This window comes from Salvelinus fontinalis, chromosome 19, assembly GCF_029448725.1.
Source record: "Salvelinus fontinalis isolate EN_2023a chromosome 19, ASM2944872v1, whole genome shotgun sequence".
NCBI classification, from domain to species: domain Eukaryota; kingdom Metazoa; phylum Chordata; class Actinopteri; order Salmoniformes; family Salmonidae; genus Salvelinus; species Salvelinus fontinalis.
In genome coordinates, this window is record NC_074683.1 from 23430094 (window position 1) to 23502182 (window position 72089).

Here is a 72089-nt window from a genome sequence, read left to right on the forward strand (position 1 = left end):
AAAGTGGGGGAGGATTCAGTTCTTTGAGGTTTTGGATTGAAGTTTATACACCTTGAGTGTATTGTATTGTTGTGTTTATTCTGTTCTATTCCCGAGGGGATATAGATCTAACTTCCTGACCCTTTGGCTCTACGATAGAGTTGACAGTGTGATGGGAAGTATAAGCCAATTTGAAACAATAGTTTCAATAGAATGTGTGGATATTCTCTTTGAAATATGTTTAGAATTGTATTAAGAATAGTAGGTAAAAGTAATAACTTATCATTGTGTTAATGATCTGAACTAAACTGTTGTTCTGATCTGTTCTTTCGAGGTTATCGTGAAAAGTGACATCAGACGGTATCTTAATGCATGGAAGAGATAATTGGACAGAACAGTGTGTGTACCTCAAAACCCCGTCTAACTGGCTGAAGAAGAGTGACAAAGGCGTTGAATAAGGCCCTGTCTGGACCACTTCTACCAGGAGAAAGGAACCAAGCCAGAAATCGGTGTACAGTATCCGATCTAAGCTATCAACTGCTTTTCTCTCATGTGTCTCTCAGGAGTGTGAGAGGAGTCCACGTGGAGTGAGCATGGAGAGATCTGTTATAAACTTTTCTTATGTTGCTGGAATACTGGTTGACGAATGGACAAGACATAATGAGTGGTAAAGGTGAGACGTTGAAATTGGGACATTGGTTATCTGAAGAAGAAGAAAAGGACGCCAGAAGAATCAGTGCCTGAAGGAGGGGGTTGTGCCAATACTGTGCCAATACAATTGTTTTAGACTTTTGGGGTATCAGGTTGATTGTAGAGGTCTACACCACGTAAAATTATAGTAATTTAGATTAAGAATGCATTGAGATACTAATCTGTATTATAATCGTGATTAAAAAGTTAATAGTAGAATTATGGCATAATTATACTGAATGTTGGTATGAATGTAAATTCTGCCAATATTGGTGTGTTAAATTTATTTTTTTTACTTTGAGTGATAAGACCAATTTGAATGTCATTCTACATTTTAGTTGGATGATTAGTTGGGTTGAAGCTATGATTTGGAATATGAATGATTTCATGATGATGGTCATAGGAAAATAGAATTAAAGCAGCCTTAGTTAATATGGCTAAGAACTATATTTTTCAATTACACAAATTACCTTGAAATCAGTATTACAAATGACCATAAATTCATTATCCAAATGGCTTTCAAATGAGGGTGATCAAGCCAAAACGGAAAGTCATGATAGAGATCATAGGTCATACCAAACCCTTCAAATAAGTATTTTTTTACTATATTAGACAAATGACAAAATTAGTCAAACATTTCCTACATTGTTGTATTCCAGGTTCCCAAAACATTCCTTTATCAAAAGAATTCACGTGTTTAAAAACTCAGAAAATCAAAACTCATAAAAATTCCATGTGCGTGCGTGCCCCTTTAAGATACCTTGGCACTAAAACACATTTTAAAACAACTCAAACATAGTATTTTAAAAACACCAACAAATAGTCATAACAAATGTTTTTGTGTGTGTATTTGCAAACCTTAATGTAAAAACACACAAAAACTTATATTAACTATAAATAAAACCTAATAATAATGATAATTCCATTGTACTTCCTCCAATCATTAATCATAAATTTGAATCTACACCAATGTATATGTATGCTTAAGTGAACATGTTACCCTTAGATACAATTATCCTGATATCATTACTATCTAAATGTAATTATTTTTCTTCTGACCTAGAGGTTCACTCCTCTTAGTGAGCTTCTCCAGGAGTGGGGAGAAGAGGGGGTGTATTTGAGATGGAAGTATCTAGAATTGACAATTGATATATGCCATTGGATGAGGTAATGTTTTGGTACCAAGCACAAGATTGGAACCTCGTTTTAGGAGACCACTGAACGATAATTTATAGCTAATGCTATCTGGCTATGGGATATCAAATCAAATCAAGTTTATTTTATATAGCCCTTCGTACATCAGCTAATATCTCGAAGTGCTGTACAGAAACCCAGCCTAAAACCCCAAACAGCAAGCAATGCAGGTGTAGAAGCACGGTGGCTAGGAAAAACTCCCTAGAAAGGCCAAAACCTAGGAAGAAACCTAGAGAGGAACCAGGCTATGAGGGGTGGCCAGTCCTCTTCTGGCTGTGCCGGGTGGAGATTATAACAGAACATGGCCAAGATGTTCAAAATGTTCATAAGTGACAAGCATGGTCAAATAATAATCAGGAATGAACGTCAGTTGGCTTTTCATAGCCGATCATTAAGAGTTGAAAACAGCAGGTCTGGGACAGGTAGGGGTTCCATAACCGCAGGCAGAACAGTTGAAACTGGAATAGCAGCAAGGCCTGGTGGACTGGGGACAGCAAGGAGTCATCATGCCCGGTAGTCCTGACGTATGGTCCTAGGGCTCACGTCCTCCGAGAGAGAGAAAGAAAGAGAGAAGGAGAGAATTAGAGAGAGCATACTTAAATTCACACAGGACACTGGATAAGACAGGAGAAGTACTCCAGATATAACCAACTGACCCTAGCCCCCCGACACATAAACTACTGCAGCATAAATACTGGAGGCTGAGACAGGAGGGGTCAGGAGACACTGTGGCCCCATCCGATGATACCCCCGGACAGGGCCAAACAGGAAGGATATAAACCCACCCACTTTGCCAAAGCACAGCCCCCGCACCACTAGAGGGATATCTTCAACCACTAACTTACAATCCTGAGACAAGGCCGAGTATAGCCCACAAAGATCTCCACCACAGCACAAACCTAGGGGGGGCGCCAACCCAGACAGGAAGATCACGTCAGTAACTCAACCCACTCAAGTGACGCAACCCTCCTAGGGACGGCATGAAAGAGCACCAGTAAGCCAGTGACTCAGCCCCTGTAATAGGGTTAGAGGCAGAGAATCCCAGTGGAGAGAGGGGAACCGGCCAGGCAGAGACAGCAAGGGCGGTTCGTTGCTCCAGAGCCTTTCCGTTCACCTTCACACTCCTGGGCCAGACTACACTCAATCATATGACCTACTGAAGAGATAAGTCTTCAGTAAAGACTTAACTTGGGCACAGGCTGAGCCCGAGGCCGGCCACAATATGACAACAGCCACTTCAAGTGCAGGGCGCGAAATTCAAAATATATGTTTTAGAAATATTTAACTTTCACACATTAACCTGTTTGGGCTGCTGGGGCAGTGTTGAGTAGCCAGATAAAAGGTGCCCGTTTCAAACGGCCTCGTACTCATTTCTTGCTCGTACAATATGCATATTATTATTACTATTGGATAGAAAACACTCTCTAGTTTCTAAAACCGTTTGAATTATATCTGTGAGTCAAACAGAACTCATTTGGCACAAACTTCCTGACCAGGAAGTGGAAAGTCTGAAATCGATGCTCTGTTCTACTTCCTGCCTATAAATGGGCATGATACGTATGAGTATACATGCATGTCATACACCTTCCCCTGGATGTCAAGAGGCGGTGAGAGAAGAAATGCAGTGTTTATCTTGGTCTGAAGTGGAATACAAGCTCTTTGTATGACGTGTCCCCCATTTCCGGTTTTCTGGAGAGTGCGAGGCGGTACCTGGATTTGCCTTCTGTTTAGATGGCGTTATAGGCGACTACTATCTCTGGCTTTGATTTTATTTGATACATGTGACCATATCATCGTAAAGTATGTTTTTTCAATATAGTTTAATCAGATTATTGAAATTTTTTCGGGAGTTTTGCCGTGTTCCGTTCTCTGACTTTGTTGAAGATGGAGCGATTCGTGCCACTTGGCTAGTGCGCTTGCTAAATCGAGAGGGAAAGTGGCCGTTCTAAATCCAAACAACAACTGTTCTGGACAAAGGACCCCTTGTCCAACATTCTGATGAAAGATCAGCAAAAGTAAGAAACATTTTATGATGCTATTTCATATATCTGTCGTGCATGTGAACTAGTCGTCGGCGCACAACGTTTGGGTACTCAGCTATACCGAAGCTGGATGTCGTAATGAAGTTATTTTTTAGAATTCTAACATTGCAATTTCATTAAGAACTAATGGATCTATCATTTCATATACAACATGCATTTTTTAGTTATGTTTATGAATAGCTATTTGGTCAGAATATGTGTGTCATAAAAAGTGTCAGAAAAATATCCGAACGTTGTGGGAAATAGCAGCTACGTTAGCAGAATGTATAACCACTGATTTCAGCTCTAAATATGCACATTTTCGAACAAAACATAAGTGTATGTATAACCTGACGTTATAGGACTGTCATCTGATGAAGAATATCAAGATTAGTCAAAAATTATATATATTTTACTGGTTTGTTACGATCGCTAACCTTTTGCTACTGGGAAATGGCATGTGTTTCTGGCTATTGTGGTAAGCTAATATAACGCTATATTGTGTTTTCGCTGTAAAACACTTAATAAATCGGAAATATTGGCTGGAATCACAAGATGCCTGTCTTTCATTTGCTGTACACTATGTATTTTTCAGAAATGTTTTATGATGAGTAATTACGTATTTGACGTTGGTGTCTGTAATTATTCTGGCTGCTTTCGGTGCTATTTCTGATTGTAGCTGCAATGTAAACTATGATTTATACCTGAAATATGCACATTTTTCGTACAAAACATAGATTTATTGTATAACATGTTATAAGACTGTCATCTGATGAAGTTGTTTCTTGGTTAGTTTGGTTGGTTCTTGGTTAGTTAGGTTGGCTTTGTGCATGCTACCTGTGCTGTGAAAAATGTCTGTCCTTTTTTGTATTTGGTGGTGAGCTAACATAAATATACGTGCTGTTTTCGCTGTAAAACATTTAAAAAATCAGACATGTTGGCTGGATTCACAAGATGTGTACCTTTCATTTGCTGTATTGAGGTGTTGCTAACATTTACGATAGCAATTTTTTTTTTATCTACCAACATAGACAGGGCTCTAACTCCTCTAGCTCCACAATGAAATAGGGTGCAGGCCAGGCAGCAGGCTGTTAGCCAACCTGCCAGCTTAGTGGAGTCTGCCACTAGCATAGTCAGTGTAGTCAGCTCAGCTATCCCCATTGAGACCGTGTCTGTGCCTCGACCTAGGTTGGGCAAAACTAAACATGGCGGTGTTCGCCTTAGCAATCTCATTAGGATAAAGACCCCCTCCATTCCTGTCATTATTGAAGGAGATTGTGATACCTCACATCTCAAAACAGGGCTACTTAATGTTAGTTCCCTCACTTCCAAGGCAGTTATAGTCAATGAACTAATCACTGATCATAATCTTGATGTGATTGGCCTGACTGAAACATGGCTTAAGCCTGATGAATTTACTGTGTTAAATGAGGCCTCACCTCCTGGTTACACTAGTGACCATATCCCCCGCGCATCCACAAAGGCAGAGGTGTTGCTAACATTTATGATAGCAAATTTCAATTTACAAAAATAAAAATGACGTTTTCGTCTTTTGAGCTTCCAGTCATGAAATCTGTGCAGCCTACTCAATCACTTTTTATAGCTACTGTTTACAGGCCTCTTGGGCCATATACAGCGTTCCTCACTGAGTTACCTGAATTCCTATCGGACCTTGCAGTCATGGCAGATAATATTCACATTTTTGGTGACTTTAATATTCACATGGAAAAGTCCACAGACCCACTCCAAAAGGCTTTCAGAGCCATCATCGACTCAGTGGGTTTTGTCCACATGTCTCCGGACCTACTCACTGCCACAGTCATACTCTGGACCTGTTGTGGATCTTAATGTTTTTCCTCATAATCCTGGATTATCGGACCACCGTTTTATTACGTTTGCAATCGCAGCAAATAATCTGCTCAGACCCCAACCAAGGATCATCAAAAGTCGTGCTATAAATTCTGGGACAACCCAAAGATTCCTAGATGTCCTTCCAGACTCCCTCCGCCTACCCAAAGACGTCAGAGTACAAAAATCAGTTAACCACCTAACTGAGGAACTCAATTTAACCTTGCACAATACCCTAGATGCAGTCGCACCCCTAAAAACGAAAAACATTTGTCATAAGAAACTAGCTCCCTGGTATACAGAAAATACCCGAGCTCTGAAGCAAACTTCCAGAAAAATGGAACGGAAATGGTGCCACACCAAACTGGAAGTCTTCCGACTATCTTGGAAAGACAGTACCGTGCAGTATCGAAGAGCCCTCACTGCTGCTCGATCATCCTATTTTTCCAACTTAATTGAGGAAAATAAGAACAATCCCCCCCCAAAAATGATATTTATTTATTTTTGATACATTCCCCAAGAGAGGATGGCTTTCACTTCAGGAGTGTTAAATTCATGAACTTCTTTGAGGATAAGATCATGAGCATTAGAAGACAAATTACGGACTCCTCTTTAAATCGGCGTATTCCTCCAAAGCTCAGTTGCCCTGAGTCTGCACAACTCTGCCAGGACCTAGGATCAAGGGACACACTCAAGTGTTTTAGTACTATATCTCTTGACAATGATGAAAATAATCATGGCCTCTAAACCTTCAAGCTGTTTCGGTTTTGTTTTCACTGATCTGCTTTATGAACTGTGAGACCTTATATAGAGGGATCTGTGCCATTTTTGTATTGGTGGACTATATATATATTAAACACGCTTCTCAGTATCCCTGCTCTCCTGCGCCTGACTCCTACACCTCTCACCGAGACGCACCTGATCACAGAATCCCGCACCCGAAAATATGGAGTCAGCAGGAGCAGACGCACTCCCAGGGTCCGTGGAGGAGCGAGTTCATCACCACACGGCAGTGTTACACCAGCTGGGGACCGCCATGGATCAGGTGATGGCAACGATGGAGAGATGGGAGAGAGGTGGCCTTCCCACTCCTGTATCAGCCACACCCCAATCAGTACCACTACCCTCTCCTTCATTGCCTGAGCACAGTGGGATTCGACTCGTCCTCCCGAGGGAGTACGATGGGACGGCGGCAGGGTGCCAGGGGTTCTTACTCCAGATGGACCTATACCTGGTGACCGTTCGTCCGGCTCCTTCGGGAGGTGAGAGCGTGAACGCCCTCGTCTCCTGCCTCTCAGGTAAAGCCCTGGAGTGGGCCAACGCGGTATGGAACGATCCTGACTCGGCGAGGGACCACTACCCAGAGTTCACCCGCCGCTTTCGGGCCGTGTTCGATCACCCACCTGAGGGTCGAGCGGCGGGTGAACGGCTGGTCCATCTGAGGCAGGAGAAGAGGAGTGCTCAGGACTTTGCTCTTGAGTTCCGGACCTTGGCCGCTGGCGCGGGATGGAACGACAGGGCCTTGATCGATCACTATAGGTGTAGTTTGCGTGAGGACGTCCGTAGGGAGCTGGCCTGTAGAGACACCACCCTCTCCTTGGACCAGTTGATCGACATGTCCATTCGGTTGGACAACTTGCTGGCGACCCGCGGACGTCCAGATCGGGCTCTGTCAGTTCCATTCCCCAGCTCCACCACTCCAACACCCATGGAGCTAGGTGGTGCTGCAGCGAGGGCGACCGGAGGAGGGGGCCTTTCCTGTGCCAACTGTGGTCGCAGAGGGCACACTGCTGACCGGTGCTGGCGGGGTCCTCCAGGGAGTCGAGACGCCAGGCCGAGCACTGCTCGGACACCTCAGGTGAGTCGGCACCAGGCTCACCCAGAGCCCCCTGTTGGTCACATGTATGTATGGATTGTTTTTCCTGAATTTTCCCCTCTTTCCCGGCATAAGGCGCTAGTAGATTCAGGCGCGGCGGGGAATTTTATTGACCGCGGTTTAGCGCACAGATTAGGGATCCCCCTTGTTCAGCTTGACAAACCCTTCCCAGTACACGCCTTAGATAGCCGACCATTAGGGTCAGGGCTAGTCAGGGAGGCCACGGCTCCACTGGGCATGGTCACGCAGGAGGGTCATGAGGAGAGAATTAGTCTCTTCCTCATTGATTCTCCTGCGTTTCCGGTGGTGCTGGGGATCCCCTGGTTGGCCCTTCACAATCCCAGGATTTCGTGGCAACAGAGGGCTCTACAGGGGTGGTCGGAGGAGTGCTCAGGCAGGTGTGTAGGAGTTTCCATCGGTGCTACAACGGTGGAGAGTCCAGACCAAGTCTCCACCGTGCGCATTCCCTCAGAATATGCCGATTTGGCTATCGCCTTCTGTAAAAAGAAGGCGACCCAATTACCACCTCATCGACGAGGGGATTGTGCGATAAATCTCCTGGTAGGCGCTGCACTTCCCAGGAGTCACGTGTATCCCCTGTCCCAGGAGGAAACGGTGGCTATGGAGACATACATATCTGAATCTCTGGGGCAGGGGTACATTCGGCCCTCCATCTCACCTGCCTCCTCGAGTTTCTTTTTTGTGAAGAAGAAGGAGGGAGGTCTGCGTCCGTGCATTGACTATAGAGGTCTAAATTCCATCACGGTGGGGTATAGTTACCCGCTACCTCTCATTGCCACGGCGATTGAGTCATTTCACGGAGCACGGTTTTTCATAAAACTGGATCTCAGGAGTGCATATAACTTGGTGCGTATCCGGAAGGGAGATGAGTGGAAGACAGCGTTTAGTACCACATCCGGCCATTATGAGTACCTCGTCATGCCGTACGGGTTGAAGAATGCTCCAGCAGTCTTCCAATCTTTTGTAGACGAGATTCTCAGGGACCTGCACGGTCAGGGTGTGGTGGTTTACATCGAGGACATTCTGGTCTATTCCGCTACACGCGCCGCGCATGTGTCCCTGGTGCGCAAGGTACTTGGGCGACTGTTGGAGTATGACCTGTACGTCAAGGCTGAGAAATGCTTGTTCTTCCAACAGGCCGTCTCCTTCCTTGGGTATCGCATTTCCACATCAGGGTTGGTGATGGAGTGTGACCGCATTGCAGCCGTGCGTAATTGGCCGACTCCAACCACGGTAAAGGAGGTGCAGCGGTTCTTAGGGTTTGCCAACTACTACCGGAGGTTTATCCGGGGTTTTGGGCAGGTGGCTGCTCCCATTACGTCACTGCTGAAGGGGGGGCCGGCGCGTCTGGGGTGGTCGGCTGAGGCGGACAGGGCTTTTGGTCGCCTGAAGGCTCTTTTTACCTCGGCTCCGGTGCTGGCGCATCCGGACCCCTCTTTGGCATTCATAGTGGAGGTGGACGCATCCGAGGCTGGGGTTGGAGCCGTGCTCTCCCAGCGCTCGGGTACGCCACCGAAGCTCCGCCCCTGTGCTTTCTTTTCTCGGAAGCTCAGCCCGGCGGAGCGAAACTATGACGTGGGGGATCGGGAGTTGCTGGCTGTTGTCAGAGCTCTGAAGGTGTGGAGACATTGGCTTGAGGGGGCACAACACCCTTTTCTCATCTGGACTGACCACCGTAATCTAGAGTACATTCGGGCAGCGAGGAGACTGAACCCTCGTCAGGCAAGGTGGGCCATGTTTTTCACCCGATTTAGGTTTACCATCTCCTATAGACCAGGCTCCCAGAACACTAAGGCAGACGCACTGTCCCGACTATATGATACGGAGGAGCGGGCCATCGATCCTGCGCCCATCCTCCCGGCTTCTTGTCTAGTGGCACCTGTGAGGTGGGAGGTGGACGCAGACATTGAGCGAGCATCGCGTGTTGAGCCTACTCCACCACAGTGTCCAGCGGGACAGGTGTACGTTCCGCTGGAGGTTAGAGACAGGCTAATTTGGTGGGCTCACACGTCCCCCTCCTCTGGTCACCCGGGGATTGGTAGGACGGTGCAATGTCTTAGTGGGAAGTACTGGTGGTCCACTTTAGCCAAGGACGTGAGGGTTTATGTGTCCTCCTGCTCAGTGTGCGCTCAGTGCAAGGCTCCTAGGCACCTGCCCAGAGGGAAGTTACAACCCCTTCCCGTTCCACAGCGGCCTTGGTCACACCTGTCGGTTGACTTCTTGACCGATCTGCCACCATCACAGGGCAACACCACGATCCTGGTCGTTGTGGATCGGTTTTCTAAGTCCTGTCGTCTCCTCCCTTTGCCCGGTCTCCCTACAGCCCTACAGACGGCGGAGGCCCTGTTTACTCACGTCTTCCGGCACTACGGGGTGCCTGAGGATATTGTTTCTGATCGGGGTCCCCAGTTCACGTCCAGGGTGTGGAAAGCGTTCATGGAACGTTTGGGGGTCTCGGTCAGCCTTACCTCTGGGTTTCACCCCGAGAGTAATGGGCAGGTGGAAAGATTGAACCAGGATGTGGGTAGGTTTCTGCGGTCGTATTGCCAGGACCGGCCAGGGGACTGGGCGAAGTACATCCCGTGGGCAGAGATGGCCCAGAATTCACTCCGCCACTCCTCTACGAACCTGTCGCCCTTCCAATGTGTGTTGGGTTATCAGCCGGTCCTGGTACCATGGCATCAGAGCCAGACCGAGGCTCCTGTGGTGGACGATTGGGTGAGACGCTCAAGGGAAACCTGGGAGGCCGCCTACGGGTACCTTAAACGGGCCGAAGGGCGGCAGAAGGCTAGTGCCGACCGCCACCGCAGCGAGGCCCCTGTGTACACACCCGGGGACCGGGTCTGGCTCTCGACCCGAAACCTGCCCCTCCACCTGCCCTGCCGGAAGCTGGGTCCGCGGTTTGTGGGGCCATTCAAAGTCCTGAGGAGAATAAACGAGGTGTGTTATAGGTTACAGCTCCCCCCTTATTACCGTATTAACCCCTCGTTTCATGTGTCTCTCCTCAGGCCGGTGGTGGCTGGTCCGCTTCAAGAAGATGAGGTGCGGGAGATCCCTCCGCCTCCCCTGGACATCGGGGGGGCGCCGGCGTATGCAGTTCGATCCATACTGGACTCGAGGCGTCGGGTGGGGGGTCTTCAGTACCTCGTGGACTGGGAGGGGTACGGTCCGGAGGAGAGATGCTGGGTGCCGGTGGAGGACGTACTGGATCCACCTATGCTAAGGGAGTTTCACCGCCTCCATCCGGATCGCCCTGCGCCTCGTCCTCCGGGTCGTCCTCGAGGCCGGCGTCGTCGCGCTGCGGGAGCCGCGCGTCAGGAGGGGGGTACTGTCACGACTTCTACCGAAGATAGCCCCTCTCCCGATTCGGGCTGCGCTCAGCGCTCGGCGTCGCCGGTTTACTAGCCGCCACCGATCCCTTTTTCCTTTTCTGTTTTTTTTGTCTGTGTTCATTTTCACACCTGGTTTCAATTGCGTTTATTTCTGTGTGTATATAGGGTACTTGTTTCCTGCCTTATTTCGTGCGGGATTAAGCTTGTGGGGGTTTTGCGCTCATTGATCGTTGATATTTCTTGTTCTTGTATTTGCGCACGTGTAGTTTATTTTTCGGAACTGAGTTTGTTCCTCCGTGCGTTTGGCACGAGTTTCGGTTTTGTTTTCACTGATCTGCTCTATGAACTGTGAGACCTTATATAGAGGGATCTGTGCCATTTTTGTATTGGTGGACTATATACATATTAAACACGCTTCTCAGTATCCCTGCTCTCCGGCGCCTGACTCCTACACCTCTCACCGAGACGCACCTGATCACAGAAGCACCAAAATTGCCCTCGCCGGAAGCCTGTGTTTCAAACATAAAGAAGTGGATGGCTGCAAATGTTCTACTTTTAAACTCAGACAAAACAGAGATGCTTGTTCTAGGTCCCAAGAAACAAAGAGATCTTCTGTTGAATCTGACAATTAATCTTGATGGTTGTACAGTCGTCTCAAATAAAACTGTGGAGGACCTCGGCGTTACTCTGGACCCTGATCTCTCTTTTGACGAACATATCAAGACTGCTTCAAGGACAGTTTTTTTTTCCATCTACGTAACATTGCAAAAAGTACAAACTTTCTGTCCAAAAATGATGCAGAAAAATGTGTCCATGCTTTTGTCACTTCTAGGTTAGACTACTGCAATGCTCTACTTTCCGGCTACTGTCGTGGAAAATCGTCACAGAAATATAACACTCGTAAGAACTTGTGAAATCAAATAGACTTTTAATACAATGCATCACAAGCCGGAGCGATCCGCGGATCACACACCTTCCCAGAGCACCGGCTCTCTCTTTATACACATCCACACACATGAGATCGTTACAGACATTAATTAAATTACTTCTCCTATGGTCATCTGCCACCATAATCCTTCATTTCAGGCTTCCTGCTTGTCTACGCCCATTAACGCCTGTATCCGCTCTTGATTACATTATAATGGTGGCAGAACCCTCTTGTCTCCTAAAATTAATATGACTATCTTACCCTATCTTACCCTAAGCACTTATGGCCTTTGCCCTAAGCACTTATGGCCTTTCCTGTCTATTTTATCTTCATAATGGTGTCCTGCTCTTTCCATACATGCACTTTAAAGCACGTATGACTTTGGCCATCTGCTAATCTTTGGTTTCCTGTATTTACCAGAATGGCAAATGCACTCATGTCTGCCTTCTCCTGTTTATATTCTAATGTACACTTTTATGTCTGTCCCTAAATGTATCATTCACTCCCACACTACCCGGATAAAACACTAAATAAACTTCAGTTAGTGCTAAACCCGGCTGCTAGAATCTTGACTAGAACCAAAACATTTGATCAAATTAATCCAGTGCTAGCCTCTCTACACTGCCTTCCTGTTAAGGCAAGGGATGATTTCAAGGTTTTACTGTTAACCTACAAAGCATTACATGGGCTTGCTCCTACCTCTCTTTACAATTTGGTCTTGTCGTACATACCTAAACGTACGCTACAGTCAAAAGATGCAGGCCTCCTAACTGTCCCTAGAATTTCTAAGCAAACAGCTGGAGGCAGGGCTTTCTCCTATAGAGCTCCATTTTTATAGAATGGTCTGCCTACCCATGTGAGAGACGCAGACTCGGTCTCAACTTTTACGTTTTTATTGAAGACTCATCTCTTCATTAGGTCCTATGATTGAGTGTAGTCTGGCCCAGGAGTGTGAAGGTGAACGGAAAGGCACTGGAGCAACGAACCGCCCTTGCTGTCTCTGCCTGGCCGGTTCCCCTCCCTCCACTGGGATCCTCTGCCTCTAACCCTATTACAGGGGCTGAGTCACTGGCTTACTGGTGTTCCTCCATGCCGTCCCTAGGAGGGGTGCGTCACTTGAGTGGGTTGAGTCACTGACGTGATCTTCCTGTCTGGGTTGGCGCCCCCCATGGATTGTGCCGTGGCAGAGATCTTTGTGGGCTATATTCGGCCTTGTCTCAGGATGGTAAGTTGGTGGTTGAAGGTATCCCTCTAGTGGTGTGGGGGATGTGCTTTGGGAAATTGGGTGGGGTTATATCCTGCCTGTTTGGCCCTGTCCGGGGGTATCGTCGGACGGGGACACAGTGTCTCTTGAGCCCTCCTGTCTCAGCCTCCAGTATTTATGCTGCAGTAGTTTATGTGTCGGGGTGCTAGGGGTCAATCTGTTATATCTGGAGTATTTCTCCTGTCTTATCCAGTGTCCTGTGTGAATTTAAGTATGCTCTCTCTAATTCTATCTTTCTTTCTCTCTCTTGGAGGACCTGAGTCCTATGACCATGCCTCAGTACTACCTGGCCTGATGACTCCTTGCTGTCCCAAAGTCCACCTGGCCGTGCTGCTGCTCCAGTTTCAACTGTTCTGCCTGTGGCTATGGAACCCTGACCTGTTCACTGGACGTGCTACCTGTCCCAGACCTGCTGTTTTCAACTCTCTAGAGACAGCAGGAGTGGTAGAGATACTCTGAATGATCGGCTATGAAAAGTCAACTGACATTTACTCCTCAGGTGCTGACCTGTTGCACCCTCGACAACCACTGTTTATTATTATTTGACCCTGCTGGTCATCTATGAACATTTGAACATCTTGGCCATGTTCTGTTATAATCTCCACCCGGCACAGCCAGAAGAGGACTGGCCACCCCTCATAGCGTGGTTCCTCTCTAGGTTTCTTCCTAGGTTCTGGCCTTTCTAGGGAGTTTTTCCTAGCCACCGTGCTTCTACACCTGCATTGCATGCTGTTTTGGATTTTAGGCTGGGTTTCTGTACAGCACTTTGAGATATCAGCTGATGTAAGAAGTGCTTTATAAATACATTTTATTTGATTCTGCGAGCAAGCCTTTCAAATCGATCTGACCCGGGTATCCTGGAAGGATATTGACCTCATCCCGTCAGTCGAGGATGCCTGGTCGTTCTGTAAAAGTAATTTTCTCACCATCTTAAATATGCATGCCCCTTTTAAAAAATGTAGAACTAAGAACAGGTTCACTCCAGACCTGACTGCCCTCGACCAGCACAAAAACATCCTGTGGCGGACTGCACTAGCATCGAATAGTCCACGAGATATGCAACTTTTCAGGGAACACAGGAACCAATACACGCAGTCAGTCAGGAAAGCAAAGGCTAGCTTTTTCAAACGGAAATTTGCATTCTGTAGCTTGAACTCCAAAACGTTTTAGGATACTGTAAAGTCCATGGAGAATAAGAGCACCTCCTCCCAGCTGCCCACTGCACTGAGGCTAGGTAACACTGTCACCACCGATAAATCCACGATAATCGAGAATTTCAATAAGCATTTCTCTATGGCTGGCCATGCTTTCCTCCTGGCTACCTCCACCCTGACCAACAGCCCCGCACCCCCCGCAGCTACTTATCCAAGCCTCCCCAGCTTCTCCTTCACCCAAATCCAGATAGCAGATGTTCTGAAAGAGCTGAAAAACAAGCTGGACTCTTTCTAAAATTATCCGCTGTCATTGTTGCAACTCCTATTACCAGTCTGTTCAATCTCTCTTTTGTATCGTCCGAGATGCCTAAAGATTGGAAAGCTGCTGCGGTCATCCCACTCTTCAAAGGGGGTGACACTCTAGACCCAAACTGTTATAGATCTATATCCATCCTGCCCTGCCTTTCTAAAGTCTTTGAAAGCCAAGTTAACCTGTTGAGGACAGAGGGCGCTGTTTTCACTTTGGGGGAAAATCGTGCCCAATTTAAACGGCCTCGTACTCAATTCTTGCTCGTACAATATGCATATTATTATTACTATTGGATAGAAAACACTCTAGTTTCTAAAACCGTTTGAATTATATCTGTGAGTAAAACAGAACTCATTTTGCAGCAAACTTCCTGACAGGAAGTGGAAAATCTGAAATCGATGCTCTGTTCTAGGGCCTGCCTATAAATGTCCTTGATATTTATTAGTGCACTTGCACTTCATACGTCTTCCACTTGATGTCGACAGGCAGTGAGAGAAGAAATGGAGTGTATAACTTGATCTGGGGTCGAATAAAAGCTCCTGGCATGACGTGTCACCAGTTTCCTGTTTTCTGGAGCGCGCGAGCAGGGACCTGGTATTGCCTTCTGAAAAGCTGTCGTTATAGACGACTAATATCTCCGGTTTTGATTTTATTTGATAAATGTGACAATATCATCGTAAAGTATGTTTTTTCAATATAGTTTTATTAGATTATTGAAATTTATTCGGGACGTTAGGCGTGTTGCGTTGTGTGCCTTTGTTCAGGAAGGAGAGCTTCGCGCTACTTTGCTAGCTTTCCGTGCTAATTGACTGGAGAAGAGGACATTCTAAAACCAAACAACGATTGTTCTGGACAAAGGACCCCTTGTACAACATTCTGATGGAAGATCATCAAAAGTAGGACCCATTTTATGATGCTATTTCATATATCTGTCGAACATGTGAAATAGTAGTTTGCGCCCAGATTTTGGGCACTCTCTCGCTATAACTAAGCTGGATGTCGTAATGAAGTTATTTTTAGAATTCTAACACTGCGATTGCATTAAGAACTAGTGTATCTATCATTTCCTATACAACATGTATTTTCTAGTAACGTTTATGAATAGTTATTTGGTCAGAATAGTAGAGTGTCATAAAAATATCCGCACATTCTGGGAAAAAGCTGCTACGTTAGCACAATGTATAACCACTGATTTCAGCTCTAAATATGCACATTTTCGAACAAAACATAAGTGTATGTATAACCTGATGTTATAGGACTGTCATCTGAGGAAGGTTTGTGAAGGTTAGTGAAAATTAAAATCTTTTGCTGGTTTATTCGCTATTGCTAACGTGCCTATTGCTATCGCTAACGTGCCTTGATGAATGAATGCGGTAGTGTGGTAGGCTATTGTAGCAAGCTAATATAATGCTATATTGTGTTTTTGCTGTAAAACACTTAAAACTTCTTCAGGCTGCAGGGTGAATATTGAAAAAACTGGAAAATATGTGCACATTTTCAAACGGTCTCTTAAGAAATTTTTGATTTTACAATATGCATATATTTACTACTGTTGGATAGATAACAGTCTATAGTTTCTAAAAACGTTTGAATTATTTCTCTAAGTGGAACAGAACTATTTTTACAGCCATTTTCCCAGCCGAATTGAGATTTCCAAAATGCGATGTGTCTCCTTTAAGACCTTGTCTATACAAGGTGATGACACTTAGGACCGTAGAAACACGTCATACGCCTTCATCTGGGTGTAATGCGGAAGTGAGAGTTGAAAGGAGTCGAATATCTCTTCCATGGACTGAATACCACATCTTCTTGTGAGACCTGCGCAGTTTATTTTTTTTTCCGGGCGCGAGGCAGAATCTGGACTTGGCTCATGGAAGACGCTCGTTTAAGGTGAATATGACCTCTGCCTACGATAATATTTGATACAGTCCCCTCCAAATTAAGCAGCAGCAGCTGAAAAGATGAGCTCCTACAAATATTGAAATTTAAATGTTTTTTTTTTAGAGTAAAGTACATCGAAAAAAACAAAGAAAAAACAAAGAAGAAAGGCTTTTGAAAAAGTAACAATTTTTTCATAAAATTATACCGTTTTCTTAGCTAGCTAAGTTGTTTACCTGTTGCTAGGCAGTTGCTAGGGACATTCCTGGAAGAAGCTAGCTAGCTAACAAGGAGTGTCTAGTTGGCAGAAGAGAAGAAGGGACAAAGAAGGGACAAAGTGGGACAAAATAAGGACAGAAGAAAAGGGAAAGGGGGGAAAGGGGACATTAAGGTGAAGCAGTCCTCTAAAGACACAAAAGACAATAATACAAGAAACAACACTTCTATTGCCTCTCCCTCTACGATACGCACTTCCGGGTTGGAGCGAGTAGTTGCATTCCGCTTTGCTCCACAGGTAGTATTACATTTCATTGCATTACAGTACAACAGTTTGATTTGTTTGATCTTAGCTGGCTACATAGCCGTCTTTGTATCCAAGATAATTGTGTAGTCTAGAAAAATTGTCGAGGTTACCTAGCCAGTTAGAGGTTACCTAGCCAGCTACACTTTCAAACAAAGTCAACAACGCAGCCACTGCTAGCTAGCCTATTTCACCAGCCAGCAGTACTATATCATTTTAGTCAATAAGATTTTTTGCAACGTAAGCTTAACTTTCTGAACATTCGAGACGTGTAGTCCACTTGTCATTCCAATCTCCTTTGCATTAGCGTAGCCTCTTCTGTAGCCTGTCAACTATGTGTCTGTCTATCCCTGTTCTCTCCTCTCTGCACAGACCATACAAACGTTTCACACCGCGTGGCCGCTGCTACTCTAACCTGGTGGTCCCAGCGCGCACGACCCACGTGGAGTTCCAGGTCTCAGGCAGCCTCTGGAACTGCCGATCTGCGGCCAACAAGGCAGAGTTCATCTCAGCCTATGCTTCCCTCCAGTCCCTCGACTTCTTGGCACTGACGGAAACATGGATTACCACTGATAACACTGCTACTCCTACTGCTCTCTCCTCGTCTGCCCACGTGTTCTCGCACACCCCGAGAGCTTCTGGTCAGCGGGGTGGTGGCACTGGGATCCTCATCTCTCCCAAGTGGACATTCTCTCTTTCTCCCCTGACCCATCTGTCTATCGCCTCCTTTGAATTCCATGCTGTCACAGTTACCAGCCCTTTCAAGCTTAACATCCTTATCATTTATCGCCCTCCAGGTTCCCTTGGAGAGTTCATCAATGAGCTTGACGCCCTGATAAGTTCCTTTCCTGAGGATGGCTCACCTCTCACAGTTCTGGGTGACTTTAACCTCCCCACGTCTACCTTTGACTCATTCCTCTCTGCCTCCTTCTTTCCACTCCTCTCCTCTTTTGACCTCACCCTCTCACCTTCCCCCCCTACTCACAAGGCAGGCAATACGCTTGACCTCATCTTTACTAGATGCTGTTCTTCCACTAATCTCATTGCAACTCCCCTCCAAGTCTCCGACCACTACCTTGTATCCTTTTCCCTCTCGCTCTCATCCAACACTTCCCACACTGCCCCTACTCGGATGGTATCGCGCCGTCCCAACCTTCGCTCTCTCTCCCCCGCTACTCTCTCCTCTTCCATCCTATCATCTATTCCCTCTGCTCAAACCTTCTCCAACCTATCTCCTGATTCTGCCTCCTCAACCCTCCTCTCCTCCCTTTCTGCATCCTTTGACTCTCTATGTCCCCTATCCTCCAGGCCGGCTCGGTCCTCCCCTCCTGCTCCGTGGCTCGACGACTCATTGCGAGCTCACAGAACAGGGCTCCGGGCAGCCGAGCGGAAATGGAGGAAAACTCGCCTCCCTGCGGACCTGGCATCCTTTCACTCCCTCCTCTCTACATTCTCCTCTTCTGTCTCTGCTGCTAAAGCCAATTTCTACCATTCTAAATTCCAAGCATCTGCTTCTAACCCTAGGAAGCTCTTTGCCACCTTCTCCTCCCTCCTGAATCCTCCTCCCCCTCCTCCCCCCTCCTCCCTCTCTGCTGATGACTTCGTCAACCATTTTGAAAAGAAGGTCGACGACATCCGATCCTCGTTTGCTAAGTCAAACGACACCGCTGGTTCTGCTCACACTGCCCTACCCTGTGCTTTGACCTCTTTCTCCCCTCTCTCTCCAGATGAAATCTCGCGTCTTGTGACGGCCGGCCGCCCAACAACCTGCCCGCTTGACCCTATCCCCTCCTCTCTTCTCCAGACCATTTCCGGAGACCTTCTCCCTTACCTCACCTCGCTCATCAACTCATCCTTGACCGCTGGCTACGTCCCTTCCGTCTTCAAGAGAGCGAGAGTTGCACCCCTTCTGAAAAAACCTACACTCGATCCCTCCGATGTCAACAACTACAGACCAGTATCCCTTCTTTCTTTTCTCTCCAAAACTCTTGAACGTGCCGTCCTTGGCCAGCTCTCCTGCTATCTCTCTCAGAATGACCTTCTTGATCCAAATCAGTCAGGTTTCAAGACTAGTCATTCAACTGAGACTGCTCTTCTCTGTGTCACGGAGGCGCTCCGCACTGCTAAAGCTAACTCTCTCTCCTCTGCTCTCATCCTTCTAGACCTATCGGCTGCCTTTGATACTGTGAACCATCAGATCCTCCTCTCCACCCTCTCCGAGCTGGGCATCTCCGGCGCGGCCCACGCTTGGATTGCGTCCTACCTGACAGGTCGCTCCTACCAGGTGGCGTGGCGAGAATCTGTCTCCGCACCACGTGCTCTCACCACTGGTGTCCCCCAGGGCTCTGTTCTAGGCCCTCTCCTATTCTCGCTATACACCAAGTCACTTGGCTCTGTCATATCCTCACATGGTCTCTCCTATCATTGCTATGCAGACGACACACAATTAATCTTCTCCTTTCCCCCCTCTGATAACCAGGTGGTGAATCGCATCTCTGCATGTCTGGCAGACATATCAGTGTGGATGACGGATCACCACCTCAAGCTGAACCTCGGCAAGACGGAGCTGCTCTTCCTCCCGGGGAAGGACTGCCCGTTCCATGATCTCGCCATCACGGTTGACAACTCCATTGTGTCCTCCTCCCAGAGTGCTAAGAACCTTGGCGTGATCCTGGACAACACCCTGTCGTTCTCAACTAACATCAAGGCGGTGGCCCGTTCCTGTAGGTTCATGCTCTACAACATCCGCAGAGTACGACCCTGCCTCACACAGGAAGCGGCGCAGGTCCTAATCCAGGCACTTGTCATCTCCCGTCTGGATTACTGCAACTCGCTGTTGGCTGGGCTCCCTGCCTGTGCCATTAAACCCCTACAACTCATCCAGAACGCCGCAGCCCGTCTGGTGTTCAACTTTCCCAAGTTCTCTCACGTCACCCCGCTCCTCCGCTCTCTCCATTGGCTTCCAGTTGAAGCTCGCATCCGCTACAAGACCATGGTGCTTGCCTACGGAGCTGTGAGGGGAACGGCACCTCCGTACCTTCAGGCTCTGATCAGGCCCTACACCCAAACAAGGGCACTGCGTTCATCCACCTCTGGCCTGCTCGCCTCCCTACCTCTGAGGAAGTACAGTTCCCGCTCAGCCCAGTCAAAACTGTTCGCTGCTCTGGCACCCCAATGGTGGAACAAACTCCCTCACGACGCCAGGTCAGCGGAGTCAATCACCACCTTCCGGAGACACCTGAAACCCCACCTCTTTAAGGAATACCTAGGATAGGATAAAGTAATCCTTCTAACCCCCCCCCCCCCCCCCCCCCCTTAAAAGAGTTAGATGCACTATTGTAAAGTGGTTGTTCCACTGGATATCATAAGGTGAATGCACCAATTTGTAAGTCGCTCTGGATAAGAGCGTCTGCTAAATGACTTAAATGTAAATGTAAATGTAATACATGTCACAAAATCATCCTAAAGTATGTTTTTTCAATATACTTTAATTATATTATTGCAATTTATTCTGGACTTTAGACGTGATGCTTTGGAAGAATTTTTTAAAGAAAGACAGATTAACGCCGCACGGCCGTTGTGCTTGCTAACCAAAGAGGGAAACATTTCGTTCTGGAGCCCAACTAAAGACTGTACTGGACATTGGACCCCGTTACAACATTCTGATGGAATATCAACAAAGATAAGGACCCAATTTGGGATGCTTTTTCATATATCTGTCGAACTGTGCTATGCTAGCGCTTGACTAGAATCAATGCTGCCGTATGCTAGCTAATGTTGTAAGCTAATATAACGATATATATTGTGTTTTCGCTGTAAAACACTTAAAAAATCGGAAATATTGGCTCTATTCACACGATATTTGTCTTTCATTAGCTATCCACCATATGTTTTTCTGAAATGTTTTATGAGGTGTAATTAGTAGTTGACGTTGGTGTCTGTATTTTCTCTGGCTACTCCCGGTCGATTTCAGACTGTAGCTAGGATGTAGCTATGATGGGAGCTGCAATGTAAAACTGATTTATAGCTAAAATATGCACATTTTTTGAACAAAACATAGATTTATTGTGTAACATGTTATAGGACTGTCATCTGAGGTAGTTTTTTCTAGGTTCTTTAGGTTGGTTCTAGGTTAGTTCGGTTGGCTTGTGCATGCTACTTGAATCATAATTCATACATCATAATCATAATCATACGTGTCTGTCCACTTTTTTATTTGGTGGTGAGCTAACATAAATATATGTGGTGTTTTCTCTGTAAAACATTTAAAAAATCGGACATGTTGGCTGGATTGACAAGATGTTTATCTTTCAAATGCTGTATTGGACTTGTTAATGTGTGAAAGTTAAATATTTAAAAAAAATAGATTTTGAATTTCGCGCCCTGCAGCTGTTGTCATATTCGTTCCGACGTCGGGCTTGCAGCCCAAACAGGTTAAAAAATCTGTAATATTGGCTGGATTCACAAGATGTTTGTCTTTAATTTGCTGTACACCATCGATTTTTCAGAAATGTTTTATGATGAGTATTTAGGTATTTGACGTTGGTGTCTGTAATTACTCTGGCTGCTTCGGTGCTATTTCTGACGGTAGCTGTGATGGTAGCTGCAATGTAAAACTGATTTATACCTCAAATATGCACATTTTTCGAACAAAACATAGATTTATTGTATAACATGTTATTATAAGACTGTCATCTGATGAAGTTGTTTCTTGGTTAGTTTGGTTGGTTCTTGGTTAGTTAGGTTGGTTGGCTTTGTGCATGCTACCTGTGCTGTGAAAAATGTCTGTCCTTTTTTGTATTTGGTGGTGAGCTAACATAAATATATGTGGTGTTTTCGCTGTAAAACATTTAAAAAATCGGACATGTTGACTGGATTCACAAGATGTGTATCTTTCAATTGCTGTATTTGACTTGTTAATGTGTGAAAGTTAAATATTTCTCAAAAATATTGTTTTAATTTCGCGTTCTGCCTTTTCAGTGGAATGTGGGAGGAGTTCCGCTAGCGGAACCCCGGTGCCAGACAGGTTAATGAACAGATCACTGACCATTTCGAATCCCACCGTACCTTCTCCGCTGTGCAATCCGGTTTCCAAGCTGGTCACGGGTGCACCTCAGTCACGCTCAAGGTACTAAACGATATCATAACCTCCATCGATAAAAGACAGTACTGTGCAGCCATCTTCATCGACCTGGCCAAGGCTTTCGACTCTGGCAATCACCGTATCCTTATCGGCAGACTCAACAGCCTTGGAGTCTCAAATGACTGCCTCGCCTAGTTCACCAACTACTTCTCAGACAGAGTTCAGTGTGTCAAATCGGAGGGCCCGTAGTCCGGACCTCTGGCAGTCTAAATGGGGGTACCACAGTGTTCAATTCTCGGGCCGACTCTTTTCTCTGTATATATCAACGATGTCACGCTACGCAGATGCCACCATTCTGTATACATCTGTCCCTTCTTTGGACATTGTGTTAACTAACTTCCAAACGAGCTTCAATGCCATACAACACTCCTTCCGTGGCCTCCAACTGTACTTAAACGCTAGTAAAACCAAATGCATGCTTTTCAACCGTTAACTGTCCACACCCGCCCGCCTGACTAGCATCACTACTCTGGACGGTTCTGACTTAGAATATGTGGACAACTACAAATACCTAGGTGTCTGGCTAGACTGTAAACTCTCCTTCCAGACTCATATTAAACATCTCCAATCCAAAATTAAATCTAGAATCGGCTTCCTATTTCGCAACAAAGCCTCCTTCACTTACGCCGCCAAACATACCCTCGTAAAACTGACTATCCTACCGATCCTCAACCTCGGCGATGTCATTTACAAAATAGCTTCCAATACTCTACTCAGCAAACTGGATGCAGTCTATCACAGTGCCACCTGTTTTTTCACCAAAGCCCCTTATACCACCCACCACTGTGACTTGTATGCTCTAGTCGGCTGGCCCTCGCTGCATATTCGTCGGCAGACCCACTGGCTCCAGGTCATCTATAAGTCTCACTGGTCACGATAACAACACCCACCCGTAGCATGCGCTCCAGAAGGTATATCTCACTGGTCGTCCCCAAAGCCAACACCTGCTTTGGCCGCTTTTCCATCTAGTTCTCTGCTGCCAATGACTGGAACGAATTGCAAAAATATCTGAAGCTGGAGACTTATATTTCCTTCACTAACTTTAAACATCAGCTATCTGAGCAGCTAACCGATCACTGCAGCTGTACATAGCCCATCTGTAAATAGCCCACCCAACCTCACCCCCAATATTATTTTTATTTACTTTTCTGCTCTTATGCACACCAGTATTTCTACTTGCACATCATCATCTGCTCATCAATCACTCCAGTGTTAATTTGCTAAACTGTAATTACTTCGCTACTATGGCCTATTTATTGCCTTACCTCCTCACGCCATTTGCCTGCACAGTATATAGACTTTCTTTTTTTCTATTGTGTTATTGACTGTACGCTTATTATTCCATGTTTAACTCTGTGTTGTTGTTTGTGTCGCACTGCTTTGCTTTATCTTGACCAGGTCGCAGTTTGTCACGATCGTCGTAAAGTGAAAGAGAGGTGGACCAAGGCGCAGCGGGAAGTGAATACATTTTCTATTTATTTAAGCGACGTAATAAAGAACACTTAAACAAAACTACAAAACTACAAAAACAACAAATGAACGAACGTGAAGCTATACTACGACAAGTGCAGACAGGCGACATAGACATAGACAATCACCCACAAACTACCTAATTACTATGGTTGCCTAAATATGGCTCCCAATCAGAGACAACGATAGACAGCTGTCTCTAATTGAGAACCAATCTAGGCAACCATAGACATACATACACCTAGACTAAACACTGCCCCATAAACATACAAAAACACCTAGACAATACAAACCACATACTTCCCCCATGCCACACCCTGACCTAATTAAAATAATAAAGAAAATAAAGATAACTAAGGCCAGGGCGTGACACAGTTGTAAATGAGAACTTGTTCTCAACTAGCTTACCTGGTTAACGAAAGGTGAAATAAATATATATATATATATATATATATATATATATATATATATATAATATATATATATACACATATATAAATATATATATATATATATTTTTTTTTTTTACTTCTACTTCCTCCCAATCCCGGGTCCGGGAGCACCCCCACCAGTAAAAAAGCTGACTAGCATTGCCTAGCATAGCGTCACAAGTAAATAGTAGCATCTAAATATCATTAAATAACAAGTCCAAGACACCAGATGAAAGATACACATCTTGTGAATCCAGCCATCATTTCTGATTTTTAAAATGTTTTACAGGGAAGACACAATATGTAAATCTATTGGCTAACCACGATAGCAAAATACACAACTTTTTTTGTCCACCATTTTTTTCCTGCATAGGTAGCTATCACAATTTCGACCAAATAAAGATATAAATAGCCACTAACAAAGAAACAACTTCCTCAGATGACAGTCTGATAACATATTTATTGTATAGCATATGTTTTGTTAGAAAAATTTGCATATTTCAGATATAAATCATAGTTTACCATTGCAGCCACCATCACAACTCTCACCATAGCAACTAGAATAACTACAGAGACCATCGTGTATTAGCTAATTACTCATCATAAAACATTTCTTAAAAATACACAGCGTACAGCAAATGAAAGACACAGATCTTGTGAATCCAGCCAATATTTCAGATTTTCTAAGTGTTTTACAGCGAAAACACAATATAGCGTTATATTAGCTTACCACAATAGCAAACATCACAACAGCAGTGATTCAAGTCAAAAATAGCGATAACGTATAAACCACCACAATATATACATTTTTTCACTAACCTTCTCAGAATTCTTCAAATGACAGTCCTATAACATCATATTACACAATGCATATAGAGTTTTTCGAAAATGTGCATATTTAGCGGCACAATTCGTGGTTATACAATGTGATTAGTGGCCAAAACTTCAAGCAATCTGTCCGGCGCCATCTTGGAGAGGCACCTATTCTAATCGAAAACTATTCATAAACTTGACTAAAAAATACAAGTTGGACAGCAAATGAAAGACAAATTAGTTCTTAATGCAATCGCTGTTACATTTTTTAAATTAACGTTACTTCAGCATACAGCGTGCGCTAAAGCGAGACCGCACCGAAATTCATAGCGGAATTATTATTTGACATTTGTCAACATAAATACAAATTAACAACATAAAGATTGCTTACTATTTGCCGAGCTTCCATCAGAATCTTGGGCAAGGTGTCCTTTCTCCAGAACAATCGTCTTTTGGTTGAAAGATGTCCTCTTCTCATTGATAAATAGCAGCTAACGATAGCCACCCACTGGAGAGGTGTCCAACTAGTGAAAGCGCGTCACAAAGAAATCCAGGAAAATCGCAATAAACTGATATAAACTGCTATAAGTCGGTTTAAATTAACTACCTTATGATGTCTTTAACACCTATAACGGATAAAAACATGACCGGAGATATAGAACTGCTAAAACGAAAGCGTTTGCAGGACGCCATTGTGATGTCCCCTTGCGCCAGATGCCCAGTTGAAAAGAATGGTACTTCCGTTCCATGATCATTTATAGTGGCCCAGATTGCGCAATCCACTCCATTCAAATTCTCCCCGCTTACTGACATCTAGAGGAAGGCGTATGCAGTGCATGTAGCCCAATGGCTTACATGGGGACTTATAAACTGACCTCAGAACAGGGACCTCGATTTCTGAAATCTAACTCCCTGACAGGAAATGTGCTGCAGAATGAGTTCTGTTTCACTCAGAGAAATAATTCAAACGGTTTTAGAAACTAGAGAGTGTTTTCTATCCAATGGTAATAATAATATGCATATTGTACGAGCAAGAATTGAGTACGAGGCAGTTTAATTTGGGAACGTAAATATTGCAAAGTCCCAACAGCACCCCCTATTGAGAAAAGGATATTATAGCATCATTGATGGCGCTGGAGAAAAAGGCTGACGTTTTACGTGTCCCCAACCAATTGTGTTTTTTTATTTCTTTTTTGTGTTGTTTGTAACTTATTGCATATTGCCGCTACCGTCTCTTATAAATGAAAATAACTTCTGGACATCAGGACTGCGATTACTCACCACGGACTGGCAGAATCCTTTTTTTCCTTTAACGAGTCTAATGAGCCATACGTGAATGATATACTGCTCTCACGGGAACAGGCCCAGATCCCTGTGATTTGCGTGAAGAGAAGGCGGAGAAAAAGGGGCCAAAGGGTGGGCTGCCTTCGGAGAATTCGTAGGCGATTGAATAAACCCCCACTTCCTTTCCTTCTGCTAGCAAACGTGCAATCTTTGGAAAATAAAATAGATGACCTACGTGGAAGATTAAACTACCAACGGGACATTCAAAAGTGTAATATCTTATGCTTCACGGGGGAGTGGCTGAACGACGACACTGTCAACATACAGCTGGCTAGTTATACGCTGTACCTGCACGATAGAACAGCAGCGTCTGGTAAGACAAGGGGCGGCAGACTATGTATTTTTTTAAATAACAGCTGGTGCACAATATCTAAGGAAGTCTCGAGCTGTTGCTCGCCTGAGGTAGAGTATCTCATGATAAGCTGTAGACCACACTATCTGCCTAGAGAGTTTTCATCTGTATTTTTCGGAGCTGTTTACATACCACTACAGACAGAGGCTGACACTAAGACCGCATTGAATAACCTGTATTCCGCCATAAGCAAACAAGAAAACGCTCACCCAGAAGCGGCGCTCCTAGTAGCCGGGGACTTTAATGCAGAGGAAACTTAAATCCGTTTTACCAAATTTCTATCAGCATGTTAAATGTAAAACCAGAGGGAAAAATCTCTGGACCACCTTTACTCCACACACAGAGCTCTCGCTCGCACATACAAAGCTCTCCCTCGCCGTCCATTTGGCAAATCTGACCATAATTCTATCCTCCTAATTCCTGCTTACAAGCAAAAATAAAAGCAGGAAGCACCAGTGATTCGATCAATAAAAAAGTGGTGAGCTGAAGTGGATGCTTTGCTACAGCACAGTTTTGCTAGCACAGACTGGAAAATGTTCCGGGATTCCTCCGATGGCATTGAGGAGTTCACCACATCAGTGAATGGCTTCATCAATAAGTGCATTGATGACGTCCTCCCCACTGTGACCGTACGTACATACCCCAACCAGAAGCAATGCAGCATCTGCACTGAACTAACGGCTAGAGCTGACGCTTTCAAGGAACGGGACTCTAACCCAGAAGCTTATAAGAAATCCCGCTATGCCTTCTGACAAACCATCAAACAGGCAAAGCATCAATACAGGACTAAGATCGAATCGTACTACACCGGCTCTGACACTCGTCGGATGTAGCAGGGCTTGCAAACTATTACAGACTACAAATGGAATAACAGCCGAGAGCTGCCCAGTGACACGAGCCTACCAGACGAGCTAAACTACTTCTATGCTCGTGTCGAGGCAAATAACATTGAAACATGCATGAGAGCACCAGAAGTTCTGGACGATTGTGTGATCACACTCTCCACAGCCGATGTGAGTAAGACCTTTAAACAGGTCAACATTCACAAGTTCTCAGGGCCAGACGGACTACCAGTATGTGTACTGCGAGCATGTGCTGACCAACTGGCAAGTGTCTTCACTGACATTTTCAGCCTCTCCCTGTCCGAGTCTGTAATACCAACATGTTTTTAGCAGACCAACATAGTCCCAAGAACACTAAGGCAACCTGCCTAAAAGACTACCGCCCCGTAGCACTCACGTCTGTATCCAAGAAGGGCTTTGAAAGGCTGGTCATCTGGGATATTGGTCAACACCATTATCCCAGAAAGCCTAGACCCACTCCAATTTGCATACCGCCTCAACAGATGATGCAATCTCAATTGCACTCCACACTGCCCTTTCCCACCTGGACAAAAGGAACACCTATGTGAGAATGCAGTTCATTGACTACAGCTCAGCGTTGAATACCATAGTGCCCTCAAAACTCATCAATAAGCTAAGGACTCTGGGACTAAACACCTCCCTCTGCAACTGGATACTGGACTTCCTGACGGGCCGCCCCCAGGTGGTAAGGGTAGGTAATAACACATCTGCCACGCTGATCCTCAACACAGGGGCCCCTCAGGGGTGCGTGCTCAGTCCCCTCCTGTACTCCCTGTTCACTCATGACTGCATGGCCAGGCACGACTCCAACACCATCATTAAGTTTGCCGATGACACAACAGTGGTAGGCCTGATCACCAACAACGACGAGACAGCCTGTAGGGAGGAGGTCAGAGACCTGGCCGTGTGGTGCCAGGACAACAACCTCTCCCTCACCTGATCAATACTAAGGAGATGATTGTGGACTACAGGAAGAAGAGGCCCTAGCACGCCCCCATTCTCATCGACGAGGCTGTAGTGGAGCAGGTTGAGAGCTTCAAGTTCCTTGGTGTCCACATCACCAACAAACTAACATGGGCCAAGCACACCAAGACAGTCCTGAAGAGGGCATGACAAAACCTATTCCCCCTCAGGAGACTGAAAAGATTTGGCATGGGTCCTCAGATCCTCAAAAGGTTCTACAGCTGCACCATTGAGAGCATCCTGTCTGGTTGCATCACTGCCTGGTATGGCAACTGCTCGTCCTCCCACCGCACTACAGAGGGTAGTGCGAACAGCCCAGTACATCACTGGGACCAAGCTCCCTGCCATCCAGGACCTCTATACCGGGCGGTGTCAGAGGGAGGCCCTAAAAATTGTCAAAGACTCCAGCCACCCTAGTCATAGACTGTTATCTCTACTACCACACAGCAAGCGGTACCGGAGCGCCAAGTCTAGGTCCAAGATACTCCTAAACAGCTTCTACCCCCAAGTCATAAGACTCTTGAACATCTAATCAAATGGCTACGCAGACTATTTGCATTGCCCCCCATCCTTTTACAGCGCTGCTACTCTCTGTTATCATCTATGCGTAGTCACTTTAATAACTCTACCTACATGTACATATTACCTCAACTAACCGGTGCCCCCGTACATTGACTCTGTACCGGTACCCCCCTGTATATAGCCTTGCTATTGTTATTTTACTTGTTACTTTTATTTCTTGTTCTCATCAGTATTTTTTTAAATGCATTGTTGGTTAGGGGCTCATAAGTAAGCATTTCCCTGTAAGGTGTAACCTGTTGTATTCGGCGCATGTGACTAATACAATTTGATTTGATCATTGGGTGAGTCATTGAAACTAGAAAGGTTTTTTAGGACAATAATTTCCTCCTCATATTGTACAGTATTTGTGCTGATATTGCTTCCAGGGGCAGTTTGGAACTCGGTAGTAAGTATTGCAACCAAGGACAGACGATTTGTATGCTCTACGCGCTTCAGCACTCGGTGGTCCTGTTCTGTGAGCTTGTGTGGCCTACCACTTCACGGCTGAGCCGTTGTTGCTCCTAGACGTTTCCACTTCACAATAACAACACTTACAGTTGACCGGGGCAGCTCTATCAGGGCAGAAATTTGACAAACTTACTTGTTGGAAAGGTGGCATCCATGAAGGCGCCACGTTGAAAGTTACTGAGCTTTTCAGTTAGGCCAATCTACTGCCAATGTTTGTCTATGGAGATTGCATTTGTGTGTGCTCGATTTTATACACCTGTCAGCAATGGGTGTGGCTGAAATACCCGAATCCACTAATTTAAAGGGGTGTCCACATACTTTTGTATATATAGTGTCGCTCCTTTTTTGTAAGAGTGTAGTTTAAGAAAACTTTAAAAGCCTCAACGGATAAAAAAAATTGTCATTTTTAGCTAACCACAGCGGTAAACCACTATCTCGGTACAGTAGCTCTTTATCTGTCTAGCACATTCGCAAATTAACAAGCAATTTAGCTAGCAAGATATGCCAGATATCAGTCTAAAAAAAACGTATAATAAATCTGATTTGACCATGGCATGGCCAGGAATCAGATTTTGTCTTGAAAAATTTAATTCCATGTTCAGGCTGCAAGAAAAATAACAGATTCGAAGAGGATATGCAAGGAAATGGGATTGTGTCACTTCAAACTGCCAGTGTGAACAAGGCTTTAGATTCTGTAGTTCTGCAAGCAACTGAGCAGCTGCCTCCCTCAGACTCACGCCTGCGCATTTGATCCCAACAAATCGGTAAAACGTTGTCGCACATACTCCTGTAACTACGGTAAATGGGGGACAGTTGTACAGTGGTGTTACATCTTCGCAACTTGAATCAATCACGTTATTGTGTTTCAGAATGAGGTAAGAGATGGGGATGTGGCAGATGGTATGGATTGAGCGCATAATTTCGAAAAGCATAATTTATGTGTTGCATTGATTATAACCTTTATTGATCTATAAGTGTGTAGATGCAACTCGATTAATCGTATGGTTTGGTTTTGTTTTGAACGTTCAACCGGTGTTTCTATCAGGTTATTTTACTGAATGGTTTGACCTTCTGGACTGGCATAAACTAAGACCTTCGCCCATAAACTCTAAAGGAAGTCCTCGCGCTGAAGTTAATGCGTGACTGTTTCCTTGCGCAAAAAAAGTGTACGTTTTGCTGAAATAACTAATTGTTCAGACTATATTAGGCTATGCAGGCCATAGTCTACTTTGTGCCTTTATCTGCGTGGAGCTACGGAGAGACAAGCATGAGAAGGTATCAGTCAGTCGATCGGCTACCAGTGTAGATCAGAGGAAGATATGAGGACAATTGTATATGTTGTTGACAAAACTAACGTTCTATAACGTTTCACCCTCCTGAACATACCTCATGCTATAGATCACTGAGTTAAGTTAGTGTCACTTCACACACACCCCAGACAGATAGGTGATCTTTTTGTATTTATTTAACGTTTAGTTAACTAGGCAAGTCAGTTAATAACCCTTTCTTATTTACAATGACGGCCTATACCGGGCAAACTCGGACGACGCTGGGCCAATTGTGCGCTGCCCTATGGGATTCCCAATCACAGCCGGTTGTGATACAGTAGGAAGGTTAGGGCACCATTTGTCTCTAAGGTATGATCTATATCTCTCCATCAGGCTGTCCCCCTGTTGTTCCATGAGGTGAAATGTTTAGAACCATTACAGATAGAAACAGTAAATTTAGCTGACTAACATGATCACATCTGTTCTACAATATACATACTACATATCTGTGAACATTCTGTAAAACTGCTTCCTCTTGACCTTTAAACCTGACCCCCAGGATCTGCTTGCTGGCCCTGTTGCTGCTCCTGGCCACAGGAAGTGATGTCACAGCGTCAGAGGAGGACAGGAAGCCCAACTTCGTCCTGATGATGGTGGACGACCTTGGTATTGGGGACATCGGTTGTTACGGCAATGACACCATCAGGTAACAGAGGCAACCAGGCAATCTGCAGCCTTCCCAAAAACAACTACAGTTTTGAGTTTATAACACTTGCTTCCTCTCCCTCTTGCTCTCTTTTTTCTCTCTCCCTCTCTCTCTCTCTCTCTCTCACTCGCTCTCAGGACTCCTAATATCGACCGTTTAGCAGCAGAGGGAGTGAAGTTGACTCAGCATATAGCTGCCGCTCCTCTCTGTACACCCAGTAGAGCTGCCTTCCACACAGGACGCTACGCACTGCGCTCAGGTAGCACACACAAGTATACATGTAACACGCACACACACATGTACAAAAACAATATTGGAAGCATTAGAGGAGTTATTGGAATTAATGGAATGTGTGTCTGTTTTCTGTTATAATGTGTGTGTGTGTGTGTGTGTGTGTGTGTGTGTAGGTCTGGGCAGTACAGGGCGTGTGCAGGTGTTGTTGTTTCTGGGAGGTTCTGGGGGTCTACCCCCCACTGAGACCACCTTCGCTAAGAGACTACAGGAGCAGGGATACACCACTGGACTAGTGGGTGAGTGAGAGACACACACACACACACACTAACCCACACACACACACACTAACACACTGATGTGTACCTGTAGGTAAATGGCACCTGGGTGTGAACTGTGAGCTTCGAGGGGACCACTGCCACCACCCCAACACACACGGCTTCAGCTACTTCTACGGCCTGCCTTTCACCCTGTTCAATGACTGTAGACCAGGGGAGGGGAAGGATGTACTAGCTGACCTGCAGAACACACTGTGGCAGCTAACACTGCTGGGGGCCCTGGCCCTGCTCAGCCTGGTAGGGTCCAATGACTCCTTATTCCACATGACAGAGTATCATGTCTGTTCTACATACTCTATCTCTATCTGAGTGCCTCAAACAGTTCACTGGCCTTGATGATAATGATTCACATGGTTTTATGAAAGTTTTGTGGGTGTGTCTAACTCCTCTCTCCCTGTCTGTAGGTGTGTGTCCGTATGTGTGGTCTGCTTGAGGTGAGTGTGTCCGTCATCGTGGCGGTGACTTGTCTGAGCCTGCTGGCGTTCAGTGTGTGGTTCGTGCCCTTTCAACTCCTGATGACCTGGAATTGCATCATCATGAGGAACCAGGAAGTGGTGGAGCAGCCCATGGACCTAGACACGTTATCACAAAGACTACTGGGAGAGGCCCAAGGCTTCATAGAGAGGTCAGAACAGTTATTCAGTCACTGAATCAATAATTACATTTTTAGATATTTTCCCCACATAGGTATAGCCAATCTAGTATGTTCAGGGTAAAGGCTGGGGGTCGGTATTGGGTGAGAGTTCAAAGCTTGTTTGTGTGTGTTGGATAGGAATGCTGACAGACCGTTCCTCCTGTTCCTGTCTCTGGCCCACGTACACACTCCTCTGTTCTCCTCTCCTGGCTTTGCTGGGAAGAGTCGCCATGGTCTCTATGGAGACAACGTAGAGGAGGTGGACTATATGATAGGTGAGTGGTTTGTGTGTGAAAGCTCTGACCAATAACACATTGATATATTAGAATGTTTATTATGTTTACGGTGTGTATTAATTATCTTACTATGATTTAAATGCTCTCAGGTTGTATGACTGAAGCAGTGGACAGGTTGGGTCTGGCCAACAGCACTCTGTTGGATTAGAATGAGTTATGTTTCTGATATGTATTAATGATTGATCTTCTGTCAGGTCGTATGACTGAGACAGTGGACAGGTTGGGTCTGGCCAACAACACTATGATGTATTTCACCTCTGACCACGGTGGCCATATTGAAGATGCCGATGAACGAGGACAGAAAGGAGGTTGGAATGGAATCTACAAAGGTAACAACCAATCAAATAGAGCCGTTTGAGCAATCAGAAAAAATTAAACAGATGTGATAAACATTGATTGTCTCCTCCTCTCATACAGGTGGGAAGGCGATGGGTGGCTGGGAAGGTGGTATCAGGGTGCCAGGTATATTCCGGTGGCCTGGCAGGCTGCCAGCAGGCAGAGTGTTTGACACACCCACCAGTCTCATGGACCTCTACCCCACACTCACACACCTGGCAAGCGCAACACACAGCGACAGGTACGTGTGTGTGTGTACTTTTTGTGTGTGTGCTTTTTGTGTGTGTGTACTTGTTGTGTGTGTCTGCCTATCCTCATGTCTGTATATTCCAGGTTGTTAGATGGCTATGATCTGATGCCTGTGCTAGAAGGAAGGACCGAGCGGTCGCAGCATGAGTTCATGTTCCACTATTGTGGTGCTTACCTTAACGCAGTTCGCTGGCACCCACCTGGGAGTGAGTACACACACACACACACACACACACACTACTATACACTACAACACACACCATCATCTGTCTCATTTACATGTGTGTCTCCCCAGGTGAGTCAGTCTATAAGGTCCACTTCTTTACCCCTAACTTCTCCCCACCGGGTGCTGGCGGTTGCTATGACACCAAGGTTTGTTTCTGTCATGGAAGTCATGTGACACACCACAGCCCCCCCATCGTCTTTGACCTTCACACTGACCCCTCGGAGTCCCGCCCCCTGACCCCAGACACTGCGCCACGCTACCAGGAAGTTCTACAGCAAACTGCCAGGGCCGTGGAGCAGCACCGGGCCACCCTCACACACTCACACACACAACCAGACACACACTCTCCCCAGTCCGAGCCTGTTCTCAACCAGCTGTCGTGGGAAAAGATTCTGTGGCGTCCATGGCTGCAGCCATGCTGTGGAACATTCCCCTTCTGTGGCTGTACGGAGAACACTACGTCTACTCTGGCCTAACACACACACACCTCTGGCGGAGAAATGTGAAGAGAAAGATGAGGAACATAAAAATATGAAGAACTTTTAATGGATCAACTGCTTTTTTAATTGTTATATTTTTCAGACTAAGTTTTCAATTATGTCTAGACAGTTGTACATAGCTAAATGAAAGATAATTTATGTTTTGATATCTGGACCAATCTTATAATTTGCAATATTGATTTTGATAGATTATTGTTTTTATAACCTAAGCAGTGTGAAAAATTAGGGGGGGGCTTTTCTTTGAAGTTTGTAACTACAGTATGCTCCTGTCAGTTACTGCTCTTCACCACATGGTGGAGCCAGCTACCTGGAATTAAACATCCCTTTCTGCTGTAGCACATGTATGGTCTCCTTTTTTGATCTAGTTCAGCTGCATCTATGTTACCTGAAACTGTGCAGGATTAGGTCCCAGTAGTCTGGAGTGTCTAACAAGCCACTGAATCACAGTACCTTTGCTATTACAGGCCACGGTTACTGAGTTGGCCAAGGTTATGGTTAGTTATGGCCAGTGAGAGCTTTGAGAACTATGCTCTGGAGGTGTAGGTAGATCTTAGTACCACCAGGTGGCACTGCAGCCACGTGTATCAGAGACAAACAGCACCATAGACGTCAGTACAATGCGCATGCTGTACAGTAATCAGTAGGATAATGTTTCCGTAGGATAATGTTTCATCTGTGGTAATGTGTGGACCCACTGACTTCCAACTGGTCAGTGGTGTGTGTATTTTATGAAAGTGATGGAGGCAGGACAGTGTATCTGATATTGTGGTGACTGACAAGTGTTTTATCCTACTCTACTGTGAGGACAGGATACTAATGATATTTTACTTCTGATAAGATTAAAATCTCATCTCGCTTCTGTTAATCCTTCAAGATATTCTTTGTTTTGTATTAAATTATTATTTCGGGGTTCTTTGAGTGTTCTAAATCACACTGACATGAATGGCTCTACCTCAATCACGGGCCACGACTGCTCTTATCTAAATAGACAGACCGCAGTCATTGTGAAGTTATACTAGAAGACATGGTTAGAGTGAAGTGTGTAGGCCTCCTGTAGAGTCTTGGGCTCTTGTAGAGTATTTGTAGGGTCTCTGTGTCTTTGGCTAGCCAGGCGGTCTCCTGCCTATTGTTGCTCCCTGGTCAGTCGTCATCTTCAGTCATTGTGTTCATGACTCAGCCCTGTGGTCATTGGACCAAGCCTGGCAGAACAGATTACTGGCCAGCGGCGTGACTCAGTGCTTCATGTCCATATTTCTCTAGCCTAGTCTGACCTGCACTGGAAGAAACCCTTCTGTCAGCATCTACCTCGACTGTAACCACTGGTTCTATCTGCTGTCTTTTAGGTCACTGTCCCTTTAATGGCTTGAAACCATAAAGCATCTTTACTGGTGTGTTTCCCAACTCTGGCTGCTCTATAGAAAGAGAAAGGCTGTGGCAGGAGAGCCACAGGAATTAAATCACTTCCATACATCCAGCGCATGAGGCAGAGGGTTCGTTCCAGTGAGAAACAAATGTTTGGCAGCAGAGTTCAGTGGTACTGTGGCTTCTAAAGGTCTCTGTAACTCTGGCTTGAGTCACAGACCAGAGTTTTGTAAAGTAATCAATATAGAATGAGAGGAGTGACTGAACAATAGCAGAGCAACTGAAGGCTATCACACTAACATTTGATTGGCTTTAAGACATGGCTTTGACCAAACCAGATACAGGATCAAGGGAAACACAGGCTTTTTATTGCAGACAGTTAAACCGGTTTGTCTCTTTCAAAACAACTCCATCATGCCAAATGCCATGTGTTCTAAAGAGGGATGGATGGAGCCCACTTAGGCCTGATAGACCCACAGCAATGGCTTCTATGCCGCCTGCAAACCTAAACACACGCACACGCACACGCACACACACACTATATGGAATCATTTGTCTTCCTTGCTTTTGGGCAGTGTTCCAGTGTTGTTTGGGATAATGGAGCAAGTTTAAGCTAAAGTGTTTCATGGTTGTAATTTCACACAGGGCTGCTTCCATATGGATCTCTGGCCCTGAACTGATATACTGACAACTCACCCAAACTCCACTTAACCCTCTCTCCCCTGGACTCCCTGTTTTTCCCACCCCCGCCCCCTATCTTCCAACATCCCTAAATCTCCCCTCCCTCCCATCCTCCACCTGCCTCCCCAGTCTGCCCTGGCATCAGGAGTGAGAGAGTTCAGTCAAAAATCTGCTGTGGACTCAGAAATGTTCTGCCAAATGGTCAATAACCCAGCAGTCAGCCAAATCCACACAGATGGCTTTTAGTCAGTGCCCGGGTGGAGTCATTCAGTCATGTAGTGTCTTACTGGACTCAGAGGGACTCAGTATAAATGACTACACTCAGTCCATTGTCCACTGGCTACGGCTTCCCTTCCTATTATACAGTGCAGTGCCAGACTTTTGGCCTATGCCTCTCCATATACTGTACCCTGCTCCCAGTCCCCTTAACTAGAGGGATGATGACATGTCTATACTCTGAGAATCGACTGTAAGGCCTGACCTCAGGGGAAATGCTGACACCATGTCCTCCTGAAGGGGAGAGAGAGGTAAGAAAGGGGGTGGGGGGAGAAAGAGAGGGGGGGATAAGAAAGAAAGACTGTGTCTCTGTACCCAGCATGTAGCCAACCCCCTAGTTTAGTTTGGTGGAACTATTCCAATAGAATACAGTCCATTCCATAAAAATGTGTAAGTTTTATTGTCACACACCAGATATGTGCAGTGCATTTCGCTAAATGCTTCTGAATATGTTGCTTTGTAGTTTGTCAGTACTGTCTAATAAATTGGACATCTTCGGTCAATTTATGGTGGTAAGGATGGTGGAGTTAGCACAGCTTTCTGTGTTGGTCCAGGCTAATTGATTCCTGTGTGAGAATGCTCCAGGGTTAGACAACTGAAACACTCAGCTGGAGAGCTTTCACTCTGTACCCCTAGTTCACCCCAGTGTGTGCTTTCTCTTCTTTAGTTTCTGTTCTAACTCACGACAATCCCTGTGGCTTCGCTGGGTTTCTACTATCATTCATTGCTTTCAGAGACATCCCTTTCTCCCCTCTCCACCTCTCTCTCCCCTCCAATCAATACCTTCCTCACTCTGATTCTCTCTCTCGTTCTATAACATCTTCCTCTTTTTCCCTCTCAGCCCCTCTCAGTCCCTCTCAGTCCCTCTCAATCCCTCTCAGCCCCTCGCAGTCCCTCTCAGTCCCTCTCAATCCCTCTGTCCCTCTCAGTCCCTCTCAATCCCTCTCAGTCTCTCTCAGTCCCTCTCAATCCCTCTCAATACCTCTCAGTCCCTCGCAATCCCTCTCAATGCCTCTCAGTCCCTCTCAATCCCTCTCAGTCCCTCTGTCCCTCTCTGTATGTATTTGTGTCTATGTTGGTTTTAGGGATTTGACTTTGCATGCAGTTGTGAGAATACGTGTGGCTAAATATTGTGATGTGATGTGATATGATGTGTAGTGATGTGATGTTGTGTTGTTGTATTGGGAGATAGGCTGCCCATCTGTTCAGCATTATCATGCTCTTTACAGGGGACCCAGCCTGTGACTGGCAACATGGCTTTAAGAGAGCGCTCTCTCCAGTGTGTGTGTGTGTGTGTGTGTGTGTGTGTGTGTGTGTGTGTGTGTGTGTGTGTGTGTGTGTGTGTGTGTGTGTGTGTGTGTGTGTGTGTGTGTATGCATGCATGCGTGCGTGCGTGCGTGCGTGTGACCCGTCAAAGCAGTACCCCATCTGCTGCATGTCCCATATTCCACAGGCACACAGTAACACACATGCACGTTGATTAACTACCATGCTCTCACCCCACACAGCTGACGGGGCTTATTAAAAACACAGGAAGTATTGACAGAGGTGGGGCCTGATGAAGGACAGATAACTACACTGGTCTGGCTTTAACGCATGCACACACACACACACACACACACACACACACACACACACACACACACACACACACACACACACACACACACACACACACACACACACACACACACACACACACACACACACACACACACAGACACACACACACACACACACACACACACAGTCTACTGCAGTAACACAGCTATAATGCAGCTATACAGTTTCTGCATTCCTAAACACGCTGGGTCAATAATTGTGTTCAATTGGCCAGTGCTCTACAGGGGAAAGAGGTGCACTATGGGTGTGAGAATACAACGCCGTCAGCCACAGGAAATACAAAAAGTAAATTACGGTGTCAAGCAGCCTCAGCCATATCTCTAGTTCTTTCTTTTCTTCGTTTATAGCTTTAGCACATTGTACAGCCACTATGGTCAAAGCACATTTCAATCCACTTAATGCTAAGTGCTGGTTTTACACAAGACTGATGTTTCAGATGGTAAATTACAGAATTACAGTTCTGTTTTTACCACCCCCCCCCCCCCCTTCTTGGTCCCCACATATGCTATTGCTAATCAGCCAGTGATTTCCCTATGCAGCGATCCCCTCCTCCTCTTCTCTCCATAACCCCCAGACATCAAAGCCCTGTCAGCGACCATGATGTCATCAGGAACTGTGTCCAATAGGAAACATTCTGGAAATAGTAAATGGAAACAGTTTCCTGTAGGGGTTCCCTATGGGCCACTTCTACCTACTACCCCAGGCCTGTCACTGTCTGTTTATGTGTTTGTGAATGTATGTGTATGTGTGTGTTCATCCCTGTTTCTATCATGAATGATCACAGCTTTGAGAGGGAAGGACAGAGAGGGAGAAACATAAAGACAGCAAAAGATGGAAAGGTTGAGAGAGAGAGGTTCTGGGTCGTGGGTTGTGTTTCTGGGAATCAGTGCGATAAGATCGTAACAACATCGGCAGGGGGGGACACTAAATGGGGAGAGGGGAAGAGAGGGTGGTCACTTATCAGTAACAGTAACCCTGGGACTGCTGGCCCTACCATTCATCTCTCTGACAGACATACTGTAGTCTACTCTGACATACTGAACCTGTCCTGTCTCCTGCAGGTCAGTCCTGCCTTTATCTGATGTAGAGCTATATTGCAACAGCTGGTTAGTCTTTTTAAAACAATGTCGGCCTCATCTGATCTGAGAGCAGTCGTTTGAGACACGCAGAAGGACAGCTTTCCTGATCCTCCAGAGATGACAACAATCTACTGATTCTCCTCTGTCTCTCAGCCTTTCCCCCGGCCGCGGGGTGTGACACCACTTAGTATGAGGTAACATTGTTATGAGAAGTCTTCTTCTAACTGTAAATCACCAAGCACATGCCATATCTATGTGAAGACGAACCAACTGAACAGAGAGGTTTGGTAGGACTGCTCTGTCTACTAGTTGAAGCCTTTACCAGCAGTCTGAGAGGCTGTCACACAACATAATATTCTCACCAAAAAATCTGATTGATTCTAGTTGGGTGATACTGGAGGAGGTTGAAAATGTGAGGGAGAGGTGTGATGGAGTGACAGTGAGGACAGGGGAGGGTCTGAGATGAGAAGAGGAAGTAGAATGATGGGAGGAAAGAGGACAGGATGAGGAGGCAGGCGTGTCAGACGAAAGACAGACCGGCTGATGACATCTACCCGAGACTAGCCTGGGCCATAAAGAGCCGAGAGAGGGGAGGGAGAGAGTGGGATGGAGAGAAAGCGAGAGAGAGGGATAAAGAGAAAGGGTGTGGTGGTAAGCTCTTTCTGTTATGAAACTCAGAGGCAGATGGTCCCCCCCCCCCCCCTTCTCTTCTTTTCCTGTCCTTACCTCTTCCTCTCTCTTCCTTTGGGCCTTTCTCTTTTTTGGTCTTCCTTTCTGTCTTTCTTTGTATCTGTCTGTACAACTCTCCATGTTTCTCTATGAGTGATTTAGGGTTGGCACACAGCTGTTTGGGAGTGACAATGGGAGAACTAGAATTAATGTAACTTTGGAATTAACTGTCTCCTCTCCTGACTGTACTGTAACCTCTCGTCTCCTGGCTGTACTGGCTCCTCTCCTGACTACTGTCTCCTCTCCTGACTGTACTGGCTCCTCTCCTGACTGTACTGGCTCCTCTCCTGACTTTAGTGTCTCCTCTCCTGACTGTACTGTCTCCTCTCCTGACTTTAGTCCCTCCTCTCCTGACTGTACTGTACTGTATTGTCTCCTCTCCTGACTGTACTGTACTGTATTGTCTCCTCTCCTGACTGTACTGCTTCCTCTCCTATCCTGACTTTAATGTCTCCTCTCCTGACTGTACTGCTTCCTCTCCTATCCTGACTTTAGTGTCTCCTCTCCTGTCTGTACTGTCTCATCTTATCTCCTGACTGTACTGTCTCATCTTATCTCCTGACTGTACTGTCTCCTCTCCTGACTGTACTGACTCCTCTCCTGACTGCACTGTCTCCTCTCCTCTCCTGACTGTACTGTCTCATCTTATCTCCTGACTGTACTGTCTCCTCTCCTGACTGTACTGACTCCTCTCCTGACTGTACTGTCTCCTCTCCTCTCCTGACTGTACTGTCTCCTCTCCTCTCCTGACTGTACTGACTGCTCTCCTGACTGTACTCTCTCCTCTCCTGACTATACTGCCTCCTCTCCTGACTGTACTGTCTCCTCACCTGACTGTACTGACTCCTCTCCTGACTGTACTGACTCCTCTCCTGACTGTACTGTCTCCTCTCCTCTCCTGACTGTACTGTCTCCTCTCCTGACTGTACTGTCTCCTCTCCTGACTGTACTGTCTCCTCTCCTCTCCTGACTGTACTGTCTCCTCTCCTGACTGTACTGGCTCCTCTCCTGCAGGTACTGTCTCATCTTCTCTCCTGACTGTATTGTCTCCTCTCCTCTCCTGACTGTACTGCCTCCTCTCCTGACTGTACTCTGTCATCTCCTGACTGTACTCTCTCCTCTCCTGACTGTACTGTCTCCTCTCCTGACTGTACTGACTCCTCTCCTGACTGTACTTTCTCCACTCCTGACTGTACTGACTCCTCTCCTGACTGTACTGTCTCCTCTCCTGACTGTACTGTCTCCTCTCCTGACTGTACTGACTCCTCTCCTGACTGTACTGTCTCCTCTCCTGACTGTACTGACTCCTCTCCTGACTGTACTGTCTCCTCTCCTGACTGTACTGTCTTCTCTCCTGACTGTACTGACTCCTCTCCTGACTATACTGTCTCCTCTCCTGACTGTACTGACTCCTCTCCTGACTGTACTGACTCCTCTCCTGACTGTACTGTCTCCTCTCTTGACTGTACTGACTCCTCTCCTGACTGTACTTTCTCCGCTCCTCTCCTCTCCAAGAAGATTATACAGTAGCTACTTATTAATCAGGAGTTTCTATAAGGTTGTGGTCCCCTGTCTTAATATTATTCCTGGGGTTGGATGTTTTCACATGGGATCTGCTTCAGAAATGGTAGATTAATTGAATTGATAGGTAACATAAACATGGCCCCTGAGCAGATTCCACAGGGAACCCAAGCCAACCAAGGCTCTGCCCCAGGCCCAAATATAATCTCTCTAAGAAGGGAGAGGTTACTGTCTATGAGAGTGGAGACGTGACTATGGGTTACTCTCTCTGAGAGTGGAGACGTGACTATGGGTTACTGTCTCTGAGAGTGGAGATGTGACTATGGGTTACTGTCTCTGAGAGTGGAGATGTGACCATGGGTTACTGTCTCTGAGAGTGGAGATGTGACCATGGGTTACTGTCTCTGAGAGTGGAGATGTGACCATGGGTTACTGTCTCTGATAGTGGAGATGTGACCATGGGTTACTGTTTCTGATAGTGGAGATGTGACCATGGGTACTGTCTCTGATAGTGGAAATGTGACCATGGGTTACTGTCTCTGATATTGGAGATGTGACCATGGGTTACTGTCTGCTGTTCCCTGGCAAATCATAATGTATGTTATGGGGGTGATATGGTCTATATTTTTTTTGCAGTAGATGAAATATGTTGGTTACTCACCCCATTTTTATAAGAGATCTATATTGTCGTAAATGTCAAACATGATTATCAAATGCGCATTTAGATCAATAGATGTTTTAAGTTGAACCAGTGGTAATGTCAGAGACGTGCAGTATTCCATCTGTAATCCAGTATAGTGTAAAAGCTGCAGGCTGTATTTAGTAACTTCGGCCCTCTGTCCAGGGGGGAAGTTTCTCCAGTTGTCTCCAGATGTTTCTATGGAGCAGAGGGGACAACAGTGATACAGTAATAACTAGCAGAGCCATGACACGCGCGCGCGCACACACACACACACACACACACACACACACACACACACACACACACACACACACACACACTCACACTCACACACACACACACACACACACACACACACACACACACACACACACACACACACACACACACACACTCACACACACTCACGGTAATACTACAGTAATAACTCCCAGAGCCCTGACTGAATCGGTTCTATCTGCCTGTCCGACTGTAACGCCCCACTTCCTGCCTGACCCACATACTAAACTGTGTGTGGGGGGGGGGGCATCCCAGCCTGGACTGAACCAGATCTCGCTTTAGCCACTCGCTGAGTCACAAATGGACCTCATCCATCTACGTCCTCATCCTACAGCCCAGTCACATATCTAACCCTCTTCACCTAGACTGAAAAGGAATCCCCTAACTCACCCATCTCCCCTTAAACTAACCCATCTCCTCCTAACTAATCCATATCCTAAACTAACCCATCTCCTTTTAACTAATACATCTCCTTAACTAATCAATTTCCTCCTAAACTAACTAATTTCCTCCTAAACTAACCCATCTCTTCCTAAACTAACCCATCTCCTCCTAACTAATCCATATCCTAAACTAACCCATCTCCTTTTAACTAATACATCTCCTTAACTAATCAATTTCCTCCTAAACTAACTAATTTCCTCCTAAACTAACCCATCTCTTCCTAAACTAACCCATCTCCTCCTAACTAACCCATCTCCTCCGAAACTAACCCATCTCCTCCTAAACTAACCCATTTCCTCCTCACTAACCCATCTCTTCCTAAACTAAGTGTTAGAAGTTCAGATGGTGGTGATGGTGTTGTCTGGCCCATTCAGTGAGAACCCAGTGTGCTGCTCTCCCCATACCAGAACAATGTGCACACACACAGACATACGCTCACATGGACGTACCCACCACACTCCGCACAGTCCAGCACTGGGAGACATCGGGGTCAGGGAGGGTACGGAATCATCCACCTCAATCAGACACAAGGATAAGCAGGACCAGGTCTCACTGGGCACTGCACTTCATGACAGCGTTTCTCCTAAGCCATCCCGCTCCCCCACCTTCAACCCTCTCACTCCTCTGTTTTGGTATCAGTGCTATATGGGATTCAATAGACTTTGGTATGTTTGAATTGTTTCAGTCATCGTCTGGGTTCCCATGGTGACTGAGTCATGACTTTCATCCACCTGAATTGATTTTCTTACATCTACATTAGTCATGTCAACAGACCCTTCCCATCAGATACGTAGATAAGTGAGACATATTGTCCATAGGTGAAATAACATTGCTCTATTATTATAATGCAGCTGCAGTGTCCTGTGAGAGGAATACAGATAGCGATTTTTGATAAAGATTTTAGACAGTTTGTTATAAAAAAGATGTCTCTGTAATACTAGTGTAATGGAATTAATACCTGTCTAACAAGAGAGTAATGGAGTTGATACCTGTCTAATAAGAGAGTCATGGAGTTGATAAATGTCTAATAAGAGAGTAATTTAATTAATACATGTCTAATAAGAGAGTAATGGAGTTGATACCTGTCTAATAAGAGAGTAATTTAATTAATACATGTCTAATAAGAGAGTAATGGAGTTGATACCTGTCTAATAAGAGAGTAATTTAATTAATACATGTCTAATAAGAGAGTAATGGAGTTGATAAATGTCTAATAAAAGAGTAATGGAGTTGACACATGCCTAATAGGAGAGTAATGGAGTATATTCATGTCTAATAAGAGGTTAATGGAGTTGATACCTGTCTAATAAGAGAGTAATTTAATTAATACATGTCTAATAAGAGAGTAATGGAGTTGATACATGTTTAATAAGAGAGTAATGGAGTTTATACATGTCTAATAAGAGAGTCATGGAGTTGCTACCTGTCTAATAAGATAGTAATGGAGTTGATACCTGTCTAATAAGAGAGTCATTGAATTAATACATGTCTAATAAGAGAGTAATGGAGTTGATGCATGTCTAATAAGAGAGTCATGGAGTTGATACCTGTCTAATAAGAGAGTAATTTAATTAATACATGTCTAATAAGAGAGTAATGGAGTTGATACCTGTCTAATAAGAGAGTAATTTAATTAATACATGTCTAATAAGAGAGTAATGGAGTTGATAAATGTCTAATAAAAGAGTAATGGAGTTGACACATGCCTAATAGGAGAGTAATGGAGTATATTCATGTCTAATAAGAGGTTAATGGAGTTGATACCTGTCTAATAAGAGAGTAATTTAATTAATACATGTCTAATAAGAGAGTAATGGAGTTGATACATGTTTAATAAGAGAGTAATGGAGTTTATACATGTCTAACAAGAGAGTCATGGAGTTGCTACCTGTCTAATAAGATAGTAATGGAGTTGATACCTGTCTAATAAGAGAGTCATTGAATTAATACATGTCTAATAAGAGAGTAATGGAGTTGATGCATGTCTAATAAGAGAGTCATGGAGTTGATACCTGTCTAATAAGAGAGTAATTTAATTAATACATGTCTAATAAGAGAGTAATGGAGTTGATACCTGTCTAATAAGAGAGTAATTTAATTAATACATGTCTAATAAGAGAGTAATGGAGTTGATAAATGTCTAATAAAAGAGTAATGGAGTTGACACATGCCTAATAGGAGAGTAATGGAGTATATTCACGTCTAATAAGAGGTTAATGGAGTTGATACCTGTCTAATAAGAGAGTAATTTAATTAATACATGTCTAATAAGAGAGTAATGGAGTTGATACATGTTTAATAAGAGAGTAATGGAGTTTATACATGTCTAATAAGAGAGTCATGGAGTTGCTACCTGTCTAATAAGATAGTAATGGAGTTGATACCTGTCTAATTAGAGAGTCATTGAATTAATACATGTCTAATAAGAGAGTAATGGAGTTGATGCATGTCTAATAAGAGAGTACTTTAATTAATACATGTCTAATAAGAGAGTAATGGAGTTGATAAATGTCTAATAAGAGAGTCATGGAGTTGATACCTGTCTAATAAGAGAGTAATGGAGTTGATGCATGTCTAATAAAAGAGTAATGGAGATGATGCATGTCTAATAAGAGAGTAATGGAGTTGATACCTGTCTAATAAGAGAGTCATTGAATTAATACATGTCTAATAAGAGAGTAATGGAGTTGATACCTGTCTAATAAGAGAGTCATGGAGTTGATACCTGTCTAATAAGAGAGTAATGGAGTTGATGCATGTCTAATAAGAGAGTAATGGAGTTGATGCATGTCTAATAAGAGAGTACTTTAATTAATACATGTCTAATAAGAGAGTCATGGACTTGATACCTGTCTAATAAGAGAGTCATTGAATTAATACATGTCAAATAAGAGAGTCATTGTCACGTCCTGACCTTAGTTCTTATGTGTGTTGCTTGTTTTAGTGTTGGTCAGGACGTGAGCTGGGTGGGCATTCTATGTTGTGTGTCTAGTTTGTCTGTTTCTGTGTTCAACCAAATATGGTTCTCAATCAGAGGCAGCTGTCAATCGTTGTCCCTGATTGAGAATCATATTTAGGTGGCTTGTTTTGTGTTGGGGATTGTGGGTGGTTGTCTTCTGTCTTTGTGTTCTGCACCAGATAGGACTGTTTCGGTTTTCACATTTCTTGTTTTGTTGTTTGTAGTGTTCTAATATATTCTTTATTAAATCATGTTGAACACTAGCCGCGCTGCGTTTTGGTCCTCTCCTTCATCCCAGGAAGAAAACCGTTATAGTCATGGAGTTGATAAATGTATAATAAGAGAGTAATGGAGTTGATATATGTCTGTTAAGAGAGTAATGGAATTGATACCCATCTAATAAGAGAGTAATGGAATTAATACATTTCTAATAATAGAGTATTTTAATTAATACATGTCTAATAAGAGAGTCATGGAGTTGATACATGTCTAATAAGAGAGTAATGGAGTTGATACCTGTCTAATAAGAGAGTTATGGAGGAAGCAACTGTTTTGGAAAATGGACTCCCTGGGAAGTGTTAGTGTGATGTTGTCATAAGCACAACTTATCTGTCCTTAAGACCCATTTCCTGTTTTTTTCTGCTGAGGGTCATGGGATACAAAGCCTGATGTTCAACAAACAAACACAGTTTCTGTCCCAACCACGTTTTGATGAGCAGACTGAATTCCTTTTCTCTTTTATTTATCAAATAAAGCAGTTGAAAATAAAGCATAATTTAAAAAGGCTATTGAGAGATTAGATATACAGTACATCTCTCTCTTTTTGACAAGAGGCACAACATAACAACTTTACATCACAGTCTTTACAGACAAATAATTTAAACTAAATGAAAACATCAAATGTTTATAAAAACATGAATGATATCAGCTTTCACATGGATATTACACATACTTGATGTAACACTGGAGCCACACAAAAATCTATGTTACTCTATATGAAACATATGTAATTACTACAAATACCATCTTCAAAGACTTGGTAACTGTTGTGTTTATTTGACATGATCTGGGACGTATGTACAGCCTATGACTGGAAGAGTGGTCGAGGTTGCAGAGTTGGAGAGCTGCAGACACAGAGAGCTGCAGACACAGAGTGCTGCAGACACAGAGAGCTGCAGACACAGAGAGCTGCAGACACAGAGAGCTGCAGACACAGAGTGCTGCAGACACAGAGAGCTGCAGACACAGAGAGCTGCAGACAAAGAGAGCTGCAGACAAAGAGAGCTGCAGACACAGAGAGCTGCAGACAAAGAGAGCTGCAGACACAGAGAGCTGCAGACTCCTGAGGCTCCACAGAACTATCACTGGAGCAGTTCTGTGACCACTATCAAACATTTTCTCTGCTCAACAGTACACAACTATAAAACAAGATAAATAGGGCAGCTTTAAGATATTAAGGAGGTAAAGGTTGACATAAACATACAGGTTGTGATACAGAGCTGAATGTGTTCTATTGCATGACGTGTGTTTTGAGAGCTGATGTTCTTAAAGCCTGTTATAGTTTGTGTTGACACTTATTTATTGATGATGGATGCTGGTGCTTCTCAGCTGCTGATTTCTTGTACATCTTTAACACACTCTGGCTGTAAGATGCATGTGTTTGTTTTTATCTCTATTTACAATCTTTAATCAACACCTCGGTCTTTAGTTGAACAGTATTTTCTGCACTCAACTTTGCAGTTTCTTTGGGCAAAAATGATGTGTGTGTGTTCTGTTAGATCACATGTAGATAAGACGCCTTGGTGTCAGTTCCGATGACGTTCCGTGCAGAACAACGGTAGAACCCTGTGTCTCTGATGGTCGGGTTCTGGATCACCAGGGAACCATGGGGACTCAGGTACCGGTTGCCATAGAGACGGGCCTGACCTGTGACCCTGAGCTGGGATTGGTCCGGCATCTCCCAGGTGATGGTCGCTCTGGGGGTTGCTATGACGTAGCAGGTTAGCTGAACGGCAACACCAGGACGGGTGTAGGTGAGGGGAGGGGGTCCGTTGATGATGCGAGGGGGGTAGGCGATGACAATCACTGGAACTGTCAGGATAGACGATGTGTCCTGATTGGTGGATCGGCAGGAGTAGGTCCCCCTGTCAAACACAGATACCTGCTGCACCGTCAGAGTCCCGTCATCCAGGACTGAGTACCGACCCGTCCCTGCCGCCTGGCCTCGAGACACGACCACCCCGCTGGGCAACTTCCAGGTCAGAGACTCTGTCTGGCTGGAGCCCTGACTGGGGCTGTCTGTCTGGGGGCAGGGTAGCTGTAGATTGTCTCCGTTGATGATGCTGACCAGAGAGCCTGATATGCTGGTGACCACAGGCTTCCTTTCCAGGACAACACTCCTCCCTGCCTCTGGCACTGGGCCTCTTGGGTGAGGTGTGTTCCCTTGGACTGGGACTCCTGGCAGAGGGTTCTCTGTGCTAACTGGGCCTCCTAAGTGAGGTTTCTCATTGGTGACTGGGCCTGTAGGGCGAGGTGTCTCCTGGCGAGATTTATCTGTGGTCACTGGGCCTCTGGGGTGAGGTGTCTCCTCTCTGTCTGGGCCTCCTGAGCGAAGTTTCTCTCTGCTGACTGGGACTACTGGACGAGGTTGTTCTGTGCTAACTGGGCCTACTGGGCGAGGTTGCTCTGTACTAACTGGGCCTACTGGGCAAGGTTTCTCGGTGGTCACTGGGCCTCTGGAGTGAGGTGTGTCCTTTGTGTCTGAGACCTCCAGGTGTACCATTATCCGAGCCTCACCCCTCTCACCACGATTGACACACACCAGCATGCCGGAGTCGCTTGCCCTCACCCCCCTCAGCTCCAGGGTTCCATTGCGGTGCACGGTGAGTCTGCTGCCATAGTAGGGCACCGGGAGAACCCCATTACCGGGCAGCAACCAGGCCAGGCGGGGGAGAGGGAAGCCCTGGGATGGACATGGCAGAAGAACTGTCTGGCCTCTAACTGCTGAGACCCTTTGGTCCCCTACTTTACTGTCTCCATTATTACTGACACAATTACCTGCACTGACCCTATGATCCCTCCCTGCAGACTGACTGATGGAGATCACAGCACTCAGTCCACTACCACTAACAACAGCTATCTGGCTGTCTGCCCCATTGATCCCACCCCCAGCCCCATTGAGTGTGAAGCTGGGTGGTGTCACCATCACCTCCACCCCCATCACCTTGCTCCTCTCCCCAGCAACATTGCTGGCTCGGCAGGTGTAGTTTCCTCCGTCAGCCCCTCTAGCCCCCTGGATCACCAAGGACCCGTCTTGCTGCACCACAACCGGACCTGATCCTTCCACTGGGAGGACACGATTCATTGGAGAGAGCCAGGTGATCGTAGGGACAGGCTCTCCTTTAGCCCCACAGTTCAGAGTCACTACACCCCCTTGTTGCACCTTGATGACCTCATATTTGGTACTGGGGAAGGAGGGAGGTGAGGCGAGGACTTTGACCATCACACTCATAGTGTCCCTCCCCCCATGGTTCTCAGCGTGGCAGACATACTCCCCCTCCTCCCCCATCCCCACCGAGGGGAGGAACAGTGTTCCATTGTCAAAAACCACCAGTCGCCGGCTGCGCCTCCCTCTCTCTTCCACCTGCAACAGGACACTTTTCACTGAGGTTCCATCCGGGAGGCTCCATCTTACCGCGGGATCGGGCTGGCCGGTCGCCAGACAGTCTACCTTTAGAGCTGCTCCGTACAATACCACTTTCTGATTTGATGGCTGCTTTGGCTCAATCTTAGCAGGCTTTGTTGCCACGGTGACCTGGAGGAAGCGGAAGTCGTCAGCCATCTTATTTCGCGCGACACATAAATAGTCCCCCCCGTCTTTCTCCGTCACGGACTGGATATACAGCGTTCCATTACTGTGCACCTTCATCCTCTTGTCAAAACTGGAAATACAACACAGAGAGGATAAGGTTAGATAAGCACAAGACACAGACACTGAGTGGACAAAACATTAGGAACAACTGCTCTTTCCATGACAGTAGCTAGGTTTCCTTCCGTCACGGCAACAGATTTTCATGCGATTATTCTAGAATCTGCACTAAGAAAAGATGTAAATTTTCCCACCAGTGGCATGGACTTGTTGCGGAGAGAAAGTTTTCATGTACCAAATCAACATCTAAAGTTCAATGTGTTTCCATCGCATTTTCAACTCTTTGTCACAAAAACTGTTGCCTTAAATAGCAAATGTGTCAACTCTGGTCTCATCACATGCGCTCCAGCCAACAGTTCGCAGTTACAGTGTGGGTAGGCTGTGTGGGTTGGCTAGTCTACATGATGAGATTATTATGGATAAGAGCAAGAATATTTTTATTTGTCAAATGGCAGTCAAGGATCGATCATCTTGTCACCGGAATAAGAACCTCGATATTTATTGGAAAGGAGCATCAAGATCACCGTGAAATTTTACCACCCTGTGAAGTTCATAAGTTATTTTATCTGTAGCCTAATAAACTGCATGGTTTCCAGAGTCGTAGTGGGAGGACCTCACACCATATCATTGCATGACTACAAATTTACTTCAATATGATGGTTATTCTACCGCCATTTCCTGCACAATTAATTTTACAGACACAAAAAGATCCCACCATGTCGAACAAACAAATGATCTGTCTGCATTTATACAATTACCCCGAACCTTCCTTTCCATCACAGCTGTCGTGATTTTGTTTTTAGATGACTTTACTTGCATAAAAACTGTCGATGGAAACTTGGTTATAGACTGACCAGGTGAATCCAGGTGAAAACTATGATCCCTTATTGATGTCACTTGTTAAATCTAGTGTAGATGAAGGGGAGGAGACAGGTTAAAGAAGGATTTTAAGCCTTGAGACATGCATTGTGTATGTTTGCCATTCAGTGTGAATAGGCAAGAACAGATTTAAGTGCCTTTGAACAGGGTATGATAGTAGGTGCCAGGCGCACCGGTTTGAGTGTGTCAAGTACTGCAACGCTGCTGTTTTTTTCACACTCAACAGTTTCCCAAATGTTCCACCACCCAAAGGACATCCAGCCAACTTGACACAACTGTGGGAAGCATTGGAATTGAGGCTGTTCTGAGGGCAAAAGGGTGTGCAACTCAATATTAGGAAGGTGTTCCTAATGTTTTGTACAAACTAGACCAGGAATGGGCAACTTTGATGGGGGTGGAGGCCACAAAAAACTGAACTCCTCATGAGGGACTGCAGTGGCTCGCGAGTCTGCGTACCCACATCCATACCCACACATGCAGTCAGAGATGGCCCTATCCTTTTAACAGCGGAGAGAAGTTTTGGAGTTCATTTCCTGCAATTCCACACATTTTGCCCTGGGGCATGTGTGGGAGAAAATATTGCAGTTTTAAAACAAGTTTGCTGCAATTCTACACATTTTGCCATGAGGTGGAGAGAAGATTTAGCAATTTTTTAACTAACTTCATGCAATTATACACATTTTTCCAGGCGTGGAGAAAATGTTTCTGTTTTACAGCTAATTTCCTGCAATTATACACATTTTGCTATAGGGCAGACATAAATGTTTGCAGTTTTTTATATTATATCTGGGTGAGAGTGACTAAAAAAATCAATGGGGGCCACGGTTGGTAATTCAACTATGTAAACTACAAGTTTAGATATCAGGCTAGACTAACTTACCAATCTACAAATATTTAGCTGACATGAGCTAATTGAGTGACTGTCAGTGACTGACATAATAAGAGAAAAACTCCTAATGCACAACCACATTTCAAAATTGCACCTTGTGCATTCTACTATAAAGGGGGCGGTCCTGGACTCGATTAAAAAGATTGGTAATCAATAAGGACAAACACGCACCTGTAGCGAGCATCCACTAGTTTCTTGCCAGGTACCCTCCAGACCACTCTAGGCTCTGGGTTGCCGGTTGCTGAACAGTAAAGGAGCAGAGATTCACCATATATGACTATAGAACTGGATGGAGAGGTGGAGAGGATCCTAGCCTTACTGAGGGGGGAGGAGGGTGGGCGGGGAGGGTTAAGGACGGGGGAGGAGGGGGGAAGATCAAATGTACTGTTAATGGAAGAGAAGGTCATTTTCTCCATGGAGACAACATCTCCTCCTCCTCCATCTCCAGTCACCTCCACCCTCACCGTCCTCTTATCCCCGCCCACCGCATTAGTCGCCAGGCACTCGTAGCTCCCAGAGTCCTTAGTGGCTAGCTTGCGTATCAGCAAGGTGGCATTGGGGAGGACAAACAGGTTTCCGTTGAGGAATTGAGAGGGGAACAGAAAGGTGCCGTCAGGGGTCCTCCAGCGGATGGAGGGAGCGGGAGCTCCCCGGGCAGAGCATTGGGCGTAGAGAGGCAAACCAGCGGGCCGGGTTACCCTCTCCTCTCTGGGCTCCTGGATGGCTGGAGGAAGAGAGGACACATGGAGTCGGACTGACAGACTGCCAGCCCCTGCTAGGTTGGAGGCCACACAGCGATACAGTCCTCTGTCTGCTGGGCCGGCCACCAAGATACGCAGAGTACCATTAGGGAATATAGACACCCGGGGGTGAGTGCCAAGGGCAGGGTTGGAGTTAAGGTCGGGGGTCAGGATGGAGCGGTCAGGTAGCACCCAGGACAGCAGAGGGACAGGCACCCCCTGAGCCCGACACTCTAACCTCACCTCACCCCCCTGGTGCACCGTTGCATCTCTGTGGTTGGGTAGCTGAATGCGGGGTGGGCGGGACCAGACCTCCAGGGTCACCATGGCACGGTCCAGGCCCACAGAGTTCTGTGCGCTGCAGATATATGTCCCCTGGTCCTGGACCTGCACGCTCCGGATGAGAAAGGTTCCGTTGGGTAGGACCTGAAAACGCTCTGCCTTGTAGTCCAGTGACATCACAGCTCCTGGGACAGACAGAAATACACGTTGAGTGGCATATTGTGTGTAAGTGTGGCAATAGTGAATGTATTGAGTAACGTGTTTGTATGACAAAGTACATGTTGTGTATATGTGAGTGGCAGTAGCATGTATTGTGTGTATAACTGAGAGTAGTGTGTGTAGCGTACCTGTGGAGACCTTGGTCCAGGTGATTGTTGGAGGAGGCTGTCCAATGGCCTCGCAGGGCAGGAGGGCATCAATCTCAGCTGGGACAGACATGGGGCGCATGTGAGGGGGGGCGATACGGGGCTGGACACGCAAGACGGAGGTCTGAGGGGGGTGTTGGGCAGTCACACTATGGGCTGGAGACGCGGGAGGGGAATGAGGAAGGGTGGACTCAGGGTTGAGTCCAGCCTGACTGTCTGTGGTGGGTGTGGAGGTCTTTGGGGAGCTGGAGAGAGCTCTGGTGGTGGGGACTGCAGAGGAAGGGGTCTCTAAAATGTCTGGGAGAAAAAGTTTGGGCTTGATAGGGTGTGGTAGAGAGGGTGTGTTTTTTATAGCGTGTTTTATAGGGGGTGGAGTTTGAAGTGGAGTTCTTACTGGGTCAGGCCTAGTGATGACAAAGGGGTGCCGGCTGCTGGAGTGTTGTGAGTAGGTGGGGTAAGATGGGGGGCGGTAGCGACTACCATGTGAGTCTGGGATGGAGTTTACTCCTGGGTTCCTCCAGACTATTGTACTAGTAAGAGTGGTAGTAGTAGTGGGAATAGTATTTGTAGAAATAGTGGTAGTAGTTGTAGGAATAGTAGTGGTAGTTGTAGAAACAGTAGTTGTAGGTATAGTAGTAATAGTTGTAGGTATAGTGGTAGTAGTTGTAGGTATAGTGGTAGTAGTTGTAGGTATAGTGGTAGTAGTTGTAGGTATAGTGGTAGTAGTTGTAGGTATAGTGGTAGTAGTTGTAGGTATAGTGGTAGTAGTTGTAGGTATAGTGGTAGTAGTTGTAGGTATAGTGGTAGTAGTTGTAGGTATAGTGGTAGTAGTTGTAGGTATAGTGGTAGTAGTTGTAGGTATAGTGGTAGTAGTTGTAGGTATAGTGGTAGTAGTTGTAGGTATAGTGGTAGTAGTTGTAGGTATAGTGGTAGTAGTTGTAGGTATAGTGGTAGTAGTTGTAGGTATAGTGGTTGTTGTTGTAGGTATAGTGGTTGTTGTTGTAGGTATAGTGGTAGTAGTTGTAGGTATAGTGGTTGTTGTTGTAGGTATAGTGGTTGTTGTTGTAGGTATAGTTATAGTGGTAGTTCTTCTAATAAAGGTGATGACTGTAGAGGGGGTGATGGCTGAAGCAGTGATAGCTGCTGTATTAGCTGTAGTTGGGGGCAGTAGTTGTTTTGTAGATGAAAAATAGCTGTCTATTTCTGACTCTGGCTGTCTCTCCTCTGGTTCATCAGATGCTAGATAGACTGGTTCTATCTTATTGGGTTCTTCTTCAGTGATTGAGTAAAGTGGTTCTCTCTCACTGGGTTCTTCATCAGTTGTTGGTGGCTCTATCTCACTGAGTTCTTCCTCAGTTTCTGGGTAGAGTGGTTCTATCTCACTGCGTTCTTTTTCAGTTGCTGGTGGTTCTATCTCACTGGGTTCTTCTTCATCAGTGGCTGGTGGTCCTATCTCACTGAGTTCTTCCTCAGTTGCTGGGTAGAGTGGTTCTATCTCACTGCGTTCTTTTTCAGTTGCTGGTGGTTCTATCTCACTGGGTTCTTCTTCATCAGTGGCTGGTGATCCTATCTCACTGGGTTCCTCCTTAATTTCTGGGTAGAGTGGTTCTATCTCACTGGATTCTATCTCACTGGGTTCTTTCTCAGTGCCAGTAGGTGTTGTTCCACCTGGTGTGGTTCCAGACCGAGGGGTAGTTGCTTTGATATCCTCTGGGTTGTGTTGGTTGAAGACAGATGGATCCTGCTCTTTTGGCGTGGCCCCGACCTGACCCTCTGTTATAGCATAACTCAGTTTTTCTGTGTGACTGTGAGTGACTGTGGGTGTATGTTTGCCTGTGTGTGTGCTAGTGTCTGTGCGTGTGTGTGTGATAGTCGTTTGGGACCTGTCAGGGAGCCGAGCAGCAGTGTTTGTTAAGTGAGTCACCCTGTCTGTGTATGTCTGGGGCGAAGGGGGCGAGGCAGGAAGGGAGGCAGGGGGGGAGACAGATGTGCTTGATGGAGCAGTGATCCTAGTTAAGGATGGAGTAGTAGTAGTAGTAGTAGTAGTAGTAGTAGTAGTAGTAGTAGTAGTAGTAGTAGTAGTAGTAGTGCTTATAGTAATGGTTGTAGCAGGTGCTGTCCGTTTCCTGGGCTTTGTAAGTGCTGCTCTGGTGGTAGTGGGACTTAGGGTATTCTGGAGAGTGGAGGTTGGACCTGGGGCGCTTTGGCGGGGCATGGGTCGTCCTCTGAGTCTGTTGATGCGTCTCCTCTGGCCAGGCCTATTGCTGGCATTCCAGGGGCTTCTGGGTCGCGACGGAACAGAGTTGGAGAACATTACCTTTCCAGAGTTTGTTGTTCCAGTCCTCTCCCCCTCACCTGTAGTCCTTACAGGGATAACACTCTGTCTCCTTTCCTCTGTGCTAGTGTAATTGACATTGGAGGTTGGCTTTGTGCTTTTAAGAGAACCCTCTGTCTCTGTTTCTGTCTCTGTGTCTGTGTTTGACTTAGGGTTCTGGGGGAAGTTATTGCTCGGATCTGAAGTGTTTGGTGTCTCTGGGGTCACTCTATCCTTTGTTAGCAGATCTGGGATTAGTGATGTATGGATGGCGTTTAACCGCTCTTCCTGTAGACTGGGGACATTTATGGAAGAACTCTTTGAGGTATCAGCCTCTGAGTCCAATACAAGACGTTGATCAGAGTTTCTTCCCACACTTACCTCTGGTGTGCTGTTTGGTAATGTGGTGTCTGTATGTATTCTGGTTGTCTGGGTTTTAGTTGTCTGTATTCTCTCTGTCTGTATTCTGTCTGTCTGTGTGCTACTTGGCTGTGTGCTGCCTGGCTTTCTTCTGGTTGTATGTCTGCTGTCTGGCTGTGTACTTTCTGGCTGTGTGCTGCCTGGATTTGTTCTGGTTGTGTGATTGCTTTCTATATGTCTGCTATCTGTCTGTATTCTGGTTGACTGTGTTCTAGTTGGGTTTGAGGTGGTTGACTGTGCTCTAGTTGGGTTTGAGGTGGTTGTCTGTGCTTCAATTGGGGCTGAGGTGGTAGTATGTGCTCTTGTTGGGGGTGGTACATACAAGGAGTCTGTGATTTTTGGGGCAGTCCTTTCACGTATCTTAGTCAGCAGGTCGGCCCATTTCTGAGGGTCTATTTTGTGCTTGGCCAGGTTAAAGTTACGCCGGCCCTCCAACCTGTTCCTCCTCTGCTCCACAGGGAAGCCTCTCCTCAAGGGCTTCTTGCCCTTTTGGGGTGGTCTGCTTCCCTCCACTCTCACCATGTGGGATCTGATGGGGGGAAGCCATGTCCTGTTGTAACCTGCCCTGGTAGGCAGTATGTTCTCCCCCTCATCATCTCCTGAGCCCCCCTCTTCAATCTCCTCACCCCGTAGAGGGGCTCGTACCCTATTGGACACCCCCGCCGCAGATTGTGGCCTCATGGGATATCTCATACGTGATGAGGTGTCAGAAGGACGCGGGGTGAGCGTCAGTCTGGTGGAGAGAGAGTCAGCACCGTACTGGTTTACCGCTACACACCGGTACAGGCCTGCATCTCCCAGCGCAGGGATGGGAAGAGACAGGGTACCGTTGGCCAAGACATTCATCCCTGACTCATCCTTTCTCCTCCCCGCATTCCTACTCCCTATCACTCTCCCGCCAGGAAGAACCCAATTCACCTCAACCCTCGGTGTACCAGAGGCCTCGCACGGCAGACTGACAGGGTCTCCAACCAATCCAGTCACAGCAGGGCCTAGCTCCTCCCCTGGGGGAGGATTGGATGATTCTACCACCGCCAGACGGAGGGGAAGAACGTCAACATCTCCCCCCGCCCGGGCCACGCAATAGTACAGTCCAGCATCAGAGTGATCCACTCTCTGCAGGACCAGCCCCTGGCCAGACACCCGAACCCTACCATCGGAGCTGCGGTAGGGAGAGGAGACTGTTGAACCATCTGGGAAAACCCATTGGAGCCTGTGGTCTCCAGAGCTTAGGTTTCCAATAGAGCTGAGGACAGGGCAGGGCAGGTGGATCTGTCTCTCTGCAGCTGCAGTAAAAGCTGTGTGGGTGTGGTTGGTCTGGATGAGGACCCAGGAGTGTGGGGATGGGGGGTCTGGGGGGGCAGACACCAGGGTGGACAGGGTCAGTTTAACCATGTGGGTGCTGGACTGAGCTCTGTTGAGCTCTAGACTGACATGGGGCTGCAGTAACCAGGCAGGCTGGGCTTGAATACTGGCCCTGACCCCTGTATGGTAGTAGCCCTCCTTCTCTGCTGTCTGTCTGTACCTGAAGGACAAGAAATGACCGATTTGATATATGTTTTGGGGTTACAACAAATTGTACAGGTAAAGAGGAAAATAACACAGGAATGTGTCTTGTGTATTTCTGTATTTTCATACCTGTAGGCAAGTCTTGGGGCTTTACTCAACATTATTTCTCTTTGAAGCCTGACAGGCGTCTCACTGTAGTAGGCCAGCAGCCTCCACAGCCTCTCATAGCCGTGCCCATCCACCCCACAGTCCAGGGAGAGGGAGAGGGAGAGGGGGATGGAGGAGGAGGAAAGGTGTGGTGGGGTAATGTCAGGAGTCTGTGAGGAGTGTGTGATGTTACACTTCAGATCAACGGCATTCCCCTGTTGGTCGGACATCCCCAGGGAGGCGTTGCCTAAAGCCTCTCTAAAGGTTTCTATTGGTTGAACTTCGCCATCCTCCTGAGATGAGGTTCTGGGATTGGTGGAGATGACAGGCGAGGTGCAGGATAGGTCTTTCTGCTGCAAAAGGCCACGACCCTTCATGTGTTTGGGTGAGGCACAGACCGGGCACTGCGGCCCTGGACATTTCAACACCCCTAAGAGAGAAGAGAAGAATCAGTATTTCCTCACCCAAATAAGCATCCCAATTCCATTGTTTCTGATTGAGACTCTGTAGGTAGCAGTGGAGGCTCCTCAGAGGAAGAAGAGGAGGACCATAAATATTAAAATTGTAAAACATTTAAAAAGTTATCAGTTTTAGATAAAACTATACTCAATATATTCACGTCACCAAATAATTGATTAAAACACACTGTTTTGCAATGAAGGTCTACAGTAGCCTCAACAGCACTCTCTAGGGTAGAACCATGGTGTAGCCAGAGGACAGCTAGCTTCCATCCTCCTCTGGGTACATTGACTTAAATACAAAACCTAGGAGGCTCATGGTTCTCACCCCTTTCCATAGACTTACACTGTAATTATGACAACTTCCAGAGGACATCCTCCAACCTATCAGAACTCTTGCAGCATGAACTGACATGTTGTCCATCCAATCAAAGGACCAGAGAATGAATCTAGTACTGAAAGCATAAGCTACAGCTAGCTAGCCTTGCAGTGCATAAAAAGTGGTGAGTAGTTGACTCAAAGAGAGACAAAGACAATAGTTGATAAAGACAAATTAATTTATTCCAAAATTAAGGAGAAGCAAGAGAGAGATAGAGATTTTGTTTTTTTTATTACTTTGTTTCACTTACTTAGCTGCAAATGCAGCTAGCTAGTTTAGACTACTCCAACACCCTACTCAAACAGAAGGATGCTATGTTACCTAGCTGGCTATGATTATCGAACACAACACTGGAACTCTTCCAAGTCAAGGTAAGCTTTTGGTTTTACTAATTTATTGCCACTGGGGCCCGCCGGTGTAAGTGCTAAACTGCTTACTGACTGTAAACTGTAACGTTACTGCATGATTGTAGCATGTTTACTAATGCATTAGGTCTATTAGCTATTTTGACTATGGCGTTTCTATAGGCAATATGGGGACAACGATGTAAGCTGTGTGTAGCGGTTATGATGTGGTTTGGCTTGGAAAGATTTTTTCACCTGGTCACATATAGCTGATGTGTTGTGCATTGAAGTCCACAAGCAAAGAGAAAGGGTGAGAGGAGGAGAGCGCATAGATGCGAGAAGGAATACAACGAGAATGCTATGAAAGTGAACTGTGTTTACACGTGATCAGGGGTGTATTCCTTTTTTTATTTAATTTTTTTATTTCACCTTTATTTAACTAGGTAGACCAACTGCGACCTGGCCAAGATAAAGCAAAGCAGCGCGACAAAAATAACAGCACAGCGTTACACATGGGACAAACAGACATACAGTCAATAACACAATAGAAAAAGGACATTCCACCGATTCTGTTGAAAAACGTTTCTTAAACTGAAGCAAACGGAACGAAACGGGGATAAACATACCTGAATTTGTCCAATAGAAACTCTCGTTTGCAACTGTTGGACTAATGATTTCAACCTAGATCAGCTAGATGCAGTCAAGAGTGTGCAAGGTGGTATTGAATATGTCACTGTCTGTCCATGTGTCACTGTGTGCTATGTTGTAAACTTTCAGTCATAGGCTAAATTGTACCAACCTCATGATGGGTAAAGGGAAAATTTGAGTGTCATGTAGTAGCCTAAACCTATCGCTGTTACATTGAACTCGGTGAATGGAATATGAATGACAGTCATCCAATATGCTGTAATAGAAATAAGGCCATGCTCATGAATACATTTCTTTTGACCTTCCTCATATTAAACGGCACCAACCGCCACTGGTAGGTAGGGATGTGCATCTTTCCCTTTCATGAAGATTCAATATGTATTGTCACGCCTACTCCTGCTCCCTCCCTCTGGCGCTCGACATCACCAGTCTACTAACCACCAGTCCTGGCAACCCACATTGCGCACACCTGCTCCCCATCGTTACGCACACCTGGACTTCATCACCACCCTGATTACTTTCCCTTCATATAGTCCTCAGTAGCCTCTGTAATCAGGGACTATTGGTTACATTCAGTACGCTTCTCCTGTTTTGCAGTATTTTCATGATTATTAAACTCACCTTCTGCACCTGCTTCCTGCGTATACGTTACACATATGTAGATACATGGGCTCTGATATGGTACATTTTACATACACTGGTTGGAGTCATTTAAACTCGTTTTTCAACCACTCCACACATTTCTTGTTAATTAACAAACTATAGTTTTGGCAAGTCGGTTAGGACATCTACTTTATGCATGACACAAGTAATTTTTCCAACAATTGTTTACAGACAGATTATTTCACTTATAATTCACTGTATCACCATTCCAGTGGGTCAGAAGTTTACATACACTAAGTTGACTGTGCCTTTAAACGGCTTGGAAAATTCCAGAAAATGATGTCATGGCTTTAGAAGCTTCTGATAGGCTAATTGACATCATTCGAGTCAATTGGAGGTGTACCTGTGTATTTCAAGGCCTACCTTCAAACTCAGCGCCTCTTTGCTTGACATCATGGTAAAATCAAAAGAAATCAGCCAAGACCTGTTTTTTTTTTGGAAACCACAAATCTGGTTCATCCTTGGGAGCAATTTCCAAACGCCAGAAGGTACCACCTTCATCTGTACAAACAATAGTACCCAAGTATAAACACCATGGGACCACGCAGCTGTCATACCGCTCAGGAAGGAGATGCGTTCTGTCTCTAGAGATGAAGGTACTTTGGTGAGAAAAGTGCAAATCAATCCCAGAACAGCAGCAAAGGACCTTGTGAAGAGGCTGGAGGAAACAGGTACAAAAGTATCTATTTCCACAGTAAAACGAGTCCTATATTGACACAACCTGAAAGGCCGCTCAGCAAGGAAGAAGCCACTGCTCCAAAACTGCCATAAAAAAGCCAGAGTACAGTTTGCAACTGCACACGGGACAAAGATTGTACTTTTTGGAGAAATGTCCTCTGGTCTGATGAAACAAAAATAGAACTGTTTGGCCATAATGACCATTGTTATGTTCGGAGGAAAAAGGGGGGGACTTGCAAGCCGTAGAACACCATCCCAACCGTGAAGCAAGAGGGTGGCAGAATCATGTTGTGGGGGTGCTTTGCTGCAGGAGGGACTGATGCATTTCACAAAATAAATGGCATCATGAGGCAGGAAAAAGATGTGGAAATATTGAAGCAACATTTCAAGACATCAGTCAGGAAGTTAAAGCTTGGTTGCAAATGGGTCTTCCAAATGGACAATGATCCCAAGCACACTTCCAAAGTTGTGGCAAAATGGCTTAAGGACAACAAAGTCAAGGTATTGGAGTGGCCATCACAAAGCCCTGACCTCAATCCAATAGAACATTTGTGGGCAGAACTGAAACAGCTTGTGTGAGCAAGGAGGCCTACAAACCTGACTCAGTTACACCAGCTCTGTCAGGTGGAATGAGCCAAAATTCACCCTTCCCACAACTTATTGTGGGAAGCTTGTGGAAGGCTATCTGAAGTGTTTGACCCAAGTTAAACAATTTAAAGGCAATGCTACCATATACTAACTGAGTGTATGTAAACTGCTGACCCACTGGGAATGTGATGAAAGAAATAAAAGCTGAAATAAATCATTCTCTCTACTATTATTCTGACATTTCACAATCTTAAAATCAAGTGGTGATCCAAACTGACCTAAGACTGGGAATTTTTGCTAGTATTAAATGTCAGTAATTGTGAAAAACTGAGTTTAATGTATTTGGCTAAGGTGTATGTAAACTTCCAACTTCAACTGTATATATATATATATATTTAAAAAACACTTAAATACTAGCTTGCTTTAACTAGTCCTATATTAGCGGACCGATATAGCCATCTGTAGCGTATCAATATAGACGTCTGTAGCACCCCCATCCTCAAGCATCTTCCCACAGGCTGATATGACCGGGGACTGATGTATATTTGTGAATGTTTCATCCCTAAGACTCTGTGTAGGATTAGGGGTTAGTGTAGTGTGATAGGCACCTGGGTGAGAGATGCTCCAGGCCTGCATCCAAGCCATGCTGCAATCGCAGGTCCAAGGGTTGGCCTGCAGAGCCAGGGACTCCAGAAGAGGGGCAGTCCTCAGTGTGTCTCTATGCAGGATAGTCATACTGTTGTTGGACACATCCAGATGCCTTGGGAGAGGAGGGGGATAGCCCAGTCACAAATGACACCATATTCCCTAAACAGTGCACTACTCTAGTGCACTACTGTTAGGTGTGACCTAAGACTAAGAGTGAATAGATTAATAAATGCACAATTAAGGCACACGAAAACCCACCTGAGGGTAGAGTAGCAGAATGTCTGCAGTAGGGATAGAGTGCAGAAGGCCTGTGGGTGCAGCTGGTGGAGCCGGTTCCCCTGCAGTCGGATCAGTCTGAGGTTGGGGAGGCGGAGCAGGGCCTGGGGGTGCAGGAACTGCAGCTGGTTGTGATCCAGGTGGAGGCGCAGTAGTGATGACAGGCCTGAGAAGCTCTCTGCTGAGATCTCCCTCAGCTTGTTATAACTTAGCTTCAGGACCTGGGGGAGAGAAATGGATGGAGCAATGAATGAATGATCATTGAAAATACATGGTATAAACCCTTCCAGTTATAAACAACAATACATATGCATCAATGTGAGTCAAAGGAACACAAAAACACAATAGCAGGCTGTGTCTAAGCTCAATAGAACTATGGACATTTGCATCCAATCATTAGCTCAATCGACCCCTCTCCTCTCCATGTCAACTCTATAAGCCTCAGTACCTGAAGGGAGGACAGATCTTGGAACACTCGGTCAGGAATCTCACGGATGTCATTCCCATGAAGCATCAGCAGCTCCAGCCTCCTCAGACCAGCCAATGAGCTGTCTGGGATCCTGCTGATACTGTTGAACCTTTCAAATACCAGAGAGAAACAGCATCAGCCAAAGGGGTGTGTGTGTGTGTGTGTGTGTGTGTGTGTGTGTGTGTGTGTGTGTGTGTGTGTGTGTGTGTGTGTGTGTGTGTGTGTGTGTGTGTGTGTGTGTGTGTGTGTGTGTGTGTGTGTGTGTGTGTGTGTGTGTGTGTGTGTGTGTGTGTGTGTGTATTTTTGCGCAAGCCTTACCCTAGGTTGATGTGCAGTGTATGTTGCGGTAGAAGCTGTGGTATGGTGAGCAGGGACCTGAAGGTGCAGTGTAGTTCAGTGGGCTGGTAGCAGGAGCAGGGCCGAGGGCAGGCACCACCAGGAGACACCAGGGTCACTAACACCACCACCACCACAGCCAGAGACACACCACACACACTGGGAGCCATCTTCATAGGAGGGACCCTCACTGCCAATATAGAAATATTTACAGTACCAGTCAAAAGTTTGGACACACCTACTCATTCAACGTTTTTTCTTTATTTTTACTATTTTCTACATTGTAGAATAATAGTGAAGATATCAAAACTATGAAATAACACTCATCAGACCAATGACAAGAATGTGCAAAGCCGTCATCAATGCAAATGGTGGCTATTGTCCAGTGTACTAGAGGGCTTGATGGCACTGACACACACAGCACTGACACACATTCTCAAGGCTTGTGCTGACATTCCCGTGGAAATTAGCCTACAGTCTGTCTGGTTATTCTAACGTCCTGACCAGTAGTGAAAATGACCACGCTATCTTTGATATTGTTCTGACATTTCAAGGTATGTGAAAATATGTCAACAGTTGTTCACAAAGGAGAAGCATGAGCTATCTAAAGTACCGAGGTAAAGACAGTTTCAGATTGGATATTCGGCAGATATTCGCCTGTAGTTTTCCTTACATCCACCAACAGCAGTTAGGGACCGTCAACATAGTGACAAATCAAATGTATTCATGTATTTTTCTGGTTATTCTAACGTCCTGACCAGCAGTGAAAACGACCACGCTATCTTTGATATTGTTCTGACATTTCAAGGTATGTGAAAATATGTCAACATTTGTTCACAAAGGAGAAGCATGAGCTATCTAAAGTACCGAGGTAAAGACAGCTTCAGATTGGATATTCGGCAGATATTCGCCTGTAGTTTTCCTTACATCCACCAACAGCAGTTAGGGACCGTCAACATTTTTTATTTTTTTTATTTCACCTTTATTTAACCACGTAGGCAAATTGAGAACACGTTCTCATTTACAATTGCGACCTGGCCAAGATAAAGCAAAGCAGTTCGACACATACAACAACACATAGTTACACATGGAGTAAAACAAACATACAGTCAATAATACAGTGAAAATAAGTCTATATACAATATGAGCAAGTGAGGTGAGATAAGGGAGGTGAAGGCAAACAAAATATATATATAAATAAATAAATAAAAATATAAAAAGGCCATGGTGGCGAAGTAAATACAATATAGCAAGTAAAAAAAATAACACTGGAATGGTTGGTTTGCAGTGGAAGAAGGTGCAAAGTAGAGATAGAAATAATGGGGTGCAAAGGAGCAAAATAAATAAATACAGTAGGTAAAGAGGTAGTTGTTTGGGCTAAATTATAGATGGGCTATGTACAGGTGCAGTAATCTATGAGCTGCTCTGACAGCTGGTGCTTAAAGCTAGTGAGGGAGATAAGTGTTTCCAGTTTCAGAGATTTTTGCAGTTCGTTCCAGTCATTGGCAGCAGAGAACTGGAAGGAGAGGCGGCCAAAGGAAGAATTGGTTTTGGGGGTGACCAGAGAGATATACCTGCTGGAGCGCGTGCTACGGGTGGGCGTTGCTATGGTGACCAGCGAGCTGAGATAAGGGGGGACTTTACCTAGCAGGGTCTTGTAGATGACCTGGAGCCAGTGGGTTTGGCGACGAGTGTGAAGCGAGGGCCAGCCAACGAGAGCGTACAGGTCGCAGTGGTGGCTAGTATATGGGGCTTGGTGACAAAACGGATGGCACTGTGATAGACTGCATCCAATTTATTGAGTAGGGTTTTGGAGGCTATTTTGTAAATGACATCACCGAAGTCGAGGATTGGTAGGATGGTCAGTTTTACAAGGGTATGTTTGGCAGCATGAGTGAAGGATGCTTTGTTGCGGAATAGGAAGCCGATTCTAGATTTAACTTTGGATTGGAGATGCTTGATGTGGGTCTGGAAGGAGAGTTTACAGTCTAACCAGACACCTAGGTATTTGTAGTTGTCCACATATTCTAAGTCAGAGCTGTCCAGAGTAGTGATGCTGGACAGGCGGGCAGGTGCAGGCAGCGATCGGTTGAAGAGCATGCATTTAGTTTTACTTGTATTTAAGAGCAATTGGAGGCCACGGAAGGAGAGTTGTATGGCATTGAAGCTCGCCTGGAGGGTTGTTAACACAGTGTCAAGAGAAGGGCCAGAAGTATACAGAATAGTGTCGTCTGCGTAGAGGTGGATCAGAGACTCACCAGCAGCAAGAGCGACATCATTGATGTATACAGAGAAGAGAGTCGGTCCAAGAATTGAACCCTGTGGCACCCCCATAGAGACTGCCAGAGGTCTGGACAACAGACCCTCCGATTTGACACACTGAACTCGATCAGAGAAGTAGTTGGTGAACCAGGCGAGGCAATCATTAGAGAAACCAAGGCTGTCGAGTCTGCCGATGAGGATGTGGTGATTGACAGAGTCAAAAGCCTTGGCCAGGTCAATGAATATGGCTGCACAGTACTGTTTCCTATCGATAGCGGTTAAGATATCGTTTATGACCTTGAGCGTGGCTGAGGTGCACCCATGACCAGCTCTGAAACCAGATTGCATAGCGGAGAAGGTATGGTGGGATTCGAGATGGTCGGTAATCTGTTTGTTGACTTGGCTTTCGAAGACCTTAGAAAGGCAGGGTAGGATAGATATAGGTCTGTAGCAGTTTGGGTCTAGAGTGTCTCCCCCTTTGAAGAGGGGGATAACCGCAGCTGCTTTCCAATCTTTGGGAATCTCAGACGACACGAAAGAGAGGTTGAAAAGGCTGGTAATAGGGGTGGCAACAATTTCAGCAGATAGTTTTAGAAAGAAAGGGTCCAGATTATCTAGCCCGGCTGATTTGTAAGGGTCCAGATTTTGCAGCTCTTTCAGAACATCAGCTGACTGTATTTGGGAGAAAGAGAAATGGGGAAGGCTTGGGCGAGTAGCAGAGGGGAGGGCAGTGCTGTTGACCGGGGTAGGGGTAGCCAGGTGGAAAGCATGGCCAGCCGTAGAAAAATGCTTATTGAAATTCTCAATTATAATGGATTTGTCGGTGGTGACAGTATTTCCTATCTTCAGTGCAGTTGGAAGCTGGGAGGAGGTGTTCTTATTCTCCATGGACTTTACAGTGTCCCAGAACTTTTTTGAGTTTGTGTTGCAGGAAGCAAATTTCTGCTTGAAAAAGCTAGCCTTGGCTTTTCTAACTGCCTGTGTATACTGGTTTCTAGCTTCCCTGAAAAGTTGCATATCACGGGGGCTGTTCGATGCTAATGCAGAACGCCATAGGATGTTTTTCTGTTGGTTAAGGGCAGTCAGGTCAGGAGAGAACCAAGGGCTATATCTGTTCCTGGTTCTAAATTTCTTGAATGGGGCATGCTTATTCAAGATGGTGAGGAAGGCATTTTAAAAAAAAATATCCAGGCATCCTCTACTGACGGGATGAGATCAATATCCTTCCAGGATACCTCGGCCAGGTCGATTAGAAAGGCCTGCTCGCTGAAGTGTTTCAGGGAGCGTTTGACAGTGATGAGTGGAGGTCGTTTGATCGCTGACCCATTACGGATACAGGCAATGAGGCAGTGATCGCTGAGATCTTGGTTGAAAACAGCAGAGGTGTATTTGGAGGGCAAGTTGGTTAGGATGATGTCTATGAGGGTACCCGTGTTTACGGAATTGGGGTGATACCTGGTAGGTTCATTGATAATTTGTGTGAGATTGAGGGCATCAAGCTTAGATTGTAGGATGGCTGGGGTGTTAAGCATGTTCCAATTTAGGTCGCCTAGCAGCACAAGCTCTGAAGATAGATGGGGGGCAATCAGTTCACATATGGTGTCCAGAGCACAGCTAGGGGCAGAGGGTGGTCTATAGCAGGCGGCAACAGTGAGAGACTTGTTTTTAGAGAGGTGGATTTTTAAAAGTAGGAGTTCAAATTGTTTCGGAACAGACCTGGATAGTAAAACAGAACTCTGCAGGCAATCCTTGCAGTAGATTGCAACACCGCCCCCTTTTGCCGTTCTATCTTGTCTGAAAATCTTGTAGTTAGGGATGAAGATCTCAGAATTTTTGGTGGTCTTCCTAAGCCAGGATTCAGACACGGCTAAAACATCTGGGCTGGCAGAGTGTGCTAAAGCAGTGAACAAAACAAACTTAGGGAGGAGGCTTCTAATGTTAACATGCATGAAACCAAGGCTATTACGGTTACAGAAGTCATCAAAAGAGAGCGCCTGGGGAATAGGAGTGGAGCTAGGTACTGCAGGGCCTGGATTCACCTCTACATCACCAGAGGAACAGAGGAGGAGTAGGATAAGGGTACGGCTAAAAGCTATGAGAATTGGTCGTTTGGAACGTCTAGAACAGAGAGTAAAAGGAAGTTTCTGGGGGAAATAAAATAGCTTCAAGGAATAATGTACAGACAAACGTATGGTAGGATGTGAATACAGTGGAGGTAAACCTAGGTAATGGGTGATGATGAGAGAGATATAGTCTCTAGAAACATCATTGAAACCAGGTGATGTCATCGCATATGTGGGTGGTGGAACTGAGAGGTTGGATATATAGTGAGCAGGGCTAGAGGCTCTACAGTGAAATAAGCCAATAAACACTAACCAGAACAGCAATGGACAAGGCATATTTACATTAAGGAGAGGCATGCTTAATCGAGTGATCATAAGGGTCCAGTGAGTAGAGGTTGGTTGGGGGCACGGCGATCCAGACAGCTGGCCGGGTAGCTGGCTATCGGTAGCAAGATAACATAGGATGGAGGTCTGTTTTTATTTTATTTTTTAAAAAAAATTTGTCACCTCGTTCGTTTCCGTCGGTAGATTAGTGGGGTTCCGTGTGGTAGAGGGGATCGATCCAATTGGCAAAATAGATATAGTGACCCAGGAAAAAAGAAAAAAAAATTGTCCGGTATATTTATTTAGATAGCAGCCGATAAGACAGCTAATAATTAGCAGATGGGTATTCAGAAACGTCGCAATGGAAAAGCCTGTTGAAACCACCTCGGACAATTACGTCGGCAGACCAGTCGTGATGGATCGGCGGGGCTCCGTGTCGGCAATAAAGGGTCCAGTCCAATTGGCAAAAGAGGTATTGTAGCCCAATAATTCGCTGGTAGGCCTCTTCGGCTAGCCGGCAGATGGGCCTAGCTCGAGGCTAGCTCAAGGCTAACTGGTGCTTGTTTCGGGACAGAGGTATTAGCCAGTAGTAGCCACCTGGTTGCAGCTAGCTAGCGACGATGATCCGGTGTAATTGTCCAGAGCTTGCGTCAGGAATCCGGTGATGTGGTAGAGAAAAAGCAGTCCTATATTCTCTGGGTTGATATCGCGCCTGCAGACTGGCAGGTATTTGCCCGAGCTGAAGCTGGCTGGTGTCCGAGTTAAGGGTGAAGACCGCAGCAGTGGCTAACTGACTACTAGCTAGTAGCTAGTTATCTGGCTAGCTTCTGATTGGGGTTACGGTTCTAAAGTATAAAAAATAGCAGATCCGTACCACATTGGGTGAGGCGGGTTGCGGGAATGTATATTCAGTTCCAAGATGGAAAGTGAAATTAAAATATATACGAAATGTATACAAAAAATATGAGGACTATTTACGCGGGACAAGACAAGACAAACACACGTCCGACTGCTACGCCTTCTTGGAACATCGTGACAAATCAAATGTATTCACATTTCAATAGCTATTTAACCATTACTCCTAGAACTTTCAAAACTGGTTCTAGCTATCCCAATGGCATAGACATACATTGCACACATATATGTTTTTGTCGATTTACATGTTGCACTACTTGAAATTATTTATTTACATTTTTGAATTTCAATAGCTCATTGGTCATATGACCTACTGGACTCAAACAAGGTTCAGAATGTCCACTGACTACCCTTCTATATTGCACACCCTTAAGTTTGTCCATTCATCTCACATGTTTTTACGTGAATTTTTTTAAATGTAAAATTTCAATAGCTCCTTGGTCATGTGACCTAATGACTTCAAACAAGGTTCAGTATGTCCACTGACTATACCTTCATATTGCACACTCTGATGTTTGTCTACTTTCACATCATGCTATTAGACTTAAATATGTAAGCTTTGCAGGTCTTCATTTCACATGGGTGTTAAAAAATGTTTTTGAAGTTAACAAATGTTCCAGACTCGCAATAACTATCTTTCACATGGACACTGAAAAGATCCGCAAATGGCTGTATGTGGTATGGATCAAGGACAGGAGAGGTGTTCAAACAGAGGTGCTTATAGGAAGGCGCACAGGTAGGCCTCATGAAAAACAATGTTTCATATGCTCTGTTTAATCACAGTAATAGGCAGTGATTTGTCAGTCAGAGTGAGCTTGAGAAGGTGAAATAATCCTTTTCATAGCATCAATTTCATATACTGTACATTAAGACAAATCCTTCTACGTTGAGTATTAGAACACAGTTTCCATAACCTGATAATCACTTGATATTTGAGTGCATTCACAACAAGCCACCTGCAGACAACTTACAAAATGCAATATTGTATTTGAGGGTACGTTTTTCTGATGAAAATAGTTATTTGATGCATGGCCTACTATTTCTAACTGGAAAAATAAATTCCTACGTCTTTTGTGAGTAAAATCCTTTTTCCAAAATTGATTTAGGTACATTTTTGGTATATGTGTACAAATACCTAGGTGTCTGGTAAGACTGTAAACTTTCCTTTCAGACTCACATTAAGCATCTCCAATCCAAAATTAAATCTAGAATCGGCTTCCCATTTCGCAACAAAGCATCCTTCACTCATGCTGCCAAACATACCCTCGTAAAACTGACTATCCTACCGATCCTTGACTTTGGCGATGTCATTTACAAAATATCCTCCAACACTCTACTCAGCAAATTGGATGTAGTCTATCACAGTGCCATCCGTTTCGTCACCAAAGCCCCATATCTTGTCTGGGAACCCCTCGCCAACAGCCAATTAAATTGCAGGGCGCCAAATTCAATCAAAATAAATCTCATAATTCAGATTTCTCAGTATTAGACACCATTTTAAAGATACAATTCTTGTTAATCCAACCACAGTGTCCAATTTCAAAAAGGCTTTTCGGCGAAAGCAGAACATATCATTATGTTAGGTCAGCAACTAGTCACAGAAAGCATACAGCGATTTTCCAACCAAAGAGAGGAGTCACAAAAAGCAGAAATAGAGATAAAATGAATCACTAACATTTGATATTCTTCATCAGATGACACTCCCGGGACAACATGTTACACAATACATGTATGTTTTGTTCGATCAAGTTCATATTTATATCCAAAAACCTCAGTTTACATTTGGCTTTGCCTCCAAAACATCCCGTGAATTTGTACAGAGCAACATAAATTTACAGAAATACTCATACTGAGTAGCAGGCAGTTTACTCTGGGCACACTTTTCATCCAAACGTGAAAATGCTGCCCCCTAGTCCAAACAGGATATACTACCCACCACTGCGACCTGTATGCTCTCGTTGGCTGGGCCTCGCTTCATATTCATCGCCAAACCCACTGGCTCCAGGTCATCTAGAAGTCCTTGCTAGGTATAGCCCCGCCTTATCTCAGCTCACTGGTCACCATAGCAGCATCCACCCGTAGCACGCGCTCCAGCAGGTATATTTCACTGGTCACCCCCAAAGCCAATTCCTCCTTTGGCCGCCTTTCCTTCCAATTCTCTGCTGCCAATGACTGGAACGAATTGCAAAAATCACTGAAACTGGAGACTCATATCTCCCTCACTATCTTTAAGCATCAGCTATCAGAGCAGTATACAGATCATTGCATCTGTACATAGCCCATCTGTAAATAGCCCATCCAACTACCTCATCCCCATATTGTTATTTATTTTATTTATATATATAAAAATAATGAATCTCCTTTGCACCCCAGTATCTCTAAACACTCCAGTGTTTATTTGCGAAATTGTAATTATTTCGCCACTACGGCCTATTTATTGCCTTACCTCCCTAATCTCACTTCATTTGCACACACTTGTATATAGACTTTTCTATTGTGTTATTGACTGTACATTTGTTTATCCCATGTGTAACTCTGTGTTGTTTGTGTCACACTGCTTTGCTTTATCTTGGCCAGGTCGCAGTTGTAAATGAGAACTTGTTCTCAACTGGCCTACCTGGTTGAATAAAGGTAAAATAAAATAAAAAAAATACTGTATGTGGTAATGTCTTATGTCTGTCCTACATGTAGTGTTGGTACATGGAATATTCCTCAACTGCATATATCATAAATTGCATTTGCAAATAGAAGTATTATGTTCAACAACTGACATTTTCAGATATTATTTTGACAAACACACTTTGGTGCTTACAATTCATTCTCTATTGTCATAGATTGGTGGGCACTGTCATCTGTGATCTTTGTGATATGACTTTCTATTAAGCACATACTGATGAAACTGTCACTTAATCTTTTTTTATTAGTCTACAAACACTCTATTCACTCTGTGATAGGGTTGGATCCTATATGCTACTTTTATTATTGTCCTGTAAATGGTTCAGTGCCTATCATTTAGGCTGTATGTAGAATGGGGCATAAAGGAAATTACCCCTACTACTAAATTACTAATAGATTATAGTGATAAGGAAAACAGCATACAAATTTGGCTTGTGTATTCATTTGCCTATAACTAATCATAATTCCATTATTTTTTCATAAAAAAGAGAATACTTCAAAATGAGAAGATCCTGCCATGGAAAAGACAACTGGTTGGACAAAGTGTAAAGGAGGGGAAATAACTCACACCATGCAGCAGGACACCTTCAGCTGTGGGGTCTTTGTAATGCAGGTTTGACAGTTATATTTTCAATAATGAATGGTTAGCTGTTATGTGACAATTAGGTCAAAAACTCTATTTTATTTTTTGGTGTAGATGGCCAAGGAAGTTGCACAGAACTTCCCCAACATCCCCTCCCAAATTGACATGGAACCTTCTAAAACACATGGAGCAACTGCGAAAATAAATAATTAATTCAAAGTAAATGTAAATTCTTTATTTTTATGTAGTTGTGTGGGACAGCCATATGTTCAGTTCATGCCTATGATTTCAGAGTTCAACAAAGCCAACAACTGCTTCATGTGGGCCACTGATAAAGAACCTGGATGTGGCCCAAAGACTGACTGGGTTAGGAACTTTATTTAACATGTTTATAATCTTTTGACAACAGTGACGGCATATAAGACAATTTATGATATAACAATGGATGGCTAATTCGTCATTCT

At 45.2% G+C, this 72089-nt stretch overlaps 2 protein-coding genes across 4 annotated transcripts; one reads left to right on the forward strand and one right to left on the reverse strand.

Annotated features, from left to right (window-relative positions):
• The first annotated feature begins 30205 nt into the window (after positions 1 to 30205).
• arsh (arylsulfatase H) lies at positions 30206 to 34542 on the forward strand. Of its 3 annotated transcripts, none has more exons than XM_055871073.1 (11): positions 30206 to 30298; positions 31251 to 31397; positions 31535 to 31656; positions 31805 to 31927; positions 32001 to 32203; positions 32371 to 32591; positions 32739 to 32875; positions 33091 to 33225; positions 33314 to 33473; positions 33566 to 33687; positions 33777 to 34542. In XM_055871073.1, exons 1-11 carry the CDS (start codon positions 30294 to 30296, stop codon positions 34181 to 34183), a joined length of 1782 nt encoding a protein of 593 aa, XP_055727048.1. In that variant the 5' UTR covers positions 30206 to 30293; the 3' UTR covers positions 34184 to 34542. The 3 variants fall into 3 exon arrangements, with proteins under 3 accessions (XP_055727048.1, XP_055727047.1, XP_055727049.1); XM_055871072.1 differs by lacking the exon at positions 30206 to 30298 and adding an exon at positions 30336 to 30698; XM_055871074.1 differs by lacking the exon at positions 30206 to 30298 and adding an exon at positions 30720 to 31060.
• A 12575-nt stretch (positions 34543 to 47117) lies between these two features.
• Positions 47118 to 62972, reverse strand: LOC129817016 (matrix-remodeling-associated protein 5-like). Its single transcript, XM_055872000.1, has 10 exons — positions 62785 to 62972; positions 62446 to 62575; positions 61980 to 62218; positions 61682 to 61833; positions 57298 to 57745; positions 55865 to 57184; positions 53669 to 55660; positions 52908 to 53449; positions 51710 to 52745; positions 47118 to 49783 (listed from the first exon to the last, which is right to left on the reverse strand). Exons 1-10 carry the CDS (start codon positions 62970 to 62972, stop codon positions 47617 to 47619), a joined length of 8214 nt encoding a protein of 2737 aa, XP_055727975.1. The 3' UTR covers positions 47118 to 47616.
• Positions 62973 to 72089: the final 9117 nt, after the last annotated feature.

Excerpts from the sequence above, each read along its gene's own strand:
- arsh (XM_055871072.1), top strand. The coding sequence starts at position 30,634 with ATGCAGGCCATAGTCTACTTTGTGCCTTTATCTGCGTGGAGCTACGGA. Across the intron at positions 31,398-31,534 it reads TACGGCAATGACACCATCAG|GACTCCTAATATCGACCGTT; the intron begins GTAACAGAGGCA and ends ACTCGCTCTCAG. Across the intron at positions 31,928-32,000 it reads ATACACCACTGGACTAGTGG|GTAAATGGCACCTGGGTGTG; the intron begins GTGAGTGAGAGA and ends GTGTACCTGTAG.
- LOC129817016 (XM_055872000.1), bottom strand. The coding sequence starts at position 62,972 with ATGGCTCCCAGTGTGTGTGGTGTGTCTCTGGCTGTGGTGGTGGTGGTG. Across the intron at positions 62,219-62,445 it reads AAGATCTGTCCTCCCTTCAG|GTCCTGAAGCTAAGTTATAA; the intron begins GTACTGAGGCTT and ends TCTCTCCCCCAG. Across the intron at positions 61,834-61,979 it reads TTCTGCTACTCTACCCTCAG|GCATCTGGATGTGTCCAACA; the intron begins GTGGGTTTTCGT and ends TCCTCTCCCAAG.